The following is a 71,081-nucleotide window of genomic DNA, read 5'->3' on the forward strand; positions in this document are numbered from 1 at the left end:
TTTGCTCCCAACAAAATACTAACATCTGTGGATAACATTTCTTAGGCACAAACCGAAACAAAGATGCTTTTTAGAGAATTAACAAACGACAAAGGCAATTCTCAGTGGAATCCTTCAAAAAGAGATGTGAACAGAACTAACAGGGTGGTAAACATTTGAAGCTTTAATTCACTTTCTATCTCTTCCAGCATGCTCGCGTATATTTGAACTGAGACAAGATTTGTCACCCTTCTTCCCAGTGAGCTGTATCCAACACATTCTCATCTTCCACTTGTTTACTGGCTCCTGTTTCCCTCACATTCTAGCCTGGCAGTATGTTCCCGGCAGCGTGAAAAGCTAATGCCACCAGCTCTGCCCAAGCCTACAGTTGTGCCACATCTGCTACTAGACAGAGTCGCATGCCCAGTGCCAAAGCCCACACCAGAGGAGACTGTAGGAGTGAGATTAAAGGAGGACGGGAACAAATGGAAGGTCATTGCCATAACACTCAAATCATTCGTGCAACTCAAATCCTACAGTGTTGTCTCAGTTACACAGGGTTCTGGGAGGTTTAGAGCAAGTCTGTTCTCATAGCTGCCTCTTCTCCCTTCTAAAGACAGAGCTATCTCAACAGTAAAGAAAGCATTGCAATCTCCCAACATCAACACCACTATTCTCATCTCAGATTTACCAAGTGCATGGACTGTTTTGAACTCTTTAAGCCCTTGGAGAGATACAGACTGGGCCAACCTTTTAGTAGCAATTCACAATTACAGTAGGGATGATGGCAGGGTGAGCCACCTAAAGATGAGCCTAGGATATGGTGCCCTTTGAAGACAGCAAACTGGTCAGTGGCTGGAGAACTGACTCAGAAGTTAAGAGTGTTTACTTCTTGCAGAGGACCTGGATTTGGTTCCCAGGATGACCTCCTCAACACACACTGAATAAATGTAATTTAAAAAATACTTAAAGGTGATAATTTTAAAATATCATTTCTAGGGAACATGCCTTTTCAAAACACCACGGACACCCTGGAGTGTTTTTGAAAAACATGTCAATGTTAATGTCAGAACACAAGCAGAAGAAAACTGATAATAAAGAGGCAAAAGTAAGCTAGATAACTGTTGGTTTTCATAGGACTTAGGTTAAATCTTGGGAAACATACTAAAATTAAATGAAATTAAGAATGCAAAGCCCTTAGTCATAAAAGGCACAAGAGAATGTTTTTAAAATCTAACTCATTAGTAGGGGTTTTGGATGTTTTGCATTTAGATGTTACAAGACCAGAAGTAGAGAATCAAGATATTTCATAATTATTCAGGATTTGGACAGGAAAAAGAGCAGTACATTAAAATAGTGCTCTAGAAGGGCTCAGGTCCAGGAAACCATTAAATAGTGCATTATAGAAGGTACGGTCTAGTCTCCCATCCTGAACCCCTATAATCCATTCTTTTTTTCGAAAACTGTTGTGGTATGCGGATTGCTCGCGCCAGGTGAAGAGTCCAAGAATTAGAATATAGAAACGTAGATTCCATAAATGAGAACGTATAAATAAATACAAAATTATAAGCCTAGAAGAATGAGAGCAGGCTGTCAGCAGCTTTCTCAGAAGCTTGAGGATTAACTATTAACAGTGGGTTACTTCGCTTTACAACCCATAGCTCTGTCTACAAGACCTGAGCATTAGCCCTAAGATAAACACCCCAGCCCCCATGATTGACAATGGACATGAGCAGAGTTAACCTTTAGAGGGTGGGACGTCCCTGACCTTTCTCTTGTGCATTGTCCCTGCTATGGGAAACTAACAGCAATGGGGAAGGGCAGAGCTTCGGTAAACACTATCAGGGAGTTCCAGGGAAAAACAAAGACCTAAAATACAAACATCAGTCTAATTAAAAACTCTGTTAATGAAAATTGCAAAGAAGGGCAATTTGTATCTGAGTTTTGCCTTGAGACTGTAAAAATTCTTTTGTTATTGCCTAATGCTTGTTGCTTTTTGTTATAAAAAGAGTTCAGAAACCTGCCTTTGCCACAGCCTTATAAGTCCATCTCTGGCTGTGGTCTCAGCTAGCAGATAGGCTTTTCTGTGCCCCATGGAAATTTATTTTTTTAAATTTTTTTCCTGGAATAAAGTTTGCTTCTAGTTTACTAGACTTCGGGGATCTGTCCTCATCTTTGCGCAACCCCTGTGGACCCAACACTAGGCATTAAAGTTACATCTCCAGTCCTTATTCATTCATTTCTACAACTCAGATCTTGATGTGATGGTTCCTTATTCAGAAACACACACATACATCATATATGTACACACAGAGAAACACATGTGTATACATACACATGCATATACACATGTATACACACACACCCCAAACCCAATTTTCCTGTGTAGAGTTTTTAATCTGAGAGGTATCCTGAAGGCAACACTACCTGTCAGAGGCTCCATCTTGTGAAGATCCAAGTTCATTTGAGGGACAAAAGCCTAAGCAGAAGGGTTCCACAGCTCCTCAGAAGCAACTGCCTAGGAGAATGTGTTCCCAAGCTCAACACATAGAAATGGACACCACTGTGAGCCATATCTCAAGTGGACAGCTGAGCTTCCCAGTACCACCCAAAAGGAACTGGTTATATATGCATAAAAGCTGCAAAACTGATGGAATAAACAAAGCAGCTATGGAGTGTGTGTGTCAGCACTGAAGTTCCTGCAAGGCGATGTAAAAGGGAACCCCAGCTGCAGTGGAGACCTCAGCATATTGGAGATGATAGACTTAGGGTCATCTACAGAGGAAAGTTGCAGGCCCGGAGTGGAACTGAAATAAAGGGAGGCTACAGGGACTTCAGGTGGCAGAGCCAGGGAAGCAAGGGATGCTCTGCCTTGGAGGCCAATCATCTTCATCACAAGCTTCAGATGCTGGACTCAGAACTGCAGGATTTAGTGTTTCACTGACTGGATTTAGTCTTAGGTCCAAAAATTTCTTGCTGCACCCCAATCCTTCCATTTTGAAACAGGTGTTTATTCTCTACCTATTTCATGTTGGAAGGATATAACTTGATTTTTATTTTACAGATGTCCACAGCTAAGATCCAGCCTTGTATCTCAGATTAATCACAAGGACTTTGAAACTGCTGGAACTGTTAAAGACTATGAGGACTTCGGAAACTGGATTGTGTTCTACACTGTAAGAATGTGACACCTTGACAGAACATTGTGGTTTAAATGGTGTATCTGGATGTCACGTTGACAAAATAGATGAGTTGGGATGGTTAATCTGAAGTGTCAACTCAATGATATCTCGAGTCAGCTAGGAGATGGCCTCTGGACGTGCCTATCAGAGATCACCTTAATTATGTTATATGTTAACGGGGGCAGGAAGTCCCACCCACTCACTGTGAGTGGCACCATTCCCTAGGCCAGTATCCTGGACTGTAAGAAAAGGGAAAAGTAGGCTGAGCACAAACATTTATTTCTTCTTTTAAAATTTATTTTAATTTTTTTTTATTCAAAAGTGTTGCAGGGGCTAAAGAGATGGCTCAACGGTTAAGAGCACTGGTTACCCTTCCAGAGGACCCAAGTCTGATTCCCCACATCCACATAGTGGCTCACAATCATCTGTTACTCTAGTCTCAGGGACTCTGGCGCCCTCTTCTGACTTCTATGAACACCAGGCATGTACAAGGTGCACAGACATACATTCAGACAAACACTCATACACATAATATTAAAAAATAAATCTTTAAAATTAAATACATAAAAAAGAATTTGGTTTACACTATGAACTTGTATGACTTTTAAAAATGTAATCAATGAAAAAAATCAAATTTTAAAAATTAAAAGACAATAAAAATATATCTTTCAAGAATAATTGACTAAGTCCTCCCTCTTTACACATATGTAATTATTTTAATATATGCCTTTATTCATACATATATTTTTAAATGCATACAAATGTTTTTAAAAACATGGCAATGAGTACCCATATGTCTTGATTCAACATTTATAAATTCTGTATCATAACTGTTTGCATATGTGTGTGCATTCCTGTGTGTGTTCATATGTGTGTCTGTTCATGTATGTGTGCTCATGGTGTGTGTGCATGTGAGCTAAAGTATCTCAGTCAAATGTAGTTATCATATAAACAAATGCTCAAGTTGTCAATTATGAGTCTTATAAATTTTAGGACAATTTCTTCCATAGCCAGATATGATTAATACACCTTTGAAAATTCAGTATAATTATCTAATACCATCTGTCTTTTATTATTTACACATATGGGATTTTTTTCTAATTGCTCCCACATCTTGTGATTTTAATACTGGACTCCCGGTGTCTCTGTAAACAGGAAATGAGTTCTATAGAATTAATCAAATTCATGCTACCCGCTTTTGGCACACATCATCATGTATAATGCCCCACTTTGTAAAATTTCACATTTCTCAATTGGAGTCTGCGTTCTCTCCTCCTGTTAAGGCTATACTGACTAAGAAGGTGACAGCCCTATCTCTCCATTGGAAAGGCACGCTTACTCTGCATTTTAAGGAAAGGGGATCAATCACATTACAGTAAAATAAAATTTCATAGCTTTACAAGTGTAATGTTTTAAAAGTAACTTTGTTACCCTATTTAGGCTGCTATAAGAGAATACCATCTTATAGAGATTGTTTATAAGTAGGTAATAACCACGTGTTCCTCACAGTTCTAGAGGCTGGCAAGTCTCAGATTAAGCTCCCAGTAGACTGTTTACTGAAAGCCTCTTCCCTAGCACATAAAGGGCTGCCTTCTTTCTATTAGATCCACAGGATAGAAGGAGCAAGGAATGTTTCTAGAATCTGTGTATGTGCATGCTATATGCGTGGGTGACATATGTGTGTATGGTATATGTGCATGGTATATGTGCATGCATGTGGCCAGAGGTCTCTCACTGAACCTAGAATTCATGAATTCAGCAAGGCTAGCTGACCAATTAAACTCCAGGAATCCATCTGTCTCTGTAGCCCAAGCACTGAGGTGACAGACACACGTCAAACCCAGCTTTTAACAGGAGTGCTGAGTCACTCATGCAAGTATTGCGAGCCCTTCACCAACTGAGCCATTTCCTCAGGCCCTGGAATATCTTTTCTTGGGACATTAGTTGTGGCCGTGAGAACTCCACCTTTATTACCTGATCATCACCTATAGGTCTACCTCTTAATACTATCAGCTTGAAGAGGAGTACATTAAGAATTCTATGAACTGTAGGGGAAAATGCTTGTTCCCCAAGTACCTTCAGATTTTTCAGTTTCACAGCATAATCTTGCTAGCATCTAAAGGAAGGCTAGACTGAGCCAAACTGACGCAGAAACATACTGCCCCCATTTGGATGTTACGGTGAACAGTTGACACTAACAGACCGAACGGTTTTGAACAAATGTGAGACATGCTAGCCAGCATTCTCAACAAAAGCTAATTAAGTCTTAAAAGTTAATTAATCTTGGAAAGGATACTGAGGGGAAAGAAAAATTAATCCGTTTAATTAAGAAGATCTGAGACCCAGCTAAGCTTGTCCCACGCACTTCTTTGAAAAAGAGTTCTATGCCACCAGCATCTCTTGACACACAGACAAGAACAGTCTCCGTGTGTTACTGCCAATGTCATGGAGCACTCCAGTGACAAACATGACTTTTAAACTAACTTTAAAAGTCTTGGTAGCAGAATATTAAATCACCAACACAAGAAACAGACGTCTTACTGAACTTCAAGTAGCTTGTATTTCAATTTATGTGTTATAGAGAACATGCATTATAAAATTTCTGTTTTACGACTGTGTGTTTGGTTTTGGTGACTTATTCTTGTTGCATTTAATTAAGCTATTCACAGTTTGCAGAGGTCTAGCTAAATCTCCCCAAAGCCTCTTACCTATGTATCTCCCCAAACTATTCATTCACTGCTACTTATCCAAAAGTGTGCTTTTAAGTTATAGAAATATGTATGAAATCAATGTCTTGTGGGAATTTTAGGAGGATATGTAACTTGAGATATTCCTTTTTGTTGTCCTTTGGGGGGTATATTTTTCTATTATTTGTTTTGAGGCAAGGGACTCAGGATGGCCTCGAACTTACTACTTTCCTGTCCCACTCCCACATACCACCCAGCTCCAAGGTCCTCTTATCAGAACACTGTGTCATAATTAACCAAAAATGTTATCATTCTTTACATTGTTTTTTCTCTATTGCAAAGTTCATGACCAGCACCTCTATACCAAAGCAAAGATTAACAAATTTAAAGAATGTAAGCTATGCTTGACATAGGGAACTTCAGAAATAAAGTTTCAAAGATCCAAGGAAAAACATCGCAAATTTAAAAACCCTTAAGACAAACCATTGTGAGTTTGGGATAGTCTATTTATATTTAAACCTTAGCTTAGAGGCAATTTAAGCCAATTTTATCAATGTGTTTTTTCTTTATACTGCAAATTTACAATGAATGAACTTTATGGCCGTGGAAATGAAACTTTAAAAACAACAGGCTGAAACAAAATTGACAACTAAGACTGAGTTGGAAAAAAATAAGATTTAAAATCAGAGATGAGAGAAGCATTAGAAATGGCATCGCAGAACTACACAGGATTATTATAGAATATTATGAACAACTGACAATAAACTGATAGCCTAGGAGATAACAAATGGACCGATTTCTAGACATATACATCTTCTGAAGCTTGAATCATGAAAAACTGGAATATCTATAGAGCAATAAAAAGTGATGAGATTGGCCAGCAACAACAAAATAATTGAATAATAGTGAATACCATAGCCGGGCAGTACTGGCACACACCTTTAATCCCAGCACTTGGGAGGCAGAGACAGGTGGATCTCTGTGAGTTCAAGGCCAACCTGGTCTACAAGAGCTAGTTCCAGGACAGACTCCAAAGCTAAAGAGAAACCCCATCTCGAGAAACCAAAACAAACAAACAAACAAATAGTGAATACTGATTATTCTTAAAAATTGAATCATTCAAAACTAGAATTACTCAGATATCAAAGCCAGATGACAATGTTGTGATGTATTCACCAGAGAAGACTGTTCGGACATGGGTTTAAGCCAATAAAAAGTCTCTATTAGCCATCTGGCAAATACGCTAAGTGTTTGACATCCCAGTGCAGCCCTGAGCCTTTCTCAGGGTGGACTCTGAAGCACAAAAGCCATATTCTGGGTTCACAGAGTTCCGTTAACAAGAAGAGTTAGTCAGAAGCAGAACTACAGAAGCTAAAAGGCAAGGTTGGTACTTTTTGCGAGTTTCCCAGAACTATGGACTTTGATGAATTAGGTCTTTGTTTTAGTTTTGGCAGGTGGTGTTGTCTTCCTGCTGAGTTTTATAGCCTAAATGGCACTTCCATCACGGAGTCAGCTGTGCTAAGGTCTGGGGGTAAGGCCTATTACAAAAATGGCAGTAAATAAGAAAACTTTTTTTTGTAATAATACTAGAATAAGTCTATTATCCAGAATGAAAACTATGTGCATAGAGGCCAAAAGGATGGATAAAACAAAGTTTTACCTTGGACAAAAGCAAAAATCTTTGGCAAAAGGATGAAGAAGTGGCCTAGTTGGTCAAGAACTCACCCTATAAGCATGATGATCTGAATTAGATCCCCCAGACCTCGCTAAAAAAAAAAAAAGCCGAGAACTGGGGCGATAGCTTACTGGGTAAAATGCTGCCTTGCAAGAATGAGGACCAGAATTCTATTCCCAGCAGCCATATGGAAGCCAGGAATGTAACCCATGCCTGTAACCCTAAGAATAGGGAAGGTTTGATGGTTGAATTTCCACAAAGGGCCAAATAGTTTACCTAACTAATCAATGAGCTCTGAGTTCAGTGAGAGACAGTCTCTCAAAAAGATAAAGGTGAAAGCAATAATGAAAGGCAGCATGCTGACCCCTGGTCACCACACACACACACGCATGCACGCGCTCACATTGCTTAACAAAGCACTTGTAATCCCAGCGCAGGGAAGGCAAATACAGGTAGACTCCTGAGGCTCATTGGCTATCTAGTCTAGGGCATTTGGCAAGTTCTGGCAGAGTGAGAAGCCCTGAACTTGGAGCAAAAACAAACAAACAAATAGTGGATGGGAGGACACCTGAGGAACAACAGTCCAGGTTGTTCTCCGGTGTTCACATCTCTGTGGACATACATGCATACACACCCACACTCAGACACAGGCACACACACACACACACACACACACACACACACATAATAAAACATTAACAAACTGATAAGGACAGAATATATCAATAGATGTAGAAAGGGTATTTTATAAAATGCAATATCCCTTCATGATAAAAATTCTTAGCCGATATATGGTGTGAACAAATGTCAGCACAATAAAGATCATGGCAAAGTAGCAGCTAACATATTTAGTAGGGAGAAAGCCAAAAGTTTGCTAAGATTTACATAAGCTAGGATGCTCACTTTGACCACTTGTATTCAGCACAGTACTGAAAATCCTAAACAGGGTAATCAAGAAAGAAAAAAAGATAAAGTGTATGAAATTGTAAAGAAGGAAGTTGAACAGTCACTATTTACAGATTGTATGATCTGGTATGATCTCATATGTAGAAAGTTGGTGCAGGAGAATTGTCTGTATTCTGTCAATCATACTTTAATAAAACGCTGATTGTCCAGGCAGGCAGTATAGGCGGGAAAGCCAGACAGGAAGTAGGGGTGGAGCAAAGAGACTGGGAGTATTCTGGGAAGCAGGAAGCTCCCTCCGCCATTTCTTCCCAGACCACTGAAGAGGCAACATGTGAGCTGCCACGCTGAGAAAGTACTGAGCCGTGTGGCTAACATAGATAATGATAATGGATTAATATAAGTTACAAGGACTAATAAGAAGCCTGACCTAATGGGCCAATCAGTTTATAACCTTATAGAGTCCTGTGTGTGATTTTCTTTGGGATATGCCTGCTGTGGGGTACTGGGCAGGACAGAAACCCCAACAAGCCGGCCCTTCATGCTACAGAAAGTAGCCCCAAACTATTAAAGATAACACACAAATTCAGCAAAGCTTCAAAACACAACATTCAAACTCAGTAGGGTTGCTATATACCAATAATGAAGTATCTGAAAAATAAAGAAAACAATTTATAGTAGCTATAAAACAAAATTTATGCAAAGTAACGAGAAATTTTCTCAATGAAAACTATAAATACACCTGAAATAATTTAGGAGGGGACACATACACATACAAATGGGAAGTCATCCTATATTTATGGATTGCAAAAATCAATATTATTTAAATATTCACACTGCCCAAAATAACTACAGATTCAATACAGTTTTTTATCAATTTTTATCAAAATTTTTATCAAAATGCTAGAAACAATATTTGGTGAATGAAAAAGGAAATCCTAAAATTAAATAATGCCACAAAAAAAATCTAAATAACCAAAGCCATCATGACCAAAAGGAACAAAGCAGAAAGCAAAATACACTACAAAACTGTAGTAATCAAATGAGCAAGTTATACCACCAGGTGTGATGACTCATGCTTCTAATCCCATCACTAGGGAGGCAGAGGCAAGCAGATGTCTATGAGTTCGAAGCCAGCCTGATCTACATAGAGAGTTTCAGACTCAGACAGGGCAACACAGAGATACCCTGGGGGCAGGAGGAATTAATAAATATACGATATTGTCATAAAAACAGACACATAGACCAGTGGAAAAGAATCTACAAGTACCTATGAATTAACAGAAATAATCTTCAACAAAGGTTCTAAGAACACACACTTCATTAAGTAGCCCCAGGAAAAGTGGATAGCTGCAAGCAAAAGACTTAAGTCAAACGCACATATTTTTATAAGTATATTTTTATATTATGCTCATTCTTAAATAAAGTTCATTGTTGGATTGTCGATATTAAAAAGAAAGAAAAGACTTAAACTAACCCCACACACACACACTATTTACAAAAATCAGCATAAAGGGGATTGAAGGTTGAAATATAAGACCTAAAACTGTGAACCAAATGTTCAAATGTGGGCAAATGTTCTCAGATATTGGAATGGGCAAAGACCTAATTCGATTAAACACCCCAGAAACACAAGAAATGAAAAAAAAAAGAGAGAGAAATGGATGGGTACCCAACTACAAAACTGCGGCTGAGAACAGGCAATCTCCAGAATCGGAGAAAATATTTGCGAACAATAGCTGACGATAATTAACACCCAGGATATTTAAGGAATTCACATAAATATAATGAAGATATAAGTAAAAAAAACCCAAAAAGATACCTAACAATCCAATTGAAATGGCGATATAACAGTTCATAAAGGAAGATACGAAGTCGATAGGTGTGTGTAAAAATATATATGACTAGTCTTGAAGTGCAAAGTCACAGTTTTAATTCATCCCAGAGTGGTTATTATCAGAGACAAGATCAGCAGCAGAGGTGAGGAAGTGGAGAGAAGGGACCCCTCGCACACGGCTGGTGTGCACGCCAATCTGGGCACCCACCATGGAAGTCAGCGTGGAGTTTGTGGGGGAAAGAAAACTAGAACTGTCACAGGATCCAGCGATCCCACCACTGGGAAGGTGTCAGCAAAGACGGGGCGGGGGGTGGGGGTCAGGACTGGATAGGAAATCTGGCTGAACGTGAGCCTGGCAGCAAACTTTCCTCCACGTTCGGGACTTGTTTTCAGGACGGGGCTTGGCTGGGGTGCGTGAGCTAAACCGCTTTCTCTTCTAGTTGTCCCCCAACTCCTCTTGGTGACCCTCGGGAACCTTCTTGATTTACCCGGAGGTGTTCCAGGAGGGTAGTTCTTTGAGCACCTTAGCGACGGTGGCTTGGCAGAGAGCGTCTCCCGGCGCTGTACAGATACCCGGGGCAACCGCCTTGGTCTCCCGCCTTCCGAGCTGGGGGAAGCCCCGGAGGGGGAGCTGTCGGCAGCTGCGCAGGCGCAGTCGGTGCTCTGGCATCCGCTCAGTCCCGCCTGGCAGCCTAGCGCCCTCTAGCGAACGCCAGCCGCGCAGGCGCAGTCGGCGCCCACCGGGCCACTTAACCCAGTCGCCCGAGTACTACGGGTCTCGAGAGGACGCCACCGCGCAGGCGTAATCGGTGCTGCCTGGCAGCTGCTCAGCCCCGCCCACGGAGCCCAGAAGCGCCCTCTTGCTGACACTCTCCTGGCGCAGGCGCAGTGGGTTGCCGGAGGCTCCCGGTTCCGGACGTTTCACCGGTGGCTGGTGAGATACGGTTGTGTTCCTCAGGTGCTGACGGGCCGCGGCGGCGGACCCGGAGCTCTGGCGGCATCACGGAGGCGCAGGCTGTGTCCGAGGGTTCGGGGCCCGGCGCCGCTGGTCCCGGGACGGCCCCTCCGGTGACGGTACTAGTGATGCGGCAGGACGAGGCGGCGGCGGATGGCGCGCTAAGGCCGGGCCCGGCGGGGAGCGAGGCGGCGGCGGATGCCGAGGACGAGGCGGGGGACGACGACGCCGACCTACTGGACACTTCGGACCCCGCGGGCGGCGGCGAGAGTGCGGCCAGCCCCGAGGAGCTGGAGGACGAGGGTGCCGAGGGCGGCAGCGGGGCGCGCAGGAGGGGCTCCAAGACCTGCACCTACGAGGGCTGCCGCGAGACCACCAGCCAGGTAGCCAAGCAGCGCAAGCCCTGGATGTGCAAGAAGCACCGCAACAAGATGTACAAGGACAAGTACAAGAAGAAGAAGAGCGATCAGGCCCTGGGCTCCGGTGGCGCCTCGGCGGCCAGCGCAGGCAATGTCAAGCTGGAGGTATGCGCCTCGGGTCCCGGGCCAGGGCAGGTGGGTGCCACTCCACTATCTACACAAATGCAGGGTCTCCCCCGCCTGCTCCCAAGGGGGCTGGGCTCATCTTCCACTCCCGGGGCGGGGGGTAAGTGAGCAGACAGCGAGACCCCCAGCTGATGATGGCACTTTGGAGGTGATCTGCTCCTCTTGTCATTAACCCATTTCTACTCTCTACCATGGGGCATCATGCCTGTTTACTTACCCTGTCCTTGGTTGTCAGTACCTTCAGTGCCCCTATCCTTTTCTTAACCCCGCCCCCCCCGAAAAGTTGGATTATTAGTGGGGTGCTAGGTCACGAAACACTTTGGGGTTGCTTGATGTGACTCGCATGGGAGAGTAAAAGCAAGTGTACTCCGCAATTGGGGTTCTGCTGCTAGCGCTATGGACTTGGGCCCGTTATTCACCTCGCTTAAGTTTTGGCTATTTTGTTTGTTGGCCTTAAAACAATGCCCTATCAGTGCTTCTTCAGATTTTATTTTGGGTAGGTGAAAATTCTAATTGGTGTGCATTTCAGCTCATACTCAGCAAAATCAAAAAAATGTTTGAGCTGTTTAAAACAAACAAACAAAAGAATCCCTAAACGGTAGGAACACCCCTTGTCACAAACATCCCTTTTGAAAGGGGAATTCTACCACTTGTGGAAGCTGGGCCTAGATGAATCAAAAGTATTTCTACTACAAGTGTCTTTGATTTTGTTTTTTATTTGATTTTGATTTTAACTTCCTAAACCTACCTACAGCGTGCGCTTGACTAGGGTCAAGTCAGTCAGTTCGTTCTAGCATTCCATGTATTGTGCACATAAACCAAACATCTCTGTAAATAGGGGTAACTGGAGAGAGTTAGAGGAAGATGTTTTCTTTACTTTCTGTGATATTAGAATCCTCTTTTATAGTTTTGAGATGTAAAGCATGTATGTATGTATGGAAGATTTTTCTAACCGAAGTTTGCTAAATATCTCATAATGAAGGGGGAAAGTGATATTTTAATAGACACTCAGGAGCCAGTAGATAAAAGGGCAAGAGAAAAACCAAAACAAAAAAATCCCAAATAAAGATAACACTGCCAGATCCATGTTATGCTTGGTCTCATGGAAAGCATTTTGTTTAGGTAAAGCAAGTTCTTTGCATGTGCAAGGCCCTAGATCCAACTCTTAGCCCATTTCTCTCTCTTCATTGTCACAGCGTGGTTTTATCAGGGGGCAGAGCGTTTCACATAACTTCAGCAACATTCTCTTACGTAAGGAAAAGCTAAGTATTTAGATTCTTTCATATTTGGGAGTAAACACTGCTTGTTTTTTATGGGATTTGAGGGCTCAGGTAAGGTTGCTGTCGCAGCTTGCTGTTTACTCCGTACTGGTGACTTCACACCTGTGATTTCCAGCCCCTTCTAGCCCCTTTACTCAGAAAGCTGTATTGCCTGCTTCTGTAAGCAGTATTTTACTGTCTCCTTCACACCTGAGGGGTGTGAATCCGGTGTGTCTCCAGCATCTCTTTAGCAGTAGATTGCCTCCGAATTCATTTATTTTATCCAAAAGCAGGCAGACTGTTTTGACTTAGATTGTTCCGTAGAGAGAATTTGGTTTCGCTTGGCATTCTTCTGTTATATTGAAAACAGCGGACAGGTAAGCCCCTCTGCCCAATATCTTCAATTTGAGACCTCATAGGAGACTACAGACCCCTGTCTGGAAAGCCTGAAGGGAGGGGTTTTTCTCTGAATTAATGGCCAGCACCCTGCCTGTGACTTACCAAGAGACTTTCCTAAAGTTTCACAGAAACTGAACAAAAGGAAGAAAACCAAAGATGTGTTCATTATCACTGAAAGGCCTGCTATAATTATTGTAGATTATAATACCATGTTAAATGTTCTTTCATTGACCCCAGGAAAGTGCAGACAACATACTCTCCATTGTCAAGCAAAGAACAGGATCTTTCGGGGATCGCCCTGCAAGGCCTACTCTGTTAGAACAAGTGTTAAATCAGAAAAGACTGGTAAGTGTTTTCTTGTAAAGTAGATGCAGATCTGTTAGGGAAAAAACCTGCTTGTTCTCAGTGGAGCAGTTTTCCCTTTTTAAGACTGAAGTGGTTCACTGCCATCAGAAGTGCACAGTACTGTGCCTCTGGACACGCTGGTGATGCCCCGTTCCTCCAGGACTGCAGTGGAAGGAACACCCTGAGCCCTGTTTCTTCACTGACTAATGTTTGAGCAAGATGAAATTCTAAAACACTCTAAATATATGGAATAGTACTGTAATGAAATTGAGATATAATTACTAGTATTTAATAAGGGTCTCTGATGTAAAACTGGTAGGAATGATCAGAAGTCATTCAGGAAAGAAGCGATTGATAAATACTGGAATATTTGGATAGTAATTTGAAGGAAAGAATTTAACTCATACTACATAATTTTTTGGTAGATTATTAGAAATTTTTTAAAAAATTGAATTCAGATTTCATCACAAAATCCACAATGAGGTATTATAATGTTGAAGAATCGTGAAGTAAAGATTTTAACTTGACAATATAAAAATGTAGACAAAGGCAGTGCTGAAAATTAAAACTGCAAAGTGACATAGGAAAAATAGAGGCAACAGATATAAAAGGCTGGTCAGTATGTTTATATTATTATAACATCCCGGCACTTGAAAGACTCAGGCCAGGGGTGTTGCCTTGAGTTCAAAGCCAGCCTGGCTATGGTGTGAGACCTGATCTTAACCAACAAAAAATATGATAATTCTATTAATAATCTCTTTTCCTTCTTTTCTCTTTAAGTCATTACTAAGAAGTCCAGAAGTTGTCCAGTTTTTACAGAAACAGCAGCAGCTATTAAATCAACAAGGTTTGGAGCAAAGACAGCAGCAGTTTCCAGGAGCTCCAGTGTGAGTGGCTCACCAACTGTGGTTTCTCTTACTATAATGGATGGATGGACTTTATACTAAAGGTGATATCCCAACAGTCAGGCATTGGTGGTGCACACCTGGAATCCCTGTACTTGGGAGACGGAGCCAAGAGGATCCCAAGTTTGAGCCAGCCTAGGCTACATAGCAAGCTTCTTTCTCAAAAAGAAAAAAAAAAAAGAGGTAGAGAGAGGCTGTTAACAAAAATATTTTCCTATAAATGTGCATTTGCATTTGGGGATAGATAAGTATTGCATTTTTGCATCTAATCCTTCCAGATCGCTATGAGTTTGAAAAAAGTCCCCTTTACAGTTTTTTAATGTTTTTCTACTTCAGTTGTGCATACTGGAGCTAATGAGGCAGTTACTTTCTGTGGAAGTTATGGTTCATAGTAATATCAATTCATCCGGTACCATGATTCTCTCCGGAGGCATGGAACGGAGTGTTTGGGGTTGTCGTAGAGACATTAAACATAGCCAGGCTGGGGTGAGGGACCAGGAATACTGAACATTTTCAGGGTCTGTGCTATTCCCACAGCTAAGTGTTCCCTTGCCGTTAATTCACCTCAGCTGCAGCAATAGACAGCCTAAGGTCAGGTTCAGACAGGAGCCATGAGAGCTGAGTGTGTTCACACCTGTGAGGCGAGTGGTCGTGTAAACTGCAGAGAGTGCACTAAAGTGGGCACCTTGGCTGCTCTCACTCTCCTCCAAGGCAGACCATCTCTTGAATTTGTCAGTTTAGATATCTCAGCCCACCAAGGCTTCATAAAGGAGATTCTGAAAATAGAGGAACACTCCACATTTTGTCAGTGGTTTTCAGAACTACTTTAACTCGTATTCCTAAGTACTATTTATTTATTAAAAGATTCATGAATTATTTTTTTTTTACTTGCTCCTAAGAAAACTTTAAAAAGGCAAAAATACCATAAGATGAAGAATCAAATGTCAAGAGTGTATCCAGGAGTAGGTTAATAAAATGTGTCACAGGCTGAACTCTGCAGAAGTGTGTGGTTGATTCCTAAGCTCTGAAATGTACATGATGTTAGCTTACAGCTGTTATAGTAAGTACTCAAGGGCTGGGGGTGAGCTTAGCCTTAGAGCACTTGCCTAGCCTGTGTGGAGGCCCTCGTTCAAGTCCCTGCATCACCACCACAACAAACAGAGGGAAAAGGATGTTTTTCTTCATTTTTGTGCAGTACACCTGTGTACCTGAAAAAAAAAAAAAGTTTTGCCGAAATCATTCATTAAAGTCCTGTTTTTGACCTTAGATTTGTCTCTTGTACTTATTTCTGTAGTTGCTTCACACTGGCTATTCGTTCACTGTCTGGTACTGTTCTTACAGTAAATGGAGCTTTATTGTTTCTGTAGACTTGCAGGCCTTGCACTCAATGAGCCCATGGGCCACACATGTCCTAGGGCAGCTGTGACTCTGCCCAGCACATTTGTAGTGACTGTCACGTTGCAGTACCGAAAGGGTGGATATCCCTGACAGAACTTGTTAACTTTTGTAGCAAAATAGCCCAGCTTATACTTCAGTTATAAAAATGTGACATCAATAGAGAAAATGAATAGATCCATGTTTTAAAAATCTGGAGATGGCTTAAATACTTGTTAAGCCCTAGAGTAGATCAAGGGCTTCAGAGTCTTTCTCTAAGGTGTTAAGAATAAAGTATATACCCATTCATGAATTTAGATAGGAATTAGGATAGTTTCCAATAAAGCTTAATTATTACCTGTCATATTGGAAATTTTTATCCCTTAAAATGTCTGTAAGGATCTTGCTTTAGAGTAGATGTTCTGCAGCTATCCACACTCCCCCATTCTCTATACTCATGAGTTCTGTAGCTTCTTCACCAACAGGCTTTTCTTTACCTGACCCTAGTTCGGGAAATAATGGAGTGCCAGCCTAAAGATAACCTCTGAGCATTTTGAACATTCACACTTACATATTTAGACTCCCACCTAGTTACCATAGTAACAAGCCCTAGCCTGCACGGTGAGGTCTACGGTCTAATCTGTTATACTGTCTGATAACCTGACACATGACACCACTGAGGCTATGTGACATAAACTATCCATCCCTTGCCAGGTAAGTTTTATGCCAGCCTAAGGCAGCTAAGAGTCCAAAACCACCCTGTAGACCTGTCAATGCTGAACAGTTACTGAAGGGTTGGGATTGAAGGCTATGGAGTTTGGGGTGGGTCAAGTCAATATTTATGCTAGTGAGTAACTGATACACTTAGTTGTTAGGGTTATTTTTCACCAGATAACAAATTTTAAAATTGGTGAACTTCATCAGAGAAGACATAGTAAGCTCTTACCCTGAAGGAAGTAGATGTGATGGTGGATGGATGGAAGACGCTGGAGGTTTCAAGAAAAGAGAAATGCACCCAGCCCCCATGATTTAAAAATAATACAATTTCCTCCAGCATCTCCAGAATCAGCCCTGCCAGCACCTTGGCACTGGCACAGAGGGACTGATTTCAGACTTGTGGCTTTCAGAACTCTGAAATACTTCTGTCTTGTGGTACTTTTTTTTTTATCAGCAGCAAGAAGGGAGGGCTTAACTCATTAGGCTCCATGAACGGCTTACCTAGAAATGCTAGGTTTTTTGTTTGTTTGTTTCTGAGGGGATATTAGCTTGCATACCAAGCCACTAAAACCACAAGTGAAGATACTTTTAGCTGCAAGAGTGTGGATTACCGAGTTTAAAAGGCACCCCAGTGTTCTAAAACAGTTCTGATTGTACACTATGTAGCCTCTGCCCCTTACCAAGGCTTTCTGAACCCCAACCAGCTCACAGCGGTTAAAAGTTAGAACCAGGAGGACAACTTGGGCAGGGGAAACACAAGCAGCTCACAAACACTTCAAGTCATCCGCAATCGTACAAGCTTCTCTTAGAAAACAGTTTAATCAATTAGACATATTTCAGGGCATATGAAAAATAAATGATTTTGAGTGACAGTTTTCCTTACACATTCAGGTGTTTGACGCACCACCTGCTAATGCTCTTACTATATACACACTCCTTGACTAACATGCACAGTGCTGAGTCGCTAAGGTAGGATGCTCAACTGACGATGTGTATTAGGTTCATGTTTTACTTCCAATATTTCATCATGCAAAGGTTTATTTAGTTGTGGCCTGGCGCTAAGTTGGGGAGAGGTTGTCAACCACCCCTAATTTCAGTAAGGTATCCTTAAAATTACACATAAAATGCTGATTACTTCAAGATCTTTTTTTTTAAAGTGCCGCCAATGTTTTTACAGCATGAAGTCTTAAAATCCCATTTTCCTAGTAGGATAGCTTATGATTAAGCATCTTAAGGAACCACAGATCACATACATAGAATTGCTATCTAAAGTTCGAAAGAAAAAAAAACGAGCCCAAGATGTATTTACAGCATTGTCTACCATGAACCACCAGATGTGTATAGCATTTTCAAGACAGAAAGCGAGGCTGCTGGATCAAAGGCATCTCTTGGTGGTCTGTTCTATACTCATTTGAACTTATCTTTAACATATGTGAGGGTTACCCACCCTCTACAGTTCAGCTGCTGAATCCTAGCAGCTGAGATGTGGAATGCATGGAATATTTTGCTTTATTAAATATATACATGAAATATCTGGAACACATTCAGAATTAAGCAGGAGCTTGACATCCAGTAGGCGATGTTTATAAAATGCTTTTGCTACTGTTCTTCCTGCTGTCATTATGGGGATAACTCCATCCTTAGACTACAATGAAAAGAGGATTCTAAATGCTAGTGAGGTTGCCACTTTTGCTGGCTATGCAACAGAATACCCAAATTGTTGCTAAAAGGCAGCTGGTAACATTATCACCTAGCTGAAACAAAGTAGCCAGGTCTTATTTTTGTGAAGGCTCACACAAACACTGACTCAGACAGGGTGATAAGCATCCAGCCTCTTGTGGGCAGACCAGACCGGTGCAGTTCTGCATTGCATGACCCCCGCCCAGGACAACTGGACCGAGGTCTGCAGTGGGTAAGGACCTGGCCTGCCTACTGTCCTCTTGATCCTGCAAAACAAAACCACGCAGCGTATTTTTGCTTGTCTGTTTCATGGACTGTATGTCAAATGGTCAAAGAAGTCTTAAGTATTACATTATGATATTTTAGATCCCTTAGCAGTCAAAGGAGGGGGGGAACCAATTAAAATGTGACTATGTTACATAAGCAGAGGGCTAGCATCTCTTTAATGCTAAATTCTCTGATGGTATATATGCACCTACGTCCTGATTCCTTTCTCAAAGAAATCAGGCACACTTAGATATTTAGTCTGCTTTCTTAATATTGCAAGGAAGTCAATTGGTTTGTTTCATTTTTTTAAATTTTGTTTTTAAGCTTCCACTTTTGTTTTGAGACAGACTGTCCCTTTTGTCTTGAGACTCACTGTGTAGTCCAGGCTGCATTGAATTCACAGAGATCCACCTGCCTCTGCCTCCCCAGTGTGCCTCCACCACATCTGGAAGCTTCTACCTCTGAACAGTGCAGTAAAGCTACATTATCGCCAGAGGGTGTTTAACCACTGTGGAAGAGAGCAAGAGGACTGCTGGACATCTGGGACAAATACTTTGTAGCCTTGTGTGGCTACTCAGAAAAGATCTGCCATAGCAATGACTTCTCCAAAAAATGAAGCTGGGGGAACTATCAGGAATATAGGGATACAAGGAGGTGGGGTGGCAAGGAATAAGAGTGGCACTTATGCAAAGATAAATTACCTAGTTGTTCTGAAAAGACATAAAATTTCAACAGAGTAATCATTAAGAACTTGATGACATTTTTTTTTTCCAAGCCCAAGAAAATTTGCTTGTGTGGATCTTAAAAGTTCTGAGATCTGATGTCTGGGCAAATGACTTGCTGTTAGATTTGTGGCCCCCTGGAGGTGGGGACTGCCTCTGATGTACATTTGATTCCGCGGCACCTGACATTGTACCTGGTACACACAAATGCACGAGGCAGACTGCATGAATCAGTGAGCTTGGATCTTTCTACACTCTAAGTGGGCTCCCAGGCTTTAATGCGAGACAGAAATGATGTGTATATATCATACATATTTATGATATATATATGATAGGTTTTATAGATACAGTTAGGCATTGTGAGTATAACTTGTCATATATCTATCTTACATACAATTGGATGGGAGCAACAAATGCATATGCATTGATGCTAGGTAGAACAGATTAAACGAAGGAAACTCAGATTCCAGAAGCTCTATCCTTCACAAGCACAAACACCGTCTTAAAGAATGTGCTTCACCAAAGGGCATGAAGTAAACTTACAAGCAATGCGGTAATCATCGCGAGGCACATGCCATGAAATCGGAAGGAAATTTTCCCTTTATCATCCAAAGACAGAAATAGCAGACTTTAAGGATACATGCACAGAGCCATATGCACGTATATACACATTTCTAAAGATGCTCTCTTGTTCACTACCTCTGTCTCCTCAAAAATGTAGGCCAGATGAAGCATCCCTACTGCACTTGGGAAGTTATATCCAGGTGTTTCAGCCAACACAGGTGCCAGGCTAAGTACTATATAAATATGACCCAGAGGGGCTTCTAAATTGCCCAGAGGCTTTGCTGTTGTTTTAATCATTGAAACTAATTATATTTGTCACCAGGCGGCAAGATGTGGCAAAGGGGTGCCCTGCCTTGGAGGCTTCAGTCTGCGCACATTGGACAGTGCGAGTGGCCACACGATGCTCCTCCCACCTTATACAGCTCTGTCCCTGCACAGGGCTTGCACATAGTCTGCACAGGCAGACACAGCCATCCGCAAGGCTACCTGGCCGGGAGAACCGGAAGCTGGAGCCTAACTGGAAGCAGGAGCCCTCTGTGCTCCTTGGGACCGAATTCTGTTCTAACACTCAGGGTCATGGCTCCTCCAGGCTGTTTCCCCTTATCAGTCTCTTTTGTTTTTAAGCAGCGGTGACGTGACTCTAAGCTTCACAGTTTCTCCGTTTCCAATCACAGTTTCAATCTGTTTAAACGTACCGCTGACGTCGGCCCAGAAGCCGGCTTTGCCTATTCCAACTTCAGAGATAGAGTTTCTGAGGTTTATCCCACAGATCACTGAACGAGTTTGATTTTCTTTCTTGCCATTCACATTGAAAATGAGAGCTTTGAAACCATGTGGATTTGATTCGGTTTTGCTCTAGTGCTCCTAAACACTATTCTTTTATTTTTCTCTTTTTCTTATTGTAAGCAGCTTTATGTTTACACTAGCAGGCATGACATTCTGTACCGTGACAAGCTGACTAGAGTGGTCAATGCCCTTCACATGCTGTCTCCCCTCTCACCAAAGACATGGCTTCTCATTCTAGCACTGGCCTGGAAAACATTCTTCTTCAACCACACTGTACTAGTCCCGGGTTAACTAGTAGCACACACACACAAAAAATAGTGATAAAATGTGAATAGTATACATTATATGTATTTACATCTGCATCCAAAAGCTTCCGTTGGCTGCAGGAACCACTGCCTGCATCTATTCTGTGGAAATGTAGCCGACGACGTGACTGTTAAGACACTGAAGAAATGGGGTTATGTGGGGAGCCCATCTGAGTTAAAACCTTGTCCAGCCACTGCAGTGGTCCATGAAGATGAATCTCAATCCAGCAGGGGGTGCTTGTGACATCCTGACGATGATATTCAGCTCCCCAGCCCTGAAAAGCAAGAAAAGAGCCCAGAATGAATTGTGACTCTTTGCCAGGGGTTTCCTAGTTAGAAGTGACCCTCGACTCCCACCTGGATTCTGTTAACAGCTCCTTTAAAATATTTTTTTTAACTTTTATGGTTTTATTTTTGTGTACGAGTGTTTCGTTTGTTTGCATATCTACGCACTACGTATGTGCGGTGCCTACGTATGTGCGGTGCCTGTAGATGTTTACTTGTTTACATAACTATGCACTAAGTGTGTGCAGTGTCTGTGCAAGTCAGAAGAGGGTGTCAGATCCCCTGGAACTGGAGTTATAAAAGCCGCCATGTGGGTGCTGGGAACTGAACCCAGGTCCTCTGCAAGAGTAACCAGTGCTCTTAACCCCTGGTCAACCCCTCCAGCCCCCGCAGTGGCTTCTAAGCAGCCTCTCTCACGGCAGCCCGGCACACCTTTTCTCCACTTAGCAGTCAAATGGCCCTTTAAAGGCAGACCGGAACTGGGTGGGTGCTCCATGCCAGTCACACCAGCAGGAGAGGGAACAGAAGCAGCAAGAGGCAGAGCTCAAGGCCAGCTTGGGCAACACAGAAAGACCCTGTGCCCAAACAAACAAAAGAACAAGTCTCTCAGCATCCCAAAGCGCTGATCTCTGCCCGGCTCTCAGGAAATGCTCCAATCTCTTTTGCACCCAACTCCTCCCTGCCCAAGGCTGCAGTCAGTTCGTCCGGTTTCCCTCCCATATTCAGCCAGGGGCTTTCTCCACCCCTATGGCTTTCCTACACGGGACCCAGGACCTTCTGGCCTCTGCCGGCACACACTACTCCCGCGATGCCTCCCCGCCTGTAACCTCTCTATTTCCCTTTATCTGATTCATTCCGCTCGCGTGCCGCTTGCTGCCTTTCTCTCCCAGTATACTGGTTCCACAAGGCAGAGAGGCCTATGAGTAACCAACACTCAGGCCTGGGAACTTCCCAACTTCAGGGCAGCACCTGGCCCGCCCCTGGCAGCTGCCCAATAAAGAGTTGTTGATTGGCTGACTGACGGAGAGCTATGGCCAGTAAAATCACAGCTGAAAAAAACAAAAAACAAAAAACAAAAACCTTTCAAGATGTTCTGCACTTTCACCTACAATGACCAACACCTGTGTCGGGTCATCCGTAAAATTTTAAACTAATCATTGCCACTTTTTATTTTGTTTAAGTCCTTGCAGGGCTAGCAGTGAATCTCAGCGCTGAAGTGACTGCCTAGTCTGTGTGACCACCCAAGGTTTTGCCTCATCATCGCATGGAGGAGGAAGCAGGAAGGGGGTTGGGGAAGAGAATCTCTATGTATGTTTGTATTACAGTAATTACCTATGAGATACCCACAGCTCATCCTCATTAAAAAAATATGGACTCAGGAAAAATCACTGTCCCGTTCAAGGATGGTTCACTAACGGTGAGTTGCTGCCCCCTGCTGGCTGCAATGCGACAGTGTACTGGACATTTTCCTGCCTTGAAAGATGAAAAAAGCTGGCTTGTTCTCATAAAAGGTCCCTTTAAGACGTTTTCCCTGGTTTTCAAGGCAGGGTCTCTCTGTGTAACAGCTCTTACTGTTCGGGAACTCATAGAGAGATTCACCTTCCTCTGCCTCCCAAGTGCAGGGATTAAAGGTGTGTGCCACCACCGCTCAGTTTAAGAACTGAAAACTATATGTGCTGATCCTTACTTTTAAAATAATTACTAAAATTATCAGTATGATACAATATAATTTGGGTATAGAAAAATAAGACAACCATTGATCATAGTAACTAACTTTTCCCCTCCACCTCAAGACAGGGTTTCCTCTGTGTAACAGCTCGGGCTGTTCTGGAACTTGCTTATACAGAACAGGCTGGCCTCAAACTCACGGAGATCCGCCTGCCTCTGCCTCCCAAGTGCTGGGATTAAAGGCGTGCGCTACCACTTCCTGGCTATCATTTAAATGGCTAGTAAAACTTACTTTAAGGCTAGGAGCGTAGCTCAGTAGAGGGCACTTACCTAACTCAATCAGGAAGCCCTGGTTTTCACCCCCAGTGCTGCTTTTAAAAAGGCAAATGGGGCCTGGAGAGATGGCTCAGTGGTTAAGAAGCACTGGCTGTTCTTGCTGAGGACCTGAGTTCAATTCCCAGTACCCACAGGACAGCTCACACAACAACCTGTAACTCCAGTTTGGGGGGGGGGGTGTCTGGCGCCCTCTTCTGGCCTTTTTGGGCCAAGAATGTTCATGAATTCCCCCCCCCCCCCGACTGAAGACAGTTGATGGCATTTACAGAGGGTAATTTTCTTTAAGGCTGTGACCCCTGGATGGTGGCCTGAACCACACACTATTTCCTTTGGCTGGCCCCACACCCAGGAATATATGAGCAGCTGAAGTTGGACTAGATAATTAAAAAAAAAACAAACAAAAAAAAAAACAGGGCAAGAATCAAAATTTTTAGAAGAAAAAAAACCAAAGTTGTTATCCGTCTGAGCTGGCTGAGCAAATGCCACGTCCAGTCAGGAGCATTTTGCGCTTCCTGCCCATTTTCCTCTTTACAGCCCCAGAGCCAGCAGCCTCACCTTCACAAAGCTCATCCGAATCGTGCACATCTTGGTCAGCTCGTACACAACCTCAAAGCCGTGGTGCACTGACTGAGCGAGCAGCTGGGCGAAGAGCTGGTTGTTGAAGACCTTGAGGCTGCAGCCGCTGGGGATCTTGCAGACAGTGGCGGGGTGGAAGCCGTGCTGGTAGTTGCAGTTCCGGCTCTGGACGAAGATGCTGCTGTCGCTCACGCATTCTGCATACACCTCGCCCCCAACGTAGTACAGATGCACACCTGTGGACACAAAACCCACACTCTTTCTACTCGGCTCCCTTCCTGTGACTCCTAGCACCTCAAGGGATGGGAGCCTCTGCAGTCAGGTTAGCTCTTACACCATCACTGGTCATAGAAGAGGTGTGTGCCCCAAATATCCACTTGTTTCGACTTTTTCTATAAATCCCCTACAGAGTTCAACCTTGAGGGCTGCAGAGACAGCTCAGCTCTCCGCATCCAAATTGCAATTCACAACCATCTGCAATGAACTGGTTCCAGGGGATCTGTTGCCCTCTTCTGGCCTCTATGGGCACTACATACACATGGTACATACACATGCATACATACAGGCAAAACCCCCATACACATAAAATAAAAACAAAATTTTAATTTATTTTTATTTGATGTTCATGAGGGTTTTGCCTTCATGTGTGTCTCTATGGGGGTGTCAGAGTCCTGGAACTGGAGCTACAGACAAGTGTGAGCTCCGTGGGGGAGCTGGGAATTGAACCCTGATCCTCCAGAGGAGCAGTCAGTGCTCTTACTCACTGAGCCATCTCTCCAGCCCCAAGGAAAAAAGAAATGTAAGTTCAACCCACATGAATGGACTTTCATAAAGATGAGTCTGTAGTCTCTCACTTATGACGGCTCCCACCCTTTCTGATTTCACTTCAAAAAAGCATCCGTGACCCTAGTCTCGACACAATAGAAACACATCGTGCAAAACAAAGCCATCACACCCACATCTAAACAGAAGCCCAGCTAATATCATGTAAATGCTACCGAAACCCACACACTGAACCTACTCCAGAACTTGAGTCTTACTTAACAGTTATAAATCTATTGCTTTGAAGCCCAGTGTGGCGGCACACAGCTTCAGCCCCAGCCCTCAGGAGGCAGAGGCAGGTGAGTTTGAGACCATTGTTCAGGCCAGCCAGGGCTGTACAGTGAGACCCTGACTCAGCACTGAAATATTTCTGTGAGTAGAGGCTTCAGAGTTGGGATTCCTTTCCGAGGCCTGTCACTCAGCCCTGTAAAGAACACCAGGGGCCCCGGAGAACAGGGAGGCTCCTACCATACTTCCCCAGTAAAGAACACCATGGGCCCTGAGAACAGGGACGCTCCTACCATACTTCCACACACAGTCGTGTGAAACCACGAGCCACATGCAGCTTGTCTCAGTTTATATAACATTCCTGTAATTACATTTCAAAGCGACATCCTGGGTAAACAGAGTGCCGTACACACGCACAATGGAATTTTATTCAGCTGCAAAGAAAGCATGAGATTACAAAAGGATGGAGCTGGCGATGATCAGAAATAAGCCAGATTTAAACAAAATCCTCCACCACCATTGCCGCCGCCGCCGTCAAATCTACCACCGCCGCCAATGCAGCCATCACCATCACCACCTTCACCCCCCACCCCACCCAGTCCGTCTCCTCTTTTCTTTTCTCCTCTTACTTGCCCTCAGATTTCCTCTCTATTATCTTCCACGATGAGCATCAGGCCTGACCCCAACAACTCAGGCACTGGCGACCAAGAGGAAGTGCAAGGATGACTCTGATTGGCTGAACCGCCAGCAAAGCCAGCGCTGCCGCCCTTGGCCACGCCCGTGCACGAAGGGGGTCGGTGTGACCGACCGTGACTGACAGTGATGGTACGTTCAGTTGTACAGCTGAGCTCAAAGCGGTCTGTTCCGCGCTGTCCAGAGCTCCAGACATCTTGATAACGAGCCAACTTTTAAACGCTCTGCAGAAGAGAAGGCGACGGAGGCCAAGGGAAAGCCAACTGCAAGCTTGGGGGGCGGAGGCGGCTGCTGTGTTAATGGGTGGGGATTCACTCCACCTAGCTGCGGCGAGGCAGCAGGGTTCTCTGAGCTTGGTCATCTTGGGCTCTCCCTTTTATGGTGGCACCTCCCTGTGTATTCCCTGCACTTTAGAGCACAGGGGCATGCTACCCACCTCTGCCTTTTGACAGCTCCTCTTCAGTGTGAGTGTGCTATCTCTCCGCCACAGCAGAAGACTACAGAGACACTTGCTCCTTGACCCTACAGACCTGAAAACTACTGGGAACAGCCTGGGGGTGGGGTACTACAGGCTTCGAGGTTATTTTAACCAAATGACCTTCAAGCGTATAATCCTCCTGGAATCTAGATTTTTGTCCCCTGAGCCTGGTCTGTGTGTATTAGGGGGTGCTTCTCGTCCATGTTAAAGCCTCACCTGCAAACCCTACACAAGTTGGCAGAGGAGAGAATGGAAAGGTGGGCACCTAGGGGAAGAAGCAGAGCCCAAGGTGGAACATGCAAGCCTGCTCTGAGTATCACAAGAGGACAGAATCCAGAAGCAGGCTGGCCTCTGGCTAGAGAGGGCAGCATCTCCAGAAGGAGCGCTAGCCATGTGGTTTCATTTGGCCCCTGGGTGTCAAGATCACCTCAGGGCAGATCTGTTCTCAGGGTAGAGCTTGCATAGAAGTTACTTGGTGGGATAGGGGGGCATTCAAAGATGCTGTTCACTGAGCCGTGGCCTAATGAGGGAGCAAGGTGCATTTCAGTACAGATTGATGTTGCCCTACGCTTCCTCCTGGGAAGCCAGGGCTGGGATCACAGGCCTGTGTCAGATTTTGGTTCTTTACTGTGTCTTGGCCTCGCAGCACTGACCCCATGCCACCCTGAAGATGGCCTACTGACTTCAGAGGTGGAGACCCCAAGACAACCGGTCCCTCCCCATGCCTGGATATCTTCCCACAGGCTACAGGGCCTATGCTGATGTCTAACCCAGCGTTTAGAAGCAGTGATGGAGATACTGTGTTGGCTCTCACCTTTTCCAATGTGCCTCCTGGTGTTTTCTATTGTTGAGTTTCTGTTCACATTTGAAAGAAGCCCAAGACAGAACCTATTCCTGTTATTGGAAGGGTCGGTGAAGCCGTCTATGAGCACGCTCCGGGAGGACGCCTGGAAAGTCTCTCCCACCCGGTTGTTTAGTTCATAGTAGGCAACAGAGCACCAGTGCTGGGGTTCCTCGTAGCAAACTGGCCGAAAGTCTGAAAACAAAATGAGAGAGAGGGCACGCCATCACTGTCACCTCTCGGCGCTGAAGGTCATGATTCCAAACAGAAAGCAGGGATGAACACTTTAAACCAGAAAGTTGGCTGTAGGACCAAGTCCGCCTTCCCTTGCAATCCGTCAAGCGCGCGTGTTTGACGGAAGCTGTTTGGAGCTAGCTCATTTGTTTATTGCACCCATGAGTCTAAGGCCATGGCCCTTGTTAACTGTCCCACAGCTAAGACATCTGTAAATATTTTTTTGTTTAGCGATGTGATATGATGCAGGGCCAGGGAAAGGTAGCCACGGACAGACTGATGTACAATGCTGCCAGTCCCAGAGTAAACACTGCTAGCAGCTAGGTGGCCTCCTATTGTTACAGGACTGAACAGAACCCCTGTGTCAGAAGGTGTAAGTCCACAATAACATGACTAAAAAGAAACCGATAGTTTGAATATGATAACCAAATCGAAAGCGCTGAATGAATTCTAGTGAGGAAAAAAAAATCTAAATAGACTGGCTCACATTCTCCTCTATAAAAACATAGATATCTATTGACATATGATCTAAGAATATTTCACAGAGAGCTGATTTCTCAGCTTTGCTGGGGTCTGTCCAGGGATGGAAGGAGGTCAAAGGGTAACCGGGTGGAATGCAGTCAGTGCAGATGGTCTTTCAGAACACAGCTGTGTGTTAGGCAACTATGTCTCTTATAATTTAATTATCCTGTCCTTTAACCACTGACCCAAATACTAAGTATCAAACACACACAGGAAATTCTCTATGAATGAGCAAGCGTTTCAGACTCTCCGTTGGACACAGAGGAGAGGAACAACGTAATACAAGGTGATACATGTAAACTGGGTGTGTAAGGATTTGTTAAGGGAAAACATGAAACACACCCTGACACTTCTTATCTCACAACTTATATGTTCTTTGAGAGAAAGGATGATTTTTGTTACTCTCTTAATTCTTTCGCAGCAACCTAGGGCAAGGCTTTATTTACTTGTTCACTTAGCGAGAGTTAATAAATATACATTAAATAGGGTCTATGAATAAAAGAGCGGGGCAGACTGTAACCGTGGGTGCCAGCCTTATGTATGCAGTCTTTGTCCACTCTAGTTATTAGTAACCGCACACTTTAGCGGCTCCTATATATCTTCCCTTTATGTCTCCTCTTCAACTTCAACGCCAGCTTCACAGAGGCGGCAGCACACACACCATAGAGACACATTAGAGCGTCTCTCCCTCTTGCATATGCTTTTCCAATACAGCACGAAACTCCTAAAATCCTACCTTCAGTAGCTGTCTTGGCTTCAGAGGAGAGAGAGTGTACCGGCTGTGCTGGGGGCCTAGCTTTGCACACCACTGAGGTCACGTGCCTGGCACTGAAAGCAAAAGGCGCCTGCCTTTGGGTTGTTCAAAGAGGAGAGCAAACAACAGCCTAACTTTGGTCCCACTGTGGCCTGCTCTCGGGCCAAATCTCACTGATACCTTTAGTAAGTGAGTTATTACTGTGTATGCACAATGTGTGTGTAGAAGCCACAGGACAACTCTGGGGAGTCCCTTCTCTCCTTCTACCTTTACGTAAGTTCTGGGGACGTAACTCAGGTTGGTAGGCTTATGTAGCAGTGCCTTTACCTGCTAAGCTATCTAGCCAGCCCTTTCTTTTAGTATCTAAATTTTTAATTTTTTATTTGTCATATATCAGTATGTTAATATTACTTCTACAGTCAGCAAAGTGGCACAGGCCTGTAACTCCAGCACTGGGGAAGCTGGAGCAAGAGTATGGTGGGTTCGGGACCAGCCTAGGCTAAAAGAAGATCATGTGGGGTTTTTTTTAATGATTTATTTAACTTTTTTATGTGCATTGGTGTGAAGGTGTTAGATCCCCTGGGACTGGACTCTCAGACAGCTGTGAGCTGCCATGTGAGTGCTGGGAATTAAACCCAGGTCCTCTGGAAGAGCAGTCAGTGCTCCTAACCACTGAGCCATCTCTCCAGCCCAGATCATGTTTCAAAACAAATAATAATCGCACATTCTGTAAATTTCCAGGGATGGTATTAAATTCTATTTAGTTTCTGAAGGAGGACTGGATCCCAAAATATGTATCTGCAGTTCTACTCCCAAATGGGCCCTGGTGATCTTGGAGGGTGGACTAGGCCCACAGATGGCGCTGTAAACCTAAAGGCGCCACAAACAGGCTAGATGCGACAACCAACCAGACTTACGAACATCCACGTGGATTCCCTTTCCCACAGACTGACCTGAGTGTTGAAATGGACTGTCTGACTCGGTAGGACTTCCCGGGGAGTGTGGGTAGCTGGCGGGGCATGGAGACTGCGGGAACACGTGGCCTGGCGAGGAGGGAGGTGCAGGACAGAGGGGTTGCTGGAAAGAGTCCGGGTAGGTGGCATTGTGCGGCATGAGGGGCTCGCTGTGCAGGGAGGCACTTCGGAACTTGGCCAGGAGACTGAGTTGGGGGTTGTACTCGCTGTGTCTTGGTACCAGTACCGGAGGCAGAACTAGGAACAAAGAGAAGGAAAATGGGCACCCTGAGCATGGCCCATCAGGAAAGTGGGACAGCGAATGTTTTTCCTTGGCCATTTGTGATGGTTTCCTCGGCCAGCCCCCTCTCTACAGATTGGCTCATGGGAAACTCTGCACGGAGGTCCCATCTCTACCTAGGAGCTTGTGGGCTACGCTCAGTCACCAGCCCCTCCTTGCCACCTGCATCTTGATCAGTCACAACCGAGGACCAAGTTCAGGAGGCTCCCATGCACGCCCACCTTGATAATGGCCTCTAGTGACTTTATGGAGACCCATGTACCCGCATCTTACTTCCACTCTGTCAATACAATCCTCTTTAAAAGAGGCAAAATTAGTTCCAAATGCTTGCAACCAAACCTTAGGTGAAGTCCAGAATATTTGTTATTAGAGACCACACTGAATTATTCCGATGATCAGCCTCAATTCCAGACTTGTTGCTGTTGATGAAATATTCTATGTCCTTACCACAACGATCTAAAAGCAAGTGATCAAAAGCTACAAAGTTAAATATAAGGGATAAGCGAAGAAACAAAGTAAAAGATCAGAGGACACATTAAAAAAAAATCTGTCAGTTAAATTTGTTCAGGTTAGTGGGTCCCTTCTGGCCTCCCTCTATCTCCCCAGTACTGAGATGGAGTCCACAGGCCTCACACAGGCTAAGCAAGTGCTCTACCACTCAGCCACACCCAGCCCTCTTTTAACTTTAAGACAGGATCTGCATAAGTTACCCAGGTTGGCCTTCAACTTAGTAATCTAAGCAGGCACTGGCTTGCATCGGCCTCGGAGTAGATGGGCCTGTGTGAGCCTGGGTTCCAATCATTACAATGAACATGAGTGACAGCTGCTTATGGCCAGCCAGCAGCCTGCCTGCCTTTCTGAATTACTCAGCAAAGAGTAACTTTCCTGTTTCCTTTCCCCACTCAATGGGCGTGGCTTTCTCTTTGGGCTTTCCACCTCCGTCCTCTGGACAGCTGTCAAGACCAACAGGTTACCTGGCCTTGAGATTTCTTCCAAGTCCGCTCCTAAATTATTTTTATTAATGAGACTAAGAACCCCAAAGAAGGAACCCCAGGTCTCCCAGTCACATGTGAGGACCAGATGGGATCCTGAAAATGCTCAGGGCAGAGATCTGACCGTAGACTTGAGGTTCTAGCGGGCTGTCAAATTGGACAGTTGTTGGTTACCCTAAGATACAAGTGCCACAGTTGTATTCTTAGGGGTATCATGCCAGGCTGCTCATTGTTGGGGTCCATAGGTTTGCAGCTGGGTAGGCCCACTCTTCTTCCTGAGAAGCTTGCACACCACCTTCAGATACTGAGAAGCAGCCCATAGGGAGGAAGCTTTCAGGTCAGTTCCAGCTCAGTACCTATAAGGAAAATCGCCTCATTCTATTAAAAAGGTGTTAGGAATGGGTTAAAAAAAAAAAACTCTGTAACAAATATTATTTAAAATTAATATTATAGGTGATTTTTAATTAACATAATCTTGGTCCATCTTCTTAGAAATTTAAACCTAAAACCAAGGACATAAAAGCTATCTACATACATGAAATAATTCAGACTGTCATCTTAAGAGAAATCTAAACTGAAATGAGAAATGGGGATGCAAATAATATTTTTTTTAAATTGGGCTTTTGAGTATCTAAAAGGAGAACCAGGTACTTTTTCACACGACACTTCTTTTTTTAATCTATATTTTTTATTGTTTTTATTGAGCTATACATTTTTCTCCACTCCCCTTCTTTCCTCCCCTCTCCACTTCTACCCTCTTTCGTGACCCCCACTCTCCCAATTTACCCAGGAGATCTTGTCTTTTTCACCTTCCTGTGTTGATTCATGTATGTCTCTCTTAGGATCCTCTTTGTTGTCTAGTTTCTCTGGGGTTGTGAATTGTAGGCTGGTTTTCCTTTGCTCTATACGACACTTCTTTCTAGTGGTTACATTTTAGAACCGTGACTCAGAAAGTACTTTGGAAAGATTTATTTTCTAATTATGTGCATGCTGGGGAGGGTTTGTGCAGTTGATCACAGAGAGAGTTAGATCCCCTAGATCTGGAGTTACACCCAACATGGGTGCTAGGAACCAAACTGGGGTCCTTTGCTAGAGCAGTATGTGCTCTTAACAGCTGAGCATCTCTCCAGTCCCAGAAAGAATTTCTGTTTTGGGGGGCGGGGGGAGGTGGACAGGGTTTCTCTGTGTAGCCCTGGCTGTCCTGGAACTTACTGGCTGGCCTTGAACTCACAGAGAACCACCTGGCTCTGCCTCCTAAGTGCTGGGATTAAAGGAGTGAGCCACCACTACCCGGTCAGAAAGAATTTCTTAATGAACATTTTTCCATTTAGAAACATGTTTTGAAGGTGTAGTATAACCCATATTTTCAAGCCAGTTTAAAAATAATCTCAGATATTATTAATGAGGTTTTGTTTTGTTCAGGATCGTGTTAGGTGGCCATTGCTGTCCTCAAGTGCTGGGGGTCAAGTCGTGGGCACTTTCAGATTCCTGGTATGCAAAGAGAGTCCAGAGAGAAAGAGGGAAGGAGACAGGATAGCATTTAGAGTAAACTCATCAGATTTGCTAATAGTATGGAATCTTCCAGTTGCCTTCCCAGACAGATCCCAATCCCTGTGGGCAAACCACACAGAGGCGATGTTCTTAATGACAAGATGGCAAGTTCGGGGAACTTAAAGGGTGCCTGGCAGCCGACCTTTGATGTGGGCTGGGTGTGAATACAGTGGCTTCCACCCAAACAACACAGTGGGATGGGGCAAGCTTTCCAAGTTCCTGGAATTGGTCAGGTAGCCAATCAAAGAGAGGTTTCACCCTGGAAGACCACAGGAACACCCATCCCAAAGAGAGCATTAGTAAAACTGCTACAGTCAGCAAAGACAGATGAGAGTTCTTTCAAAGTAGGGAGATATATAGAGGGACACACACACGTGCACACACACATGCACACACGCATGCATACACAAGCAAGTGTGTGACGGGTTTTGGAAAAGTAATTTTCTGTATTTAAAACATTAAAACCTTCAGTATTTTTTAGGGCTGGGAGTGGAGAGCAGGTCAGGGGCAGAATACTCCCATGTCTACGCCAAGCCCTGGGTTTATGCCAAGCAAAGGAGGAAGAGGGCCGCTAAGGTGTTGCTGAGCGAACATGAAGCCCTGGATGCCACTCCAACAGAGCCATATTTAAGAACAATGGCCCACCTTCCTCAACCCCTTATTTCTGTACTGGAATCCTTCAGCAATCCCCCTTGGCTGTTTCAGACTGAGATGGGATGCCTTCCTCCATGTACCAGAGATTAGCAAATGGAGCCCACACCCACACCCTAGATCAACTCTGATAGCTATTGGTTTCAGTCTGCAAGGGGTGGGAGGAGGGAGGATGTTTAATGTGTCTTTTTGTTGTTGTTTATTTGTTTTTACAGTTAATCATTATTAAGGCACCGCTTGAGAACTAAGGCAGATAGCCAGATAGCCCACACCTTTAATTCCAGCACTTAGGAGGCAGAGGCAGGCTAATCTCTATGAGTTTGAGTTCAAGTTTGAGGAAGAAGAAGGAGGAGGAGGAGGAAGGAAGGGAGGGAGGGAGGGAGGGAGGGGGGAGGGAAGGGAAGGGAAGGGAAGGGAAGGGAAGGGAAGGGAAGGGAAGGGAAGGGAAGGGAAGGGAAGGGAAGGGAAGGGAAGGAAAGAGGAAAGGAAGAAGGAAAGAAGGAAAAAAGGAAGGAAGGAAGGAAGGAAGGAAGGAAGGAAGGAAGGAAGGAAGGAAGGAAGGACGAATGAACTAGGAAGGGCTTAGATCTCCTAAATCCATCCAAATAAAACTGCATTTTCCAAAATCCTAGCAAGCTTACCAGCCTTTTAGTATAAGACTATCATAATTTTCCAACTGCATGATTTCGGAACTATTTCTTCCGTGTCCCCCTCACCCCCCACACAGAGGTCACTTTGTGTGGATGCTCCAATACCCAGGGAACCTGTGATGATCTTGACCTCCAAGCAAGCAGGGACTCATGGAAGCACCCACCTGGCGTCTCCACGCGGCGGTAATGGTATGGGTTGATGCAGACCTCCTTCTGCTTGGAGCCGAAGGGGAACTCACAGCATTCCAGGGGCTTCAGCTCATGATGGGACTGCAGGTCTGGCCAGCGCCACACGCGGCAGTAGATGACATGGGGCAGCCCCTTGCGGTGGGACACCTGCAGTCGTCCATCCAGGGACCTGGGGATGGTGACACACTTGCTAGGCTGGCCTGGGCAGCTCAGCGCCCTCTCCAGCTCATCCATGGCTCCTTTCTTCTTCTTTAGCTTCTTCACCAAAGAGTCCACGGCCTTCTCTGCCCACTTCTCCTCTTCATCTCCCTGCTTCCAGCCCAGCAGCCTCTTAACTGCCGGGCTGGTGAAGGAGAAGAGGGAGCTGATGGGGGTGCTGGGGTGCATAGGAGGCAGACCTCAGGCTGCTGCGCACGGAAAGAGGTTGAGGCCTTTCAAGGCTGGCAGGGCCCTGGGAGGACCAGCATCAAGCACTTGTCCATGGATGTCACAGGAACAAGCTTGCCTTTTCTTCTAGAAGTGAAGGGGACAGATTAAAGTTGGAAGGTGGAAGGTGGGCTGACTTCCTCCAAAACCCTTGGGTGGATGGGTGGTCCAATTCTGAAAGACAGGACAAGCATTCTTGAGCTATATGAGTAATTTTCAGACTAGGCAAGCAAGGACAGAAGAGACAAATCACCCTCCCAATGTTTTAACCTGGAAACTCCTTCGGGTCCTTACTGACCCTGCCCTCCTCTTCCTTCTCCCAGCCAGATCTTGGTCACAGCCTTCCAAATCCCTGCTGTAGTTTCTTTCTCTCCATCTCCTCCAGCACTGAATACAGCCCACCCCAGCATGGCTGCCGCCCCAATATGACTTCTCTCCTTCACACTCTCTCCCACACCTATCTCTTTCTTTTCTAAACACAATTCCCATCAGATCACATTCCTGGGTAAGAAATGGTGTGGCTCCTTCAGCTACCAAATGTAGGCTATGCCTGGGTTTCCAGGGCTCCCAGCCCCTCCCTCTGTGTGTGTGTTCTTTCTTTATTTCCAAGTTGCATAAGTTATCCACCTGCATTGCAGGAAATGTACACAAGCAAATGCAAATGAAAAGGAAGACCCTGAGCTCTCCAATAATCCCATTGTGCAGATCTCACTGTACAGTATCTTGAAAGAGCAGTTCTCAGAGTGTGTGCCCAGGAAGCACTGTAGCTTCCGGAGACCCCTTCTAGGCTGTGAGGTCCTCTCCTCTCCAAATCCACATCTCTGGGAACTAAATTCTTTTTACACACATCAGTCGAAACAGATCTATTGTGACAGGTTGTATGGGGAGGTGGAAATGAGAACACAGATACCATCCATTAAACCAGCATTCAAGAGATTTGTGTTGATATGCAATGCCCTCTTACCAATCTTTTAGACATGGCATTTAATTTTAAAATGCCTGCCTTGAGACTGGGGAGATGGCTCAGCAGTTAAGAGCACTTGCTGCTCTTGCAAAAGACAGGAGTTTGATTCCCAGCTGCTCGCGAGCACCTTTTAACGCCAAATCCAAAGATCTTCTGCCCTCTTCTGGCCTCCTTGGGCACTACATGTAAGTGCACACTGGTATACACACAGGCAAAACACCCACATACACAGAACCATAAAGTGAAAAAAATAGATTGTCTTCATAAAAGATGTATTTATATTAATAAATCAATAACTTTAAAATCTAATTTATTTGTTTGTTCTCTCTCTCTCTCTCTCTCTCTCTCTCTCTCTCTCTCTCTCTCTCTCTCTGTATGTGTGTGTGTGTGAGAGAGAGAGAGAGGTGATATGCCTACAGAGACCAGAGAACCTTTCCGAGTCACATCTCTTCTACCACTTTGTGGGATTCCTACCTAGGTTGAACTCCCGTCTTCAAACATTGTGGCAAATGCCTTTTCCCGCTGTACCACTTTGATGGCCTGCAAATCAGTAACTTGTAGAAATTGTTTTACTTTCCAAAATGGAAGAAAATGTAACAGATGTAACCTACCCACACAGACACACACACACACACAAAAAAAAAATCTAAAGTTTATCCATAATTTTTAAGTGGAAAGGCACCATGGACCAAGAAGTTTGAGAACTGTCTGATCGTCACAGCCTCATACGAGTAACTGTGAACACCAAATGACACCTGCATCACTTTTGTTTCTCTGTCCTAAATCGGCTCTCCTGATGCTCCCACCAAAGGATACATTCCTTCATTCAGATTGCCTGAGCTACAACTGCATTTGCTCTTCTTAGAAATGGGGGGGGGGGCCTAACCAAAACCTTCTCCTTCCCTATTTTAGATGCCCACTACCTCAGTCATGTGCAGTGAGGCTACTGATCGCATCACTGTGGAACAAGCTGACTCATTTGAGTCCCCTAGAATCAGCATAGCTCGAAAATCTCCTGCCTGTTTAACTCATTTTAAGTGGCATTTTCTCCTTTGCATCCCTGGGAAACGGTGGTACAGCTTTCTGGGTCTCCTTACATAAATGATCTTATTTGGCAGTGCACGACCGCTGCATGCTAGGCTCGTACGCCACTGCTGTGTTGCACCCTAAACCCTAAAACCCTTTGGAACAAAGGTTCTCTTTGATCCCCTGCTCCTCTGGCCAGGACCTAGCACCTCCAAAGAGCACTAAGACAGCCTGGTTAGGCAAAGCTGATGGCACCCAATGCAAGGAACGCAGTGCCGACACGCGCCATTCCTCATGAGGACCTTTTTAGGACGGTCCTGGGCAGACTGCGCTGAAGGGATATGAAAGCCTCCAAAGCTGTTCTTTTTCACTTGGTAGTTTGACTTACTCTCCATTTTCTTTTGAAAGGTTGACTTTGCGGCTTAATTTATAAAGTGGAGCTAAGTCACCACGTAGGAGTTATGTTTACTCGATCTCAACGGGCTGCCTTGCAGCAGCGGTCGGAGTGGTCAGGGGCTTTAAGGGGGAGACGGAACATGACAGAGAAGAACGTGAGCCCAAGAGCTGCAGATTCTGCTTAGTTTTAGGTGGGATTTGTTATTAGTAAGTTATGGCATAAGTCTTTAAGTTCGGTGGTAAAGAAAAGCCTTTCATAAATATGTTCAGCAGAATTCAACTAAATACACTAAAAAAAAAAAAAAAAAACAAAGAAGAGAAAAATCCTGTACTTCCAGGATAAATAACAGTTCTCTTCAATGGAGATGGTTTGCCTTTTTGTTTTTAAACTGTGGATTCCTACCTAATGGAATCAATTTATTGGAGCAAAGTAACTTGGATGAAGCCAAAAGAAGAAAATAAATTATTGTAAGGCAGCTAACACAGATAAAGCAAGCTCTGTAGTGTGAAGGGTAAGATGATTAAAGCCTTTCATTCTCAGGTATGTGTCTAGGAGCTGGGTACATCGACAATATAAACTTCATGTTTTTTTATTATGCTTTACAATCAAAAAGCTAGAAAAGTATTGCTTCTAAAACCATATGTTTCCCCCAAATTGTCTGAAGTTTCCCTTGAGTGACACTCGGGGGCTGTCATCCTTCACTGATGAACTACGGGTCTGAATCACCTTGAGTGACACTCAGGGACTGTCATCCTTCATTGATGAACTATGGGTCTGAATCATCTTGATGCTTTAAGTCTGACCTCAGTGCATTTCAATAATCACAGAGGTCGCACAGGGCCCCCCAGAAAGACTTTAAGGCTGTGAGGCAGCTTCTATCCCAATAAGCAGAGACCCTTGCATTAAGGAAAACCATGAAATATTAAATAAAGAATCTCACACTGACAGACACCAAATTCATGACTGTGACCTCCTGATAGGGAAAAGGGAAAAACAGGAATTATCTGAAAGATGAAATTTAAATCACAAGATACACAGAGGTTCAAACACTGTCCTCTCTGCTTGTCTGTATGTCCGATGTCTTGCTACTAAGAAATGTGTTAAAAATTAATCAAGTTTAGAATCTCTTGGACGCTGAGGTTCTTCTCTATCTGATAGTTTGTGTTTTCCCAGGAGGAGCAATGTGAAGTCTGTTAAGTGACTCCGTTCCCTTTCCTTGAGCATAGGAAGAACTAAGGGACCCTGTTTATCAGGAGCTGGCCATCTCAGGAACATCCACCGTGCAGTTCCCTCTGCCTGTGTGAGTTCAACAGCGCCAACCCGGCTCCCTACAGATTTCCTCTCTTGGAGAAGCTAAATGTCACTGACCGTGGCCTCCAACCCACATGACCTTCTGATGGCACCAATGTCCAGCCTGCCATACAACTGAACAGAGCACTCCCCTGGGTCGTGAAGAAACTGCAACGGTCATTTATACAGACTACGACAGCAAATGGAAGATAAGTAGTATTGCTTGTCGTTACAGTCCAAAGAACACAGCAAACAAATGAAGCACCTTTTAGATCTGTTGCGGGAATAAGCATGCTGACACCAATGGGAAGGAAGAGAGGAGATGTCGCTGCCGAACCAAAGCCAGGACAGCTCCTGAAAGGCCTCAGCTCCCGCTCTCACTGTGTGATTCTGGCTGCTCTGGAACTTGCTAGGCAGACAAGGCTGACATCGACCTCAAAGAGATCTGCCTACCTCTGCTTCCCGAGTGCTGGGATTAAAGGTGTGCACCACCACACCTGGCGGGTTACCCACTTTTATTTGCACTAACCTGGCCACCTTGCAAGAATCTGTCTTTTAACTCTGAAAAGATGAGATCTCAAAATCCTGAGACGGATCTGCCAGACCACTACTCCATCCAGATCATCCCAAAGTACCGTGTCAATGGAACCCTCGAGAAACCCTTCCTCAAGGACACAGGGCAGAGACTGTCGCTCCAGGGCATCGCTGTTTCCTTTCAAAAGACGTTTAAACACGCCAGTTTTGATCCTCTCCTCATGGCCAGAGCTGAGGATGCGCCGAGAGCTGCTCTCGGAAACAGTTTACTACGCACATGTAGATCTCTGAACACATTTGCTGGTAGAGTCGTTTTCACAGAGCATCTTATGCAAGTTAACACAGCAATCAGCAGTGCTTTTAGGCTAGCTGCGGTGACACACAGGGGCGGACGGGACAATAACAAAGCGGGTGTGAGAAAGGCATAAGACAGCGCGCACACGGGGAACATTGTTGTGGGGGACTCTTCATCACACGTGGATTCCTGCTGTGGGACCCAGGCTTTTGCTGCAGCAAGGGCTTTGCACCCGTAAGGTCAGGGGATGGAAGCGGCAAAGGGCATATCCCCCCACTGAGAAGCTGAGACGGAGCGCAGGAGCGCAGGAGATGAGCATGCAAGTCTTGGCCCCAGCTGGACTAAAACAGAAGTCAAAGGAGAAAAGATCGGACTGAAGGAAGGAAAAATGGAAACCCCCCCCCCGGCCCCCAGCGCGCACAGTGGCTCAATGGCTCGGTCAGTCCCCACAAGAGGACATGCAACACAACAGGGGACTGGAAGCAGTGGAGGGAGGGGGAGCAGAGGGTGGGATGGAATGCATGAGAGAATAGTAAACAGACAGACAGACAGACAAGTAGATAAACAAAGGAAGAAGTGACAAGCCAGAGACAAGCGAGGCTGTTGTCACCTCCCACTCAGTCCCTCATTTGTCTCAACGGATCCTCTATTCTGAAAGTCTGCTGAATGCCCAGAAGACATGGCCCTCGGCCTTCTGGAGCTTAGACATTTGCTTGACTATCAAATGATATTGTCAAACCATGAAATACGGTGCAGAAAACACAGTGGCTGTTGAAAAAGGAGCCAGGGACCTGTGTGGACCTGCTGATGACACACTGACAGCCAACAAGCCAAAGGCAGGAGCACTGAAGGCACGGGGGGGGGGGGCCGGGGGGCGGGGGTGATGGTGGAGGACTTTCCCAGAAAGCCTGAGAGTGGGTATGGGGGTTGCTGGAGACATCCCAGGCTGGAGCGTGAAAGCAACGGCAGAAAACAGGCATACTCTAAGCATGAAAAGCTGATAGATGGCCTTAAAAAGCAAGGGAGATAAAGAGACTTAAGTTTGAGTGGTCCCACTGGATACTGATGTGCAGGTGGAGAGGATGTGGCAGAAGCAGAGAGTGACCAACAGAGCTGCAAAGGAAGACTTGGGGGGTTCACAGGGCAGCAACAGCAGGCAGGCAGGATCCAGGCACTGTGCCTTGTCTTTCTTCAAGAGAGGGGCTTTCATAGCACCTCACACAGACATGGAGGAATGACAAAAAAACAAACAAACAAACAAACAAAAACCTCGTTCTCTTATTTCAGAATGCCTGGTTCCAAGTCTGAGCCCTGCATGTGTGGCTCCTCCTCTTTATGGCACAAGGTAGGGAAGACTGGGGGGAGCTAGGGACTTGGGGGGTCTGGGAAGGTTGGGAAGCTGGAGGCTGGGGGGAGCTGGGGGTAGGGGAGAACTGGGGGCTGGGGGGAATTGGAGAACTGGGAAGGCTGGTGGGGGCTTGGCATATAAAGAAACACCACATTCAGGCTGGTACTCGGCACTTAAGAGTCTCGCATCCCTGCAACTGACTATCAAATATAAACCAGCCACTCTTTCTCCTAAAACATGCAGGACTCTCAAGTGGGAAAGAAAAACACAACACCCTTAAATATATTTTTGTGATGAGCCTGCCACTCAGCATATGAAGCACCCTAAGAAGTCAGGAAGGGCAATAGGGCACCATGTTCATAGAACAGCTAGGACATACAAAAGAATCCAACCGCATTCCTAGCCTTGGGAAAGGGAAAGGAGGCTGGGGAGGAAGGGTGGAAGACCTTACATCCCGCATTTTCTATTAGCTGGAAAATCTCTCCCTACTTGGAAAAAGGCCCAGTAGAGACTAAGGTGTGCAGAAAGCCAGGGAGTGCTTTGCCCTTGGTTTCTCAAAGCACCAATTGAGCTCCTGAAGAAAATCCATCCTTGGACCTCTTCCTGAATAGACTTTTTATTAATCAATGTTGATTCTTGTCCCGCCCCTCCCATGCACTTCCTGAAAGGGCATCTGATTAGTTGCACTGGGAGCCCACAGATCTTAATCCAGCTCTTGTTAAGACCACAGAGGAGAGGGCACAATTCAGGAGAACAGGTAGGACACCGACTTAGTTTGGGTACGGCTCTGGATTTGATCTCCAGCTTGGTTAAGAGGAGTGGGGAGCGGAGAGAGAGTTCAGTTAGCAAAGTGCTTGCCTAGCAAGCCAGAGACCCTACCTCAGACCAACCCCCACCAAAAGCTGGAAGAGTGGCATAAACCTGTGATCCCAATGTTGGTGGAACAGAAACAGAAAGATTCTTAGAGCCCACTGCCCAGACGAGCCGTTCTATGATGTTCAGGTTAACTGAGAAACCTTGTCGCTTTTTTTGTTCGTTTTGTTTATTTGTTTGTTTGTTTGTTTTTGTTTTTTGAGACAGGATTCCTCTGTGTAGCAGTCCTAGCTGTCCTGGAACTTGCTTTGTGGCCCAGGTTAACTTCGAACTCACAGAAATCTGCCTTCCTCTGCCACCCAAGTGCTGGGATTAAAGGCGTGTGCCATCACCCCCAGGAGATACCTTGTCTCAAAGAGCAATCAAGGAAGATACCTGATGTCTACCTGAACTTCCACAAACATATGCACACATATACACGCACACTTTCCCACACACGCACACATACACACACCCAAAAGAAAACCTGTAATTCTAGATCTCTCAGATTCTTAAAAATACATTCTATTTCCTCCAAAGTGTGACTTCACGCTTACTTCCTTCCCAAGGTAAGACTTGTGAAGGAGGCTATCACACATAGCAAGCATCTTACACAGAGACAGCTCATGTCTCAAGAATGCTCACCTATCCATAACCTAATGAAACATGGCCCAGGCGGATTGCTCAGTGGTAAAGTGCTTGCCTTGAAGGATCTGATCCCCAAAGAGCACATAAAATGTCAGCACTGTCAGCACGCTGGTGTACTAGTCAGCCCAGCTGAATTAGCGAGCCAGGTTCAGTGAGAAGATAAGAGAGCTGGAGAGGTGGGTCAGCAGCTCAAAGCCTCTTACAGAGGCTCCAGGTTCAGTTCCCAACACCTGCGTAGAGGCTCACAGCCATCTGTAACTCCAGTTCCAGGGTATCTGATGCCCTCTTTTGGCCTCCAAGGGCACTGGCCATTCACAAGGGCACTTACATACGTTAAGGCAGAACATTCATACATATAAAATAAGGTGGACACAGTATCCACATGCATATACAGACGCGCGCACATGCGCGCGCACACACACACACACACACAAAATCTTTAGCGAAATAGCTCAAACTCAACAGAAGAATAGCACAATGCCTTTAACTCATAGCACAACCCAGACAGGGGCTCTTAACTCAGATCTGATTCAAAAGTACTTCTTGATTTAAAATAGAGTGTGTTGATGAAAATTTCACATGCAAGCGAATTTATAGCCTCACATTCCTGACAATGCAGGTCTTTGTCTCCCCCTGGTATATCCATAACTCTCAGCATGTTTAGGAAACATCCCACATTCTCAAGGGCAGCGAGCAGTCAGGCCAAGTATGTCTACATGAATGATCGATGAATTGCAAATTCGAGGCCTTTAGAAATCTATTTTTACTTCATTGTTTATAAACTTGTGAATAACTATTGCCCTAGAAAAAATTCTGGACCTTAGCAACCCCAAAAAGAATAAACCAGATCTTATGCAACAGAAGGTGTCTTGACTCCAAGCAAATCTAACCCATGAAAATTTGGGTTTACCACAAATATAAACTCGGGAAAGATTATTTATCTTACAAAGTGAGTCATAATGAGTGTAAAAGTATGTTCCATCTCCCCAAACCAGTTTCCCATTCAGCTTTTTGAGAGATAAATATCCTTCCATCTAACAAATGCTTCCCTAGGTCTTTCTTTCAATACTGCCATTTGAGTTGGCAACAGACTTCCTCCTTTAACTGTCAAAGCTGTATTTAATTTTTTGGTTCATATCAATGCAAGCCCGTTAGAAGACTTAAGAGATCTCATTTTACTTTATACTCAAAATATAATTTCAACCTTGAAAATACACAGCGTCCATCTTACCGCCTGGATATTGTTCTTGGGTCCTGAAGGACCATTGTCAGCAGACTGCAGAACAAATCAAATTAGTGCTGAAGACACTTTATATTATAACCTCTTCGCCCATCAAAACACCACCACCCTTAAAACTCCAAGAACTTTGCAACTGTTCTAGCTTTTGTGTAAGCAGGCAGTATTATTTTACTGCTGAAGTCAATGAGCCCCTTGTAAAAATTGTTGCCAGCATGGCTTTCAGAAACAAGACAAGCTGTATTATTCTAAATGTCAGATGATGCCCGTGTAGCGTATCTTAGCTCAAATGTGAAAGCAGATCTCCGTCACTCTTTTAGTAGACGTGGTTTTATAGGCAACTCAACTTTTTCCTCACTGTAGGTTGGTCCAGACAGACTGCGTTCTGTTTGGCAGTCTTGAATGTTTATGAACAGCCGAGCTCCCCTCTAATGCAAACACGTACACTTTGCTTTCTCTTCCTACCACCGCACTTCCCTTCTCTCTGTGGTTCAGCCCATGGATGATAGTTCCACAATACAGAGGACAGGGATTTAACAAAATATAATAAAATAAACTTTTTAAAAAAAAAATCAGGATTTTTTTTTTTTTTGTCAAAACAGAAGTCACGTAAACATACTAAAATTTTACTTACCTTCATTTTTTTCCCACTTTGGTCTTCTGAGAAAAATAAGTACCTCAAAGGATGAGTGGCTGTTTTTCCTGGTATGGTACCATCAAATGTGTTACTGGAGCTGGAAGGATGGTTCAGCCATTCAGAGCACTCGCTTATCCTGCAGAGGGCAATTTTATTCCCCAACACCCACATGTCTGTAACTCCAGTTCCATAGGATCTGATGCCCTCTTCTGGTCTCTATAGGCATTGCATGCATATGTTACACATACATGCATGTAACTACACACTAATACACATTTCCCTTGAAGCAAATATACACTATTATTTTTTAAAATCCCTTAAAATGATCTCTGAAGCCTTTTGAAGTAATTCATAGCACTTCATTCATTAAACCCCACTGAGAACTAGGTGTCATGTCAGCATCTCCTATGCAGTAAAACTCCAAAGCTTTTAATGTTACATTAAAATATAATCCAGACATCAGTGGTCCACTTATGGCCCTATTAACTGGTTTCTTGGAGTGGGGAGGTCATGTTGTTGGGCTTAACTTGTATTGTTTATTTGAAATATAGGCGGCAGTGAAGAGAATCTGAGATGACTAATCTTGAATGGACTGAGAAGTGCTCGGATATCAGTAAAGCACATGTCTGGGCATGTCTGTGAGGTGGATCCAGAGAGAACTGGCAAAGCAAGAGATGCTCACACTGAGCGGTGGCACCATTCCATGTTGGGGCATAGATGGAATGAAAGAAGGAAAAAGAGGAGCTCTCTAGCTGAAGCACTTGCTTCCTGAGAGCCATGATGTGAGCAGCTGTGATGAACCTCAGCCATCACCAGCTCTTTCTGCCTCAATGGACCAAAACCTCAGCCATCATGAGTTCTTTCTGTCTCCATGGACCAGAACGTCAGCCATCAGCAGCTACTAACCAGTCCTTCTCTCTGCTTCTGTCAGGAGTTATATCACATCGAAGAGAATCTGACTAACTCCGGGTCTAGACCTCTGTGCCAGCTCAGTAGTAACGGCTTTTCCTCACTGTTCTCAGCCTGTGGGTACCCACAGTCTGTAACTGGCACCCAAAGGACAGCTTTTCTGACTCCCCAGACCAGAGCTGGGACCCTGTGGTATGAACACGCACACCTCCATGCTGCCAGTTTTCTCACTGGATCTCTTTGGAAACAGAGGTAACAATGTAGCTAAGAGGGCACCAACTGCCCTCCTAAGGCTTCTGCCTGTTAAGTTCATCCTTGCCTGCTCTTCCCTTCACCCACCGCATTCCTGCCACGCAGACAACCTGTTCTTAACACTCTCTCTTTCTGTAAAGAATTCCAGAAAATAAAAAGCAAAACAAAACAAAAACAAAGCAATGAGTGTGCTCTGTACCTCCTCAATCAAACAAGGGGGGCAGGGTGTAAAACAGGCAGGGGAAGGTTTGGCTGAGAATGGTGATAACAGTAGTGTGTGTGTATGTGTGTGTGTGTGTGTGTGTGTGTGTGTGTGTGTGTGCTAGATAATGAGGCTTGATTGTACCATTGACTTGAAAGATTAGGCTTGAAGGGTTTCATTCTTGCCAGACACATTCGGGGCAAAGGAGGACCACTACTTTCCAAAATAAATCATGGCTGACCCATGATCCCTTAACAGGAGGACATCCATGAATCCAGGACATCTAGAAAGTTAGTCAGCATGAGGGAAGAAAGGTTTTCCCTACGTAGATCTGTCACCAAATGAAGTCTTGAGCTTTACACGTTAAGGAGTCCGAAGAACAGCCGTATCAGAAAACACACAAGTACTAGCATGACCTTTCGGGGGAAAAAAAAAATCTGAACGGAATTGTCAGTAAACACTTTCATCAGTTTCAGTTGAACACAACAGCCAGTCAGTGACGGCGGCCAGACTGAACCCTGCTGTTGCTCAAAAGAACAGACACCAGCTAGGAAAGGGCCGCGCATGCCCGTGGTGCACTGCAATGCATTCATCTGCAGTCTTCAGGCATGTGTTTCTCAGCGCAGAGAATTTCGAATGTAAATAATTTTGGCAGTCTGACATGTGTCATTAATAATTCCCATCTTTTATGAAAACTGACACTGAACAACTGTAGTGTTTTTTTCATAACAGCAAACATTGCCGCTGTGACATTAAGCAATCCATTGCCACCCCACAGATTGAGCCATATGGTCCCATCTGTTTCTAGGTTCTATTTCAGCACAGCTACTTCGGGTCAATAAAGGAATTGCTGACCAGAGGATGCAAACGTGTCTCTCACTGCACAACTTTGCAAATCATCAATGCATCGTCTACATAAACAGACAGGAATCTGATGGTGATGGGAATCTGCTCTGCACCTCATGGCCCTGGTGACGATTTCAAACAATGTGTGAAGTGTACACACATTCTCTAAATTGCGTTATTCCGGGATTACCGGGCACTAACCACTCTACTTAATCCTCAGGGAAATGTATAATCATCACCTCAGCCAGAGACTCTGAATCCCTTGCGCACAGAACTTTGCTTCAGGTTTGATCTTCCTCTCAACAACTAAATGTCAGTGAGTGTCTGCGAAACCCATTGCAAGGGACACCCTTGCAAGCCAGCTCAGATATCACAAGCCTCTGTGGCATCCCCAGATGCTATGCATCCTGCACACATTCCCGTGTCACTTCTCTAGCGAAAGGCAAAGTTTTTCATGGGCGGTGATTATCTTACCCATCGGTAGCATTCAACCCATGTACATAATCACTGACGTAATGATAACACCAACTGTTGGTGTCAAAACACAACGGATGCTCAAAAAATATTAACGACTGGCTCTGGCATATTCTTTATGCAGGAGCCCCTTGTTTGAACACCTTTGTTGCCAGCTGCTATGATGACCCAGCTCCCCTCACCACACGTGTCTCCGTTCCTAAGGAGGGAAGACAACAGTTTGTTGCTGTTGTTGTTGTTGTTGTTATTGTTGTTGTTGTTGTTTTGGGTTTAGGTTTGCTTCTGAGGGGAGAGTTGGCAGCTGAAGACATCTTAGTTGTCACAACTAGGGAAGGAAGATGTCACTGGGATCTATCTATTGGCTAGAAGCCAAGGATCTTGTTAAATGTCCTATGATGCAGAGAACAGCTCCTAATGGAATGATCTGGATCTAACAGTCAAAAGAGTAGAGCTGAGGAAGCCCTCACTGAGACTTATTCTTCAACGGCAGTTGGCTCAACCTTACTCTTATTACCGCCCCCCCCCCAACCTATTCTTTACAAAATCTCTCACTGCTGATGGTCCTAATTAATTATGTCTGATATTTATTTTTGGCTGTCTTTAGGTTTGGGGGTGTTTTCAGTTGGACTTTCAGAAAAAATACCCAATATATCAATACTTTACAAGAAGAAATGAAACCAGGTTTTAAGAATTCTTGATGTTGCCGGGAAGAGAGGCAGTCTGTGAATTCAAGGTCAGACTGTCCTACAAAGAGCGTTCCAGGACAGTCAGGGCTACATAGTGAGACCTTGTCTAGAAAAAAACGAGAAACAAAACAAAAGTGGAGAAAGCACTTAAACATTTACTTCCCTTCCCTTCCTTTCCCTCCCCCTTCCTTCCTTGTTTTCTTTTGAATAAGAGTGTTTTTGTTGACTAGGCTGGCCTTGAACTCATAGATTTAAATGACCCTTCAGCCTCTCAGGTAACTGGAACTTGGCAGGTCCCTCCACCCACCACCCCCAGCTTTAAATACACATTTCTTCAAGGAGGATACAAGGCGACAAATGAGCCCAAGATGCATCAGCATCACCAGGAAGACACAATCAAAACACAGAAAGGGATGGCTTCTCCCTGGCAGAACTGCCACTACCAACAAAAACGGAAAGTACCTCAGTGAGCTGGGGCTCAGAGGCTTCAGCCCTGTGGGTGGGAATGGAAAACGACTTGACCACTACGGACAAGCTTAGCCGCTGTTCACAGAGTTACCATGTGACAACCAATCCTAGGTGTGCACCCTAAGTCAAAAGCAAGCACTTGGAGTTCATGGCAGTTGGATTCACGATGGCTGAGAGGTGGAAACCAATGAATGTCCATCAAGAGATGAATGGGTAAACAAAGGTGGTGCACACCCTGGAGGGATCTAGTTTGCTGTCACAAGCAGGGAAGAGGCTGGCTGTGTAATGTGGCTGAACCTTGGAAACACTGCTTAGCGATGTAAAACAGACACAAAGGATGCTAAGAAGTCAACCTGTGTGGAATATCTGCAGATTCATCAAGACAGTACACAGAAGGGAGGTGACCCGAGGGGGACCGAAGGGGAATGGGAACCACTGCTCAAAGGGCATCAAAATTAAGTTTGAGAAGAAACGTTCTGAAGTAGGGCAGTGGCTACGGGTTCATTGTATGAGTATGCTTAAGGCCACCAAGCTTAAAGTCAAAAATGGTTAAATGGTAAACGTATATTTTTTTATCATGGAAAATAAAGAGTCCATTCCAAGTGTCAAACAATATGCTCTGTTACCCTTCAAGGGCTTTTCTCTCCCCCTCTCTGCCAGAATTAGAAATGGTTTTTAATCAATATTACTTCTTGTAAAATAACGTGTCATGGTTTCGTCGAAATCTGAATAGCCGATGACGGAAAATGCTGAGGAATCTTCTAGATAACCGGTCCTGTGGGCTAATCCCTCTCTGAAGCTGCTCTCTGAGGGACAGTCCGGCTCGGGAGCCCTGGCGCTCTGCCTGCCCTTCAGAGCCTTTCCTCCACTAAATGCAGATTCATGTAAACATATCAATTTCCTCTGAGGGCGGTGGTTTGGGGTTTAGAGCAAAGTACCGTTTTAAAAATAACATTTGCTTCAACACCGAGGGAAGGAGGAATTACGCACTGAACCCCAGAGAGTCATTTTTTTTTTTTTTAATGAGACCTGCTTTCTATCTCAGAACCGACTGGCAGCAGCTTTATAAGGCCTCAATCAATAATGCTCAGCCTTTTCTTCTCCGTGTCAGTTTGCCTTATGATGCAAACTCTAAAATTTCAACCAGGGTTGGAAAGATGGCTCTGGCAGAGGACTTAGGCTCGGTTCCCAGCATCCACCTGTCAGCTCAAACCATCCATAACTCCTGTTCCAGGGGCACCAATGCCCTCTTCTTGTCTCCATAGGAACTGCATGCATGTGGTGCACAGACATACATGTAGGCAAACAGTCATACATATAAAAAATAAATCTTTGAAAAATGTTTTCCAGTTAAAATAATATATTAAGAACATTCCTAAAACAACTCTATGTATTCGGGGGCGGGGGCAGAAATACATATTTCTTCTTGGAGTAACAGTTTGATGTTTACAGTTGCCAATAGTATTTCAGAACCTCCAAAACATCATGGGAAGATCCACGCAGTCTGAACTTCATTCTTTCATGAAACTGACTCTATGATCTCCCCTGAAACAGAATAACAGAACTGACCACCTGAATATATTACGGGTTCAACCCAATTTACATTACACTACACAATTAAGTACAAGAATATTTAAAGCTCATTTAAAAACACACTTTGAATTTTTATTTGTATTTACTTATATAGAGATTGCGGTTATTTTAATGCTGAGTTTAATGAGGTTGTCCGGTGACCCCTAAGCTTGCTGAGCGGAGGACTGGGAGGGGAAGCGGAGATTCCCGATTCCCTTGCAGGGGCCGGGTATGAAGTGTGCAGCTGCTGGTGCTTAGCCACCCTTTGCCAGGTGCTGAGCTGGAACACGTGTGGAGCCAGTAAGTCCCGGTCACGCACGTGCAAACCACACTGTCTTCCTTTCCCCAACCCCACATTCAAGAGGGCACCAAATCCTGATGTCCAGTGCAACTATTGCTGCAGCCTCCTAATGTTTGGATCCCTCAGTGGATCCCATTCCTCATCCGCAGAAGCTCTGCCTGTAGACCATGTGTCCCTTTGCTGTGACTTGGCAACACAATGGGATCACCATTGTTTCTTTAGTTTGGGATTAAAAGGGCTACATTTGCACTGATTGCCACCCTGCCCCCGGTTTTTACTCTGAACTATCTACTTTACGTATTTTCTAACAAACACAGTGAAGCCGAGTGTGCACTGATGTTTTTTTTTTTTAGCTTCGAAAGCTCTTCTGGCCTCCTCACTTGTATTTCCAGCTTCAAGGCTCCCTCTGCTCCTCCTTCAGGAAGCCGCCTTCCTGGAAACCCTCCCCAGTGGCCTTCAGGTGGCGGCGGCGGTGGCAGCAATGAACTTCCCTCCTACCCACTGGGCTCCCACAGCATCTTCACCCCTGTCTTTGTTAAAGGCTGAGAGTCTCCTTAGAGTCATCACCATGCACCTGGCATGCGAGATGTCATCAGCAAATGTAGAGGGAGAGAAAAAAGTCCAAGTCCAGTTTTATCAATGACACGAACCATTGCTTCATTAAATCTCATGCAATCAGTACAGCCTCCACCCTAAAACTCGTGGCTTTGCTAGTTTCATACAATACATTTCTTTAAAAGGCAGACTTATATAACACATACAATTACTTTTGGGCATTTGCATTTAAGACTTTATCTGCTTCAAGTGGTACTATACAGAATACTAACTTCAAAGTGAAGCCCTGTAAAGGCTTAAATGGCTATAAATAGGATTTTAATGTCTTTAAACAGATGTGTGTGTGTGTGTGTGTGAGGGCGATGGAATCATTAATAACTCACATGAGACAGTATGCACCTAGAATCCTAGTGCTTGGGAGTCTGAAACAGGAAGATAGCGATTTCAAGACCAGTCTGGCATCATAGTGACACGTTGACTCAAACAAACGAATCGCTAATGAACCATGTGATGGGTGCTATCCTGGGAAGCTTGGAAGTGATGGCGCACCACTGTCAGAACACCTGATCTGCTGGTGTGTCCGTGTGGCCATTAGAAACGTGACATCACCTCACACTGTCTTCCCTGTCCCCCTAGTTAGCCTTCCTAGTCCAACCCCTTAAATGTTCTCTTTTTGCCCACAGGTTAAATTTAAATAGTTCTTCCTTGTCTAAGGATTAGCTCTGAATCCCTGTCCCCTTCTCCCCACTATATCCCATACCTCCAAGCAACTAGGGAAGATGAGGAAGGGAGATGAAGGCAGAACCTAAACTTGGGCAATCAAGGATGACCTGCGCCTCTACTAGGGCTGAGTGGCTCAAGACGAGATGTAGTTCCTAAACTCTACAATCTTTTAGTCGTCCCAAGAAGGCCGACTAGGAGGCATCGATGGGCACAGACGAAAGGCCTTTATCCAGCTGTCAGCAGAGATGCCTGGCCAGATGCCTGGGGAGGCATGCTTCAAACCTCCCTGCAGGATATTCAAACTCACTCTTGAGAGTGTAGAGGTCACAGCAACAAACCATAGTGATCTCCAGAAAGAAGCAGTGAACCACACCATTCCCCTGCCTCAGAGTCCTGACATTCTCACAGGGATTTCTACAAAAATCTCTCTTCTTTTCAGACCTCCTAGTTTACTCGTATTTATAGTCTCGAACCTGGAGGGGCTGGGAGCTCATATACACAGCGATGAAGTTCTACCCAAGAACAATAGAAAGAAACCCAAACAGACCGCAACTGGACAGGGCATTAATGAATCTCACTGTCTGGGATTATAACAATATTTGTTTATTTCTACTTTAACATGTATGAATGTTGGCCTGCTTGTATATCTGTGCACCACATGCATGCAGTGACCACAGAAGAGGGCATCAGATCCCCTGAAACTGACGTTACTGATGATTTTTGAGCTGCCAAGTGGGTGCTGGGAATTGAAGCCAGATCCTTGGCAAGAGCAGCCGGAGCTCTTAACCACTGAGCCTTCTCTTCAGCCCTGTTACTATCCTTAACATTTTTCTTTATTCTTGTAATTTCACACATATAGACAAAGGAATAAGATCACATATGCCTTCCACTTCCCCTCCAACATGCCTCATAACATATCCCCTTTTCAACTCCGGATCTTTTTAACATAACCCACTAAATGCTGCTAGTGCTGCCCACAAGTTCATGGGTACAAGGTCATTCACTGGAGCATGGGAATCCCAGGAGTGGTCACATTTCCTAAAATGAACGATTCTCCTTCCCTCAGATACTATCTACTGCCTGTAGCTCTTTAGTAAGGGCTGGGGCTCTGAGATCATCTACTCTATACACGCTGGGATTTCAGTGGGCTTGACCTTGTGCACCGCAGACACCGTGAGCTCCTGAGTCCAATAGCCATGCCATTTCTAGAAAACCAGACTTTTACAGCACTCTGCCCCATCCTGTGATCTTAGATTCTTTCCATGATGGTCCCTGAGTCTTGGTGTGTTTGTACAGTAGGGGGTTAAATACAGATATACTGCTCAGAGCTGAACCCTCAGTCCCTTATTCTCAGCACTTTGATAATTCCTGCATCTCGACATTGACTGCGGCCCACTGCATAGATAGATAGATAGATAGAGAGATAGATAGATAGATAGATAGAGAGATAATTGGTAGATAAATAGATAGATAGATAGATAGATAGATAATTGGTAGATAAATAGATAGGTAGATAGATAGATAGATAGATAGATAGATAGATAGATAGATAGATAGGGCAATTGAAGCCTTGTTTCTTACACGGTGGGAGCTAATGTTGTCTGCCTGGGCAGCACCATCCTTCAGAAAACAATGACAACCCAGGCAAGGATTCAGAGTCTACCTATCCTCTGCTTTGTGGTAGGATATTTGGCCTCTCTCCTTCACACTTCATTATACATTAATGAGCTTGTCTTTTTGTTTGCTGAGACTCAGAGAGGAAAGAGTTGGCATTTCGGGGGAGCAGGGAAAGAGCAGGTAATTTTAAAGCTAGGACGTTCATACAGTCGGGGCAGTGTGAGGCTTAAAAGGGTAGGGAGGTGAGCCTCTAGAAGTAGATTGCTAGGTGTCCCCAGGAGGCAGGATCTGTTTGGCTTGGCATTAGCAGAGTCCAAGGTTCCTGAGTCACAGCAGGGTCTTAGACTGGCTGAGGAAATACCTCAATAACTGTCTGGCCTGTTGGCTGTCACAGAACGTGTTTGTAAGGGGGCCCACGAGTGATTCGTGACTCCCAGGGGTGATGAGGGACGATGGCAGGGAAGACAGAGCAGAGCCCAAACCAGCAGCCGTGAAAAAGGACTGCGAGAAAATGTGCCATGTGCACAAGATTTTAGGTCCCACGAGCCTGTCTCTCGACATGTTTTTTGTCACCCTTCTCTGTTGTCTAGTGGCAGCCGAGCTTCATTCTCAGGAGTGTGAATTGGCTCAGGCGTTGGTCATGTACAAAGCTCTGAGGACCTGAATGCTTCCCTGTGGTGTATTGACTAATCGCGTGTTTGCTCAAACTGGCCACCAGGTGCTGGCTGTGTTTGTGAACAGCTGGCACCTGAGTGTTCAGAGACGTGGCCGGCTCGTTGCTTTTTATTGTGATTGTATCTGAACCGCTGGTAAAATATTCTGTGTAAAGTGTCTGGTTTTTGAAAAAAAGAAACAACAGACTTTTTTTTAATGTTGATTTTTAAATGTGAGAATTTTGTAGATGCAGCTTTCGCATGCCAGCGTGCGGGGTGGGGGGTCGTGTTGATACTTTTCAACTTCATTTACCCTATAACTACTGAATCCAAATTGCTTATGAGACACTGCCCCCCCCCAACAGTCAGAGGATGGGGACATTCCACAAAATAAGAAACAACATAATAAATAAAATTCTGGACTCTGCAGACAAGTTCACAGGAAGCAAAGGAGAGCAGAAAGGCAGATGCCAGAATAGTACTCCAGGGAAGCTGTGGAGACCAATCCTGAGCTAGGACCTGGTCAGAGAGGCCTTATTTCTGTCAATCAATCAATCAATCATCAGTCTATCTATCTATCTATCTATCTATCTATCTATCTATCTATCTGTCAAATCATTTGTCTGTCTATCTATCCATCTATCTATCATCTGTCTGTCTATCTATATTACCAATTATCTGTCTATCTATCTATGTACCAATTATCTATCTATCATCTATCTATCCATCCATCTATCTATCTATCTATCTATGCAGTGGGCAGCAGTCAATGTCGAGATGCAGGAATTATCAAAGTGCTGAGAATAAGGGACTGAGGGCTCAGCTCTGAGCGGTATATCTGTATTTAACCCCTACTGTACAAACACACCAAGACTCAGGGACCATCATGGAAAGAATCTAAGATCACAGGATGGGGCAGAGTGCTGTAAAAGTCTGGTTTTCTAGAAATGGCATGGCTATTGGACTCAGGAGCTCACGGTGTCTGCGGTGCACAAGGTCAAGCCCACTGAAATCCCAGCGTGTATAGAGTAGATGATCTCAGAGCCCCAGCCCTTACTAAAGAGCTACAGGCAGTGGACAGTTCCTGAGGAAAGGAGAATCGTTCGTTTTAGGGAATGTGACCACTCCTGGGATTCCCATGCTCCAGTGAATGACCTCATACCCATGAACTTGTGGGCAGCACTAGCAGCGTTTAGTGGGTTATGTTAAAAAGATCCAGCTGAGGCAGGAGGATCACTGTAGATGTGAGACCAGCCTGGGACACAGCAAAACACTATTTAAAAAAAAAAAAATCCCTGCATGGAAAGGAGAGGGGAGCATGAAGTCCCATCCCTAGCTGAGGAGGTCTTGAGTGGCAGCTGATACACAGATTCAGGAGAGGACCAGTCAGTTTGCTTTAAAGGTGTGGCCCTCCATAGGTCCATCCACTCCAGTGGGGACCCCGCGTCCAAGAGTGTGGGCAGCACAAACCGGAGACGATGGGTTAAAAAGACAAAGAGGACACAGAGTTGGGTGGGTAGAGAGGTGAGGGAGGTCTGAGAGGGAGGGATGAATATGATCAAATCACATGTAGGAAATTCTCAAATAACTGAGAGAGGGGTATATGAGAGAGGGAGGGGGCAGAGAGGGGCAGAGAGACAAAAACAGAGAGACAGAGAAGAAAGCAAGGCAGAGAGAGTGAGGCAGAGAGGGAAACTGACAGAAAAAAATACAGAGAATTGGATGGAGAGGGGAGGAAAGGCAAGCAGAGGAGAGAGAGAGAGAGAGAGAGAGAGAGAGAGAGAGAGAGAGAGAGAGAGATTTCATATTTAGCATTTTATTGGCAACTCAAAATGATTAGAAAAACAACAGAGCTATGCAAATCGCCTTGGCATTTATCTCATGGGTTGCACTCGTTCCCTTTAAATTAAATATGGGCTGCAGAACAAGGGCTTTCCCTGCCGTGACCTCTGCAGCTCTCATCCTGGGCACATTCACAATCCCTCTCTCAATATCCAGGACCTCTGATTTACAGCAAACTGGATTTCAATTTTAAAATGCACTCTCTTGGATTCTTGTGAAGTTGATTGGGAGTTAATTAGGGCTTTCCAATTAAAAAATGTACAATTACATGTGTCTTTTAGGCCTGACATTTACACAGATTCTAGTTCTCCCACCGCCGTGCATTAACTGTTTGGGTTTGCTGATCAGAACTTGGTGGATATTAAATGCCCTTTAGCACCCGGCTCTGACAAGACCAAAGCTCAAATCAAATACACACTAAGACATCAGCCATTTTGATGTGGCTTTGGAGGGAGGGGCCATCAGTTGATTGTGTTGGCAATTTTTTGTTAAAGTCATATTAGAGTTTTATTATGGTGGTTGTATTAAAACCTGGATATTTTTTAAAAAAAATAGTGAAAATAATACGGAAAAATGTTAATGCAGTAAGAGTTATTATGGAGTTTTCCTGACTATAACGCTCAGCTACAGTATTCTTGGGGGGAAGCACGGGGTGGGGCACCGGGGGTGGGCTGAGCTCAGACTGCTTCCCCCGTCTGGGTTGACGCTCACCACTCCTCCACAACTCCTCAGCTCACTTCAACACCGGCTTCTCGAAAGATCGACCTAGTTTATGGGTGAAGTGCTTTTATAGATTTTATTTCAGAAGGGAACCACGGGTTCAATAAAGAGAGTTTTTCATTTAATTAATATTTATTGACTGAAGGCTGAGCCGAGCACTGCAGTCAGCAGTAGAGGAACAAGAAGGGCACAGGAACCCCGGTCCCCTTCTGTAAGGATCACCTGAGGGGGGCGGGGCGGGGGGAAATAATGATAGCGCAGGAGATGCAAAGGGCTCCTAGAAAGACACGCCCACCACCACGCCCACCCCCGCGCCCACCCCCGCGGAGAGCTGAGAGAAGCCCCTGGAGGTAGCACAAGAGCAGAGGCCACAGAGGGGAAGGCATCCTGGGCCTGAGCCTAAATTCAAGAAACAGGCAGATGAGAGGGAAGCCTGGGGATGCATGCAGAGCAGGAACTCACTCTTGAATCTGCAGTGAGACGGGAATTCTGGAAGAGGGAAGCCCCTGTGAGTCAGACAAGGGGGTCTGGGGTTCCGCTGCTACCAGGGTGAAGAGGTATCAAGATGAACACAGTTTTCACAGCCCCGATGACATCTAAGGCTGGCAATTATCTTTAGATCCTAACGATCTTAGCTGGCACAGACCTGCTTTAGAGGAACATTTGCCTTTAAGGGCTAGTTCATTGCCAGGGTATATTTGCTTATTTTCACTCCGTCCCTATTCTTACACAGACACAGCACACCACTGCCTGCTCACGCCACCAAAATGCGGATGTATTCGTGTGCCACCCTTGATTTAGGATGGCGTTCCAATTCACTAGCAACAGTCACAAAGGAATACACACCCACCAGAGCAGAAGTACAACAATTTGAGGAGAGTCACGCTTTCAACCTACAACCAGTTCCTTGGTTTACTCTGCATACATCCCTGCTCCCGAGTCCCTAAAAGGGCTCACGGAAATAAACAGGAGTCTGCTCGAAGCTTTGTTGAAAATGTTAGGACTTAACGTCATCTGTTTTGAAAAATAAAAACCAAGAACACTTATAACCCTGACCTTCCCACCACCGGGGCATACCCCTGGATAAGTATGATTTAGAGCGTATTAAAGCAGCCCATGATGAAACTGTTTTCTTGTAGTAGAGGGAAGGTCAGATACCATCAGCTGCCTTAATGATGCTGTGGCTGTCTCTCTCCAACTGAGCAAAGTACAGAGCACTCCCATTCATCAGAATTCAATTATTTGTGAAACTAATATCAAATTGTTTTATTTGTGTGAAAAAAATGATTTCTTGGGTTGTTTTTTGCTTTGTCTGTCTGTTTGTTTTCCCCCCTCTCCCTCCAATTCGATCAGAAGGGATACACAAATTTACCACTCATTCAGGGCTTCGATATCTGTAAAGTTTCCTCTAAAACAGAATGGAAATGCTTTTCTTCCTGCATCTTGGGTTATCAGAGATGCAGTAGCTGATCCTGGTGATTTGCTCATTAACGATGAAATATGCAAAACAGGAGGAAAATATTTGATAAAGAAAACACCAAGTGTCTCCTGCTTAAAAAGGCCTGGCAAGTGCTTAAGGGGTTAACCTTAATTTGTCATTGATTTTTTTAGAACCCACTACTGGTAAGTGAGCTAGCTGGGCCTAGACTTTGCAGGCATTCTCCTAAGCATAGCTCAAACCTGGGGGGGGGGGCCGAGGGGGGACCGGGGGGACCCACCCTGACAAACCCAGTCCCTCAAGCATAAACGTGGGGGCTGGCAGTGTCAGGACAGATCCAGCAAAGGCCGGCTTGCAGGAAGTTGACTTTCCATGAAGGAGCCTTACCACTAGAAGCTATTTGCAGAAATATTATTTGAAGCTTCGGTAGTCTTATCATATTTTAAATGTTCTTTGTTTATAAACTACCACACCGGTTTCTTATCTGTGATGTCCTTGGATTACCAACCACAGACTTGAAAGTGAGCCAACATCGTATTCCCCAGGCTTCCTACAAGCAGAGCGTTGAATCCTGGTCAGTTGCTGTAGAGTGTTTGGGCTGTATTTTTACTTCCCTTTTAAATATAGATGAACAGTTTCTAAATGCAAACCTCCTAGGGCATTCCCTCTCATTGACAGGCATGCTAGGACATGTCACAACCACAAATATTCCCGAGGAACTGCTTAGGAAGGGGCATCATTAAAGGGCCAAAGACCTTACCGTTATCCTCTGCTCTCCCTGCTAGCTAAATTTTTACAGGAAACCAGCAAGCCACCACACCGTCATTGTAAACTGGGTCCACTAAAAGTAATTCCTAGTGTTCCGTGCCGTGCATTCAACCGAATTACATACAATTTGCTTCCAAAACGAGATCCACATCATTTGTAGGTTATTTCTCAAGATTACCAGTTCTAGCCAAGAAATACCCCAACGGAGGACCTCAAAACTATCATTTTCAATTGCCACGGTCGGAGGGAGAGAGGGAGAAGGAGCAAGAAGACGTGTGGCGATTAGCCACCCGTATGAAGGCTCCCCACGCTCCTCCTCCCCATCACAAGGCCGGCGTCAGTCAGTCGCCTGCATCTGTCCCCACCTCGCCCCCTCCCGTCTGCGCAGTGCTGGCACCCAATGGTAGGCCCAGGAGAAGACAAACACAACCCAAGCGCTAGCTACAGACACTTAACATTCCTAACTTTTTTTCTCTCTCTTTCACTGTGTGTGCCTCAAAGGTAAGCAGAGAAAAAAAAAATATACAGAAGTAAGAAATAAGCCTTCATTTCAAGAGCGCCCTGGAGTTTTAAAATCTCCCCCAGACTACCTTACATACACTCACACTCCCCTCTACTGTCCCCACTCCCCAGCAAAGGGCTACTTTCACAGCTGGGTTCCAGGGCGCCTGTCCGCGGGTGCAGGACAGTGTGCATCCTTCTGCACTCCGCCCACGCGGATCCCGCATCCCTGCCCACGCGTCCCCAGGGATGAGTCCTAGGTGCTCAGACTGCCGCGGAGCCCTCACACACTACACACGCCACCCGTGCTCCACTGAGAGCCAAGCCCCACGCCCGAGGACCTTAGGGACCTCCCGAGTGCCCACGCTCGCTGCATGGCAGCGCTTACCTGTCCGTGCGGTGCCACGCGTGCCCCCGCGCACCCGGGCTGCGCGGTAGCTGCAGGGCCCGGCCGGGCGGCGGCGGGACCGAGACAGCGGCTCCAGAGGCGTCAGTCAGGCTGGAGCCTCCTCCTCGGCCGCCCGCGTGAGTGCGCCGCGCTGGAAGGGCGCCAGGCGGCCGTGCGCGCAGCCCCAGCCAGGAGGGGCCGTGCGCCCTGGCCACGCCGCGCTCCCCGCCCCGCCGAGCTACGCACCCGCCCGCCCTGCGCATCGCGGTTGCAGAGGGCTTTCAGGGCCAGCGGGGTCCCCAGGTCATCCCCGGAAGTGTCCTCCCCACCTGGAACCCAGGCAGCGGAGGGAGGGGGCCGTCCCTCTGAGAGGCAGACAGGACCACCAACCGTGCTTGCCAGCCGCGCTGAGTCCTAGTCCCTGGAGGCCACATTTACTGGCTGGCTGTTCCTTATCTCTGTATCCGAGGCATGACTTGCCTGGCACCGGCCCAAGAAAATCTGACTGAGCTGAGTGGCGAGTGGAGTTTCAAACCAGTCCTGTAATGGTGTGGGCTGTGATTTCTTATTCAGTGTATAATACATACTATCTAATCTTCTCGAGATATACATCACGGGCACAAGGAGCCTTTTTGTCCAGCGGCCTGGCTGTCCCCTAGGTCGACTGCCTCTAAAAATGTCACTTGGGAAGCAGCACCGGTGTGCTGAGGACTTTTGATTCCCCCACCAAACCGTCCAGGTTTTCAAAGAGACAGAGCATAGGGCCACCTCGGTCAGACCCCTGCATACCTCCTTCAAGAGGCCAGGGCACCTTGGAAACGGAAAGAAAAGTTCTCGGTTGGACTTCTTTTCCTAATCCTAAAACCAGCACTTTCTGGAACATGCTGCTTTTGCAACACCACCCAAGGGTAGCCGAAGAGGGCTTTGCTTAATATATATGGCGGAAGTTGCAATAATGCTTTGACTTCAGATTGAAAGCTGGCCCATATGCCCTACTGCAGGCCAGGTGTTAGGTCTGAGATTGCTCTCAGAGAGAAGAAACCCCGGAATACTGTCCAGCGGTGGGGACCAATGAAAGTCATGGGCTGGATGAGGGGTGTGTTTTGTGCCCACTTTGAGGTGGGTACCTCGATTCTCTGAATTGATAACTTGTGGCTCAGCACACACCCCCCCGAAATGATATTAAAGAAAGAACTGATCCAATCAGTTTCCCCCTTCCACGGGAGCACAGAGTGTTGATGGGCTGGCTCATCCTTCTGCCATGGAGGTTATGAATTCCCAGAATTCTTGGGGTGGGGAGGGTAGGAGTGGGCCATATGTACTCTGCCTTTTCTGGAAATTACTCTTCTTTTTTTTTTTTTAAAGATTTTATTTATTATGTATACAGTATTCTGTCTGAATGTATGCCTGCAGGCCGTAAGAGGGCACCAGATCTCATTACAGATGGTTGTGAGCCACCATGTGGTTGCTGGGAATTGAACTCAGGACCTTTGGAAGAGCAGGCAGTGCTCTTAACCACTGAGCCATCTCTCCAGCCCCCTGGGCATACTCTTTAAAAAGTTAGGGAAACAAAGCAGAAAAACCTGGTGAGGTTCAAGAAAGAGCGAATACCAGCCCTGGGGAAGAGCACTCGTGCTGACTGATTCTTTTAACTGCCTAGTTATGAGAACTCTCATCTCTGATCCATCCATTTTTTGGATCATTTTAATAGAAACATAATTCTCTTCCACCAAAGCATTCTGGTATGGAAACATCCATGAAACCAGAATGTCAGCAGTTGAGATTTGGTGGCAATTCCCTTATGATTTTGGTTAGGGATCTAAATACCACAGCTAAAATCTTCAATTTCTCGGAGAGTATACCTATTGGACAGACTGAGCTCCCTGGGCTGTCCGCTCCTCTGCCCGCATCTATCACGTGCAGGGCGCTCTAGCTGGGCCCTGAAACAGCCCCCAGGTTATGTATGAAAGGCCGGGCCTCCAGCGTGTGGCACTGTTGGAAGCAGGGTGGCACAGTTACAGGGGTTTATTGGCAACGTAAAACTGAAGAGGATATAGGTGCCATGACTCCCTTTCAGACATTCGTGAAGCGGGCAGCCCTCTTTTGTCACATGCTCTGACCACAGAACCAAGCAAGCAGGGCCAACCCCTCAGAAACCACCAGCCCAAGTCAGCTGTCATAGTGACGGAAAGCTGGCTTTACTGCGGATGTCCAGTCTCGGCTCTGTATAGCCTCACACCTCGCGTCTGGCCCAGCTTTGGGGTGGTTCTGCTCACAGCTGTAACTGCGCCCTGCCCACCCCTCCCACTTCTCTGCATGACTTTTATGCAAGGTGACCGAAAACCCAAGAGCAGTGACAGGTCAGAGAGGAAAGATTTCTTTCCCCTCCTGGTCTGAGAAGGGACAGTCCGCGGTGGCGGAGAAAGACCACGCCAGAAGCAGCTTGGGGGCTGTGTGGCTGAAGCCTGAGGCGACTGACTTCACTGCCTTGGCAGGAAGATGAAAGGCCTAGAATGCCCAGCCCTCTATGGTCCATCTGACAGCTATATCCCATTTCCCAAAAGTTTCGAAGTCTCCTGTGCTAGGTACTTTTCTGCTGAGAAGATAAAGCACAGAGCCAAACCAAACTGGAGACGAAAGGGTTTATTTCATCTCACAGGTTACGGGTCATCACGAAAGGCAGTCAGGGGAGGAACCTGGAAACAGGAACTGACGCATGGGCCATGGGCCGTGGAGCTTGGGAGCTCTGCTTACTGGCTCACTTCTTCCTTCCCTGAGCACCTGGTACCGAGACCATGTGCACATAGAGGGCGCCATGATATGATATGATATGATATGATATGATATGATATGATATGATATGATATGATATATGATAAAAGTGCATATCATTCAACATCAGCACACAAGCACAGGTGTCACAGTCGGGCCAGGACGTGGGGAGGCGCCTGTGACAGAGATGGAAACTCCAGCCACCTTGAGAAGTGGGCACGAACGGCTACATCCCAGACTACTGTCTCCACCCTGTCTCTTTGGGTGCTGCCCCCTAGGGGCTGGTCTGGTGACAAAATGTCACCTTCCGTGGCGATACAGGTCACAAAGACAGCCAGGATGCCTACTATGTGCAGAACCTACTGGGGTTTTGAGCACAGAAACCTTAACTGTTAAACTAACTGCATTCGTAGGAAAAGGAACATGGCATGGGAGGTCACTGCTGAAGGGACTGAGCAGAAGAAAGGGCAGATGGTCTTGATTCAGTAATAAGGGTAGACGAGGGTTCGCCATGACAGTTCCCTGACACAGAACTTGGGGAGTGCTGTGCAGGCACCTCTCCTTCCCCCTTTATATCCCACAGGTGAGATTATCATTTCTGTCTTACAGCTGAAGATCCTGGGACACCAAATGGCTGACACACAATCAAACTCCCGTCAGCCTGAGTAAAGGGCCAAGGCACACACCTCTCATGGTCCTTCTGGAGTTCACGGGGAACTGTAGTGTGTGGACAAAACGTGACACCAGATGTTCCCCTAACAGGCAGGGGAGGCACATGTGTCCTCATTCGCTCACCTGCGACATGAGGGGAGTGTACACTCACGTTCCTTCTACAGGGAGCAGGGCAGCCTCAGGCTGCTGTCCTGTAAGAACTGGGGTACGTTTACCAAAGATAACATCTAGAATCTTTTGAAAGATAGCTCAGCCAGGAAAAGTCCTCGCTATACAGAACTGATGCCTGAGTTTCATCCCTAGAACCCACTGGATAGTTTTCTCTGACCGCTGGATGTGCTGGATGTGAGCTCTCAAAGCCTCCACATCATATACAATGAGGCCCAGACCCAACGGCCAGAGAGAAGGCTGAGTGTGCCAAGTGTGAACCCAATTGCGGCTGTGACCAGTCAGACACCCCTTCCAGGACAATGCCAGAGAAAGCTACATACAGAATAAGACTTTTTGTTTCTCATTTTTGTAGGGTAGGGTAGGTTCACACGGACAATCTCAGGTGCCCTCACCTCTCCTCCTTGCTTGAGACAGGGTTATTCCAGCCCGTTAGGTTAGCAGGTTCTGTGTATCAAATTGCCCTTTTCTCATAATGCCTCAGATTATACTCTACATTTTAGCTTGGATGTTTCTGTATTTATAGAGGGAAATATGGAGCTTCACACACACACACACACACACACACACACACAGAGCTCTCATTATCCTCTTTAAGGGTACACCCCCAGTGCCCTAACTTGTTCTAAGTGTTACCTCCTAAATGTTCCATTCTTCCAATCAGTCAGTCAGATGCTGGGGCCCAAGCCACAAATACATGTGCGTTCTTCATGTATTTCAAATAGAAACCATTACAACTTTTATTATGCTTAGTTTCTCTATGATGTCAGAAATAACTCAATTTTTTTGTTGTTGGAGATTCCTTTTTTAAAAAAATTGCATTAGCTTCTTTAGCATCTTAATTCTGGAATCAAGTAAATATATTTATCATTATTTAAAAATGTTTCTGATAAGACTTCCAGGGGTTGAGATACAGTTTAGGATTGCCTGGATTACCCAAGAATGTTTGAAGTAGGGCAATGACAAACACAGGGTGAAAAGCAAACAGAATTTCCACACAAATCCCAGAGGGGAAGGTTACGGGGGTGAGAGACAGCACAGCACAATACAGGCAAAGTTAGGGAGACGAACGGAACAAGGAAGTGGCTACTTTCAGCACAGAGACATATACACACCATTGTGGCAATTTCCTAGCATTCCGAGTATTAAATAAAGTCACTGTGACACAGTTAATCCTGCATTTGAACTTATATCCATCATCTTTTTTTTAATACTTATTTATTATGTATACAATGTTCTTTCTGCATGTATGCCAGAAGAGGGCACCAGGCCTCATTACAGATGGTTGTGAGCCACCATGTGGTTGCTGGGAATTGAACTCAGGACCTTTGGAAGAGCAGGTAATGCTCTTAACCACTGAGCCATCTCTCCAGCCCAGCCAACTTCATCTTTAAGTGACTGTTACAGAGTATGATTTAATCATGATTGTAAAAACTGGACAGGCACCTTTAAGACATTTCTTGTCTTCCATCTCAAAGTGTCCATCTCAGAACCTTAATAACAGGAGTCAAAATAAAGACAACGAAATAAAAGAAAATCTAACTTATGACACAAATACGTAAAAATTTATTTGTCCCCAAAGACATCTCATGGTTTGCAGATAGTGAGGATGGGTCCATCACAGCTTCATTGAAAAATCCTGATTTCAAGTGAAATTGTATGACACCATAGGTAAAAGTGCAGTCCGGTCCCGGCGGCAAACTAGCTCATTTTCCGTGTTCGCTCGAGCTTCCAGGCGCCCAGCAGATACCGCAGGCGGATGAAGAGCAGATCTCTGCCCATTTGTAGCCAGCTCCAAAACGGAACCAACTTAGAACCTGCAATTAAAAATCAATTAAACTGCAAGAAATGTGCAGCAGTTCAAAGTGGTATCCAGTGACTGGGGCTGGGAGGTAGAGAACAGTTTTCTACATGTGTGAATACCTGGGCACATGTGCATACGCGCGCGTGCACACACACACACGGAGGGGGGAGTTAGCGACCTTTGAGAGCACCTAGCATCTTAATTTTATTTAAATCCTGTTTAAGTTATAAAGCTGAAGTGACTCTTCTCCCAAAATAAAGCTAAGTCTCTCAGTGCAAGGAAACTCGGGTGACTCTCAAGTGTGAACGTTTCAGACGCCAAGAGGAAAAGGGTTCGTGCATGGAGAGTACTAGGAATTGGGTGGCAGCTCAAGAAAAGTAATAATTTCACAGAACGCTATAAACATACACACAGAAGGCCTACAAATGCACCTCCCTCCCTCTCTCTCTCCCTCTCTCTCCCGGAGAGAAGCTCAGCTAAGGCAAGTCTTGGACTCACTAGTAGTCCAACCCGGCTCTGAACCTGTGACCTATCCTTGCCTCACCTACCTGAGGCCTGGACCACAGGTGTGCACCCCCACACCAGCAATGCCTAGACTCAACAGTGACAATGATGCCTGTGTCCAGACAGCAGCTGCCTACCACTCTGCCTCCGGCTACAAGGGGGTAGCAGTCTAACTGGACGTCTGGTCCCTAAGGACAGTGGTGTGGTACCTGCCAGGCAGTGAACATTTACCAGGAGGAAGGCTCAGTGCTCATCACATCTAATAAGCTCCACCCCCAAAGCAGACCCTCCTTCCACCCTGAGTACAAACAGTTTTCTTCTGGAAACATGGCCACTAACACATTCTGGAGACATTCTCTATTGTTAACTGGGGACAAACTAGGAAGAACTCTAACACCACAACTACCTCTGAGATGCAGAGGAGCCAACAGCACACACCTGAAAATGATTTTAACCCCCAGCCCCTTCAAAGTGCCCACAAGGTTGTCCTCTTTGACGCTAGAATAATGGTTTGGATTTGTTAAGTTTCTATAAACACACTGTAGTTTGTAGAAGCCAGAGGCACCCAAACTCAGGCAAGACACATGCTTCTGTGTCAGGACTCCCAGAGGGGGTTGGAGGCCAAGTGCACAGGAGAGGAGACTGCAGAGGACTTCAGCTGGCCACACCACTGCCCCACACAGTGAGGAGTTTGGGTTTGTCCCAAGGTAAATGCAGGAGACAGTGAGAGCTCACCCTGCACACAGACAGACTGCTGGGAAGGAGCCTGACACACGTTTATAAAGATTTCACGAGGTTGAATTTAAGAGGCCTTTACACTGGGGATCATGTGTAGCTACACCTAACCCTGTGGAGGCCGGGATGAGGTCAGCTTGAGTCTGTGAGTTCACAGTAAGCCTCGGCAATGCAATGAAACCACACTTAGAAAGCAAGGGCACAGGGTTCCGGATGGCTATGACACTCATGGTCCTTCCTTAGCTCCGCACAGGGTTTGGAGTGCCCAGCTAGTAACACTTGAGCACCAAGACCTTGTCTACTGGAAACCTGGGCCAGAAGGAAGCCCATCAAAGACTCAAAAGAGTCTGGAAAAACAGCAGAAAGAAATTTGATGGAACACAGAGAGCTCTGTGGAGAGGTGGGAGGCCCTGGTGAAGGACGGGGTTGACGGGTGCCAGCAGACTCTCTCAGACAACTACACTGCCCAGCTAAGGACCAGCTGTAAATAAACAGTACACTCACCCTCAATTTCAGTCCAGTTGACGGCGACTTCCGCTATTGGAATTTTAAGAAATTGTGCTATGTATAGCAGTTCTACATCAAATGCCCTGAAACAGAAAATATATTGTTTATTTTAGAAAGGACAGGTGGGGGCATCAATCAGATGTCTAGCAGGGCAGATGTGAAACTTCTATGTAAAACTGAAGGCCAGGCCCTTCAGGTAGGCCTCTGGGAATACTGGGTAAGCCTCTGAGAACCGAGAATGATTAGCGTGGGACGCTGACCACGGAGCAAACGCAGACACCTAGACCCGAAGACCACCTACTTTACATTTTAATCAAGGAAATTAAAGACTTCAAACACACGCAAACATACATACACACACACACACACACACACACACACACACAAGATAATTTAAATTTTGACTCTAGTTTAAGAAAACTTTTGGGGGCTGGAGAGATGGCTCAGCGGTTAAGAGGATTGCCTGCTCTTCCAAAGGTCTTGAGTTCAATTCCCAGCAACCACATGGTGGCTCACAACCATTTGTAATGAGGTCTGGTGCCCTCTTCTGGCCTGCAAGCATACACACAGACAGAACATTGTATGCGTAATAAATAAATAAATATTTTTTAAAAAAAGAAAACTTTTGGGAGTTTATCTGAAACCTATTTCTAGGGAGGATGACTGATCTTCAGAAACAGATTCACAAACGTGGTAGAGACATAGAACATGGGCATATCTTGGATAATCACAGCTACCCATCAGGAACAAGTTACAGAGAACCTGCAATTAACGCTCAGCAAGGATGCTTTCAGCAGTGTCCCCGGGCAATGAAAATGCCAAGCACTCTTTGTAGCAGAGGAAATTAGTCAAGTCAGGAGGGATTCCTTCCCTTCTAGAACTTTCTTCCTCCTCGGAGCTGGAGATCGAGCCCAGGGCCTCATATACGCAAGCACTCTTCCAACTAAGTGACATTTGCAGCCCCTCAAGAGCCTGTGCTTGGAGGAGAGAAATCAGACTGAAGGAATGACCCCGGGGAGTGAGAACAGGTGTGGTGACTGTAACAGCGCACGGCTGGGACAGAGGAGACACAGGTGGGGCCGCTCTGCAATTCCTCCAAAGGTCAGGGGAAGCCACTGCAGGATTAGAAGCAGAAGTGTGAGTGTGATTACAAAGATTCCTCGGGCTGCGAGGTGGTGGAGGTGGAGAGAAACTAACAGCTGTGGCCACGGCTGGACGCCTGCAGGGGCTGAATCAATGTCAGGGCTAGTTCAGGAGGCAGGAATGACAAGTATGGAAGGTAGGAGAGGGACAGATGGGGGGATGAAGGCAGCAAACAGGGCTGGACAGACAGGGTCAAGGGATGGGGTTTGAAGGCAGATGAGACAAGGAAGGAGGAACACAAGAGAGAAAAGAAATGGAAAAGGCTAGGTTTGAAGATGGCAGGAGAGAGCTCAGCAAAGAGCCAGGCTGAGGAGAGAGACCCACCAACTGGGAAGGATCATGAGGAGCAGAGGGAGGCTTTAGGGTGAATTCTAGCCACACAGTGGACACTGCTGGTGTTAGGTGAGCATATAACACACGCGTCAATCTGGCTCCATCTGGATACTTATCATATCCAGGTGAGACAGCAGGGCTCTATCCTATCATCTGGATGCCAGATAGGAAGGCAAGCATGAGACATTCCAGTCAGAAACCTACCATCGTTCGATGTGCAGAGATGAGAAGGTCCGGGCTGCTGCTTCTCGGGTCAGTAATTTGAACCCACACTGCGTGTCCCTGATTCCTTTGACACAAAGGAACCACACCAGGAAATGGAATCCATACATAAGTAGAGTGCGGAAGTAAGAGCGCTAAAACAAGGGCAAAAGAGAAATCATTTCTCCATTCTGGGAGACACTGGGGTGGGGGGTGCCTCCAGTCTGGACAGAAGGGATTCGAGGCCTTGTGAGCAGGGTGCTGCTTCAAGAGCAGAGCATCATGGGAGAAGCCACTGTTTCCCGGAGCCTGGGTCCAAGAGCAGAAGTTCAGGACCCGAGGGGCCAGCTCTGCACTGACCTATCTGCTTTGTTCTTAACCATCAGTGAAGTACAAATACAAAAGAAAGGTGTCCTCTGAACAGAGGTGAGCCCTGCCTCCTAGGCTGAGAGCAAGCTGGCCTTGAGTAAATTACAGCGGAATGGCGTCCACTTTCCAGAGTCAGTAGGGGAGTAAAACACAGTTATGTCAAAGCTGTGAGCCATGTGCTTGGCCAGAGAGTAACAGGAACTCAGGAACGGCTTCATATGGAAGGCTGACAGCTTTCCTCTCAAGCACAGCTCCACTGTGACTGGGCGGGAAGGGATATCAAAGCCCCCATCTATAAAACATGTGAAGCCCTCTGTCACCAATCGTGTTCTGATGCAGTGGCTCTTACCTCTCTCAGCAGGTGGGGGTGGGGAAATCTCATCTTAACACACTTTGGGAAGCTCACAGCTGCCGACTCAGTGTCTTCCACATAAAATACTCCCAAGAAATACTGGAAAACTGACTAATCTCCTCAAAGGGCAATTATGCCAAGGAAAGGGACAAACAGAAACCGAAAGACAGGAAAATGAAAATTCAAGGTGGAAAACACACATGCAAAACTTCCGCTTGAACTGAAGTTTTCAGTGTGATTTGTGTGAGCACAGAGAACATTCCCACGCTTGAACAGTTGTCAGTGTGATTTGTGTGAGCACAGAGAACATTCCCACGCTTTGCTTTGCTTGGTGGTAATAGGACTTTGTCATATTTTAGAATGCAGCTGTTTATTAAAAAGCAGAAGATGAGAAATTCACAAGAAAAGTTTAATGTGTTTGTTTTGGTTTTTGAGACAGCTTTTCTCCATGTAGCTCTGGCTGTCCTAGAACTCTCTCCATAGTCCAAGCTGGCTTCAAACTCACAGAGATCGGCCTGCCTCTGCCTCCTGAGTGTGGGATTAAAAGTGTGTGCCACTAACGGCCAGCCTAATTTATCTGATTTCTAACACACATGAAAGCGTAACAGGGACAGAGAGATGACTCAGCAGGCAAGAGCACTGGCTGCTCTTGCAGAAGGAAGACCTGGGTTCAGTTTCCAGTAATACCAAGGCCTCTGATGCCCTCTTCTGGCCTTCAAAGTTACTTCACATGTGTGGTTCATATACACATAAGCAAAACATACATGCATACAAAATAAAAATAAAGGAGAAAAAAAGCAAAATAATCTAGATAAACCACAAAGAAAATCTTGCTTTAATTTTTTAAGCTTAAAAACTTGAAGATACTTAAAATATATTGTAAGACAGACTTCAGTAGATGAAGTTAACAAAGAAATAGAGTTTAAACCGGGCAATGGTGGCACACGCCTTTAATTCCAGCACCCAGGAGGCAGAAGCAGGTGAATCTCTGAGGCCAGCCTGGTCTACAGAGTGAGTTCCAGGACAGTTAGCAGCTAGGGCTGTTACACAGAGAAACTCTATCTTGAAATACCAAAAAAAAAAAAAAAAAAAAAAGAAAAGAAAAAGAAACAGAGTCTGTAATTTCTGAAATAGATATTTAGTATTAGAAAGACACTGTCTCAGAATAAATAACAGTATCCCCAAGGTCTATAAAGTGCAGGAAGACAGGAGAAATATAAAGCTGGTAATTTCTTTAAAAAACTAAAGGCATCAAACAAATGCCAAAGGATTCCACTCCTCAGTACTTTTAAATGATAAATTCCAAAGGCACCCACAAAGAAACTAGAGCATTCTATCTGTGCCTTGCCTGCCTTCCGGGAGAGCAGCAACAGATGGAATGACACTGCGGGTACAGTAAAACACAGAAAAGCAGCATCCAGATGCTGTTCGTAAGCCACTCAGTCTGCTATTTGGCATCTTAATTCTTTGATGATTTTTTTTCCCACTGTGCTTGGACTGGTCCCCATGGCTTATGTTCTGTGTGGTAGGCGGAGAAATAGAAGGTCACGCTGTTACTCCTCAACTAGACGCGCCTCATGCCTCCAGGAAACAGTTTTTCCTAAGGCAGGAGTAGCTAATGATCTGGACAGCAGTCCCACTAGATGGCAGTCACGAGCAGCAATGCAGCAGGCAACCTCTACTTGCCAGCGAGTGGCATGAAGGGCCAGAAGCCCTGAATCAACCACTAGGTTGAGAGGTGAAGAAATGGATACAAAATAAGTCACAATAAATATGTAGACCTGGGAGAGTCCTAATCAGCCTCCAGAGTGCTGGGAGCCCCACTGTGCCAGGCTTCACAAACGCAAGTTCTAAGTCAAGAGAATTTACATCTTTAAAAATAAAACCAAAGGGCTGAAGTTGCAACTCAGAGGTGAAGCACTGGCCTAGAGCACACAAGGCCCTGGCTTTGAGCCTCAGTACTACAGGAAAACAAAGGGTTAACCCAAAACACACAGCCTAGCAGCATGCAGAGGCCTCTCTCCTCCTTGATGGTTCCAGTGACTCCTGATTCTTCATTTCTCATTCTTTATTTTCCTTCACCAAACAGATGAGCCCTGGCCCATAGTGCTTCATATTAAAAATAAAAAAGATTTTCTTTAATTTTATGTGTATACGTGCTTTGTACACAAATTCGTCTGTACCACATACACACATACAGTTCCAGAAAAATGTGTTGGATCTCCTGAAACAGGAGCTGTAGACGGCTGTCAGCCACCAGGTGGGGGCTGGGAACTGAACCCAGCGCTCGTAACCACTGAGCCAACTCTAGCCCCAAGCTTCATAGTTTTAAAAGGGAAAATTTACTCAGATTTCTTTAAATTAATGTCAACCTGTTTTCATCTGCAAAGCAAATTTTGCTGTGTTTGCGGAGATAATTCTGCTGTGTTCACAGCGCCATGTTCAGGCCACACAAAGCAATACCCCACACGCTCATGACAGTCTGCGGTCAGTCTGCTAGCTGGGATCAGTGTCCTCCTCGGACATAGTCACATCCCCTTTGCTGAATTCAGGACCTCACTACCTCAGCAAGGTGCTACCCCTCCCGGACACATTCTTTTTCCTTTCTTTCTCGCAAGCACAGAGATGTCAACCAAGTTCAGCTTGCCTCTCTCAGCTTTCGGTAATACATGTTCAGGGTAGTGATAGTCTCCATGCTTAACAGATTAACATTTTCAAACACTAATGAGAACTGCATGGGTCATAAAATACTAACTAGATATTAAAATCGATTATTTTGGAGCCGGAGAGATGGCTCAGTGGTTAAGAGCACCGGCTGTTTTTGCAGCAGTCTTGGGTTCAGTTCCAGCACCACACTGTGGCTCACAGACATCTGTAACTCCAGCTTTAGGAATCTAGTGCCCTCCTGTGTCAGAGCCAGTCATGTGTGCAGTACACAGACACACAACACACAGGCAGAATGATCATATGCATAAAATAAAAATGTAAGTATCTTATAAAAGTTTATTTCTGAAAAACAAACGAGCGTCTAAAGAAACTCATGTTCGAGTCCCCTTCCAGCTTCAGGCGCTGTCTCTCTGCTTCCCAGAGAATCCGCTGCCTTGCCTGTAAACATCTGCAACCCTGCTGCCAGTGTCCTGAT

At 45.4% G+C, this 71,081-nt stretch overlaps 3 protein-coding genes across 7 annotated transcripts in view; 1 reads left to right on the top strand and 2 right to left on the bottom strand.

The window, feature by feature from the left end:
• Window positions 1–11,136: 11,136 nt before the first annotated feature.
• Rfxap (regulatory factor X associated protein) lies at window positions 11,137–14,979 on the top strand. Of its 3 annotated transcripts, XM_085682547.2 has the most exons (4): window positions 11,137–11,742; window positions 12,960–13,014; window positions 13,659–13,766; window positions 14,547–14,979. In XM_085682547.2, exons 1-4 carry the CDS (start codon window positions 11,347–11,349, stop codon window positions 14,711–14,713), a joined length of 726 nt encoding a protein of 241 aa, XP_085538673.1. In that variant the 5' UTR covers window positions 11,137–11,346; the 3' UTR covers window positions 14,714–14,979. The 3 variants fall into 3 exon arrangements, with proteins under 3 accessions (XP_085538673.1, XP_085538674.1, XP_085538675.1); XM_085682548.2 differs by lacking the exon at window positions 12,960–13,014 and having other exon boundaries at window positions 11,137–11,772; XM_085682549.2 differs by lacking the exon at window positions 12,960–13,014 and having other exon boundaries at window positions 11,138–11,742.
• Window positions 14,980–17,562: 2,583 nt separating this feature from the next.
• Smad9 (SMAD family member 9) lies at window positions 17,563–58,521 on the bottom strand. 2 transcript variants are annotated; one of them, XM_085682546.2, is made up of 7 exons: window positions 58,380–58,504; window positions 43,462–43,561; window positions 33,786–34,410; window positions 29,477–29,734; window positions 26,987–27,208; window positions 23,931–24,187; window positions 17,563–21,361 (listed from the first exon to the last, which is right to left on the bottom strand). In XM_085682546.2, the coding sequence occupies exons 3-7, from the start codon at window positions 34,195–34,197 to the stop codon at window positions 21,218–21,220; spliced, it is 1,293 nt and encodes a 430-aa protein (XP_085538672.1). In that variant the 5' UTR covers window positions 34,198–34,410; window positions 43,462–43,561; window positions 58,380–58,504; the 3' UTR covers window positions 17,563–21,217. The 2 variants fall into 2 exon arrangements, with proteins under 2 accessions (XP_085538672.1, XP_048280640.1); XM_048424683.3 differs by lacking the exon at window positions 43,462–43,561 and having other exon boundaries at window positions 58,380–58,521.
• A 5,013-nt stretch (window positions 58,522–63,534) lies between these two features.
• The window catches only part of Alg5 (ALG5 dolichyl-phosphate beta-glucosyltransferase), a 16,924-nt gene continuing 9,377 nt past the window's right edge, over window positions 63,535–71,081 (bottom strand). For both annotated transcript variants that reach the window (XM_048424623.3, XM_048424624.3), the window contains exons 8-10: window positions 67,222–67,373; window positions 65,539–65,624; window positions 63,535–63,808 (exon numbers count right to left, since the gene is read on the bottom strand). In XM_048424623.3, the coding sequence (XP_048280580.2) occupies window positions 63,693–63,808; window positions 65,539–65,624; window positions 67,222–67,373 (354 nt within the window). In that variant the 3' untranslated portion in view covers window positions 63,535–63,692. The remainder of the gene's footprint in view (window positions 63,809–65,538; window positions 65,625–67,221; window positions 67,374–71,081) is intronic.

The sequence above is a fragment of the Myodes glareolus genome, chromosome 20, assembly GCF_982192425.1.
Source record: "Myodes glareolus chromosome 20, mMyoGla1.1, whole genome shotgun sequence".
Classification (NCBI taxonomy): domain Eukaryota; kingdom Metazoa; phylum Chordata; class Mammalia; order Rodentia; family Cricetidae; genus Myodes; species Myodes glareolus.

Bases quoted from the DNA above. Each gene is read 5' to 3' on its own strand.
- Rfxap (XM_085682547.2), top strand. From the start codon at position 11,347: ATGCGGCAGGACGAGGCGGCGGCGGATGGCGCGCTAAGGCCGGGCCCG. The intron at 11,743-12,959 runs GTATGCGCCTCG...TCATTGTCACAG, and splicing joins CAGGCAATGTCAAGCTGGAG to CGTGGTTTTATCAGGGGGCA. The intron at 13,015-13,658 runs GTAAGGAAAAGC...CATTGACCCCAG, and splicing joins CTTCAGCAACATTCTCTTAC to GAAAGTGCAGACAACATACT.
- Smad9 (XM_048424683.3), bottom strand. From the start codon at position 34,197: ATGCACCCCAGCACCCCCATCAGCTCCCTCTTCTCCTTCACCAGCCCG. The intron at 29,735-33,785 runs GTGGGTGCTTCC...CTTTGTTCCTAG, and splicing joins CCGCCGCGTGGAGACGCCAG to TTCTGCCTCCGGTACTGGTA. The intron at 27,209-29,476 runs GTCAGTCTGTGG...TTTTGTTTTCAG, and splicing joins CAGTCCATTTCAACACTCAG to ACTTTCGGCCAGTTTGCTAC.